Source organism: Nomascus leucogenys, chromosome X, assembly GCF_006542625.1.
Source record: "Nomascus leucogenys isolate Asia chromosome X, Asia_NLE_v1, whole genome shotgun sequence".
In the NCBI taxonomy this organism is placed as follows: domain Eukaryota; kingdom Metazoa; phylum Chordata; class Mammalia; order Primates; family Hylobatidae; genus Nomascus; species Nomascus leucogenys.
This window is the reverse complement of record NC_044406.1, coordinates 127901688-127973776: the sequence shown is the minus strand read 5'-3', so window position 1 is coordinate 127973776 and position 72089 is coordinate 127901688.

The window sequence follows — 72089 nt, the reverse complement described above, 5'->3', positions numbered from 1 at the left end:
AAAACCACAATGGGATATCATCTCATGCCCGTTAGAATGGCGATCATTAAAAATTCAGGAAACAACAGATGCTGGAGAGGTTGTGGAGAAATAGGAACACTTTTACACTGTTGGTGGGAGTGTAAATTAGTTCAACCATTGTGGAAAAACAGTGTGGTGATTCCTCAAGGATCTAGAACCAGAAATAGCATTTGACCCAGAAATCCCATTACAGGGTATATACCCAAAGGATTATAAATCATTCTACTATAAAGACACATACACAATAGCAAAGACTTGGAACCAACCCAAATGCCCATCAATGATAGACTGGATAAAGAAAATATGGCAATATACACCATGGCATACTATGCAGCCATAAAAAAAGAATGAGTTCATGTCCTTTGTAGGGACATGGATGAAGCCGGAAACCATCATTCTCAGCAAACTAACAAAGGAACAGAAAACCAAACACCGCGTGTTCTCACTTATAATTGGGAATTGAACGATGAGAACACATGGACACAGGGAAGGGAACATCACACACTGGGGCTTGTCAGGGGGTGGGGAGCAAGGGGAGGGATAGCATTAGGAGAAATACCTAATGTAGATGATGGGTTGATGGGTGCAGCAAACCACCATGGCACATGTATACCTATGTAACAAACCTGCACATTCTGCACATGTATTCAAGAACTTAATGTATAATAAAAATAAAATAAACAACTTATCTAAAATATGTGTAAAATATCTACTATGTGCCAGACACTATGCTTGGCCCTGAGAGCAGCAACATAGTGAAGACACATAACTCATTTGAAGGACAGAGGTGGGTTTGAGAAGGAGATGAAGCTTGGGAATTATGAGGGAAGCTGTGTGGTAGAGTGACAAAAAAACCTCGTCTCTAAAAGCCAAAAACTATAGCTTTTAAACCTCCCCTTCTGAACACTATAATTGGCTCCCTGTCATCCAGGGTAATTACTTGATATTTTTCTATTTGTTTGTTCATCATATAATCGAGATGATGATAAAACCTTCCAAATTTGTTGCAAAGTTCAGCTACAATGCTTATGTAAAGTGACAAGCGGAAGTTCCAGATTTAAGAAGGCAATCAATAAACAAGAGTTACTAATAATAAGATTAAGACATCAGTGGTAACAGGAGACATGAAACTTGAGTGTGATATAAAACACACTAAAAGGTAAACATCAAAGTTTTAATAGGAACATAAAGGAAAGAGTTACTGATTCTGTTCTAAGGGAATTTAAAAGAATTAAACCAAATTCCGCATGACTGCATACCTTGTACTCTTCCACTTCATTTACTGTTCTCATTACAGATCTCAGGGGGAGCTCTGGGCATCCACCCAATCAAAGAACCCTCCCTCTGCCTTGCGGTGTTGGCGTAGTCTCTACAAGTAAGCTTTAGTCTGGATTCACAGACTAACACTATAGTCTTTGCACTGGGTCTGGTGCTTTCCCTAAACCCCACCCAGATTGACTAGAGCATTTATGTGATACTTGGCTCTTGTTAGCCCTCTCCTCTTAAAGCACAGATTCTACTTCCTTTGGCCCCAGAGCTAGGAGCTAAGATGAACACACTGAGGAATACTTATGTCCATATATTTCCCCAACAACTACGGAGTTATTGTCATTCCTTAGTTTTTTCCTGCTTTCAGCACACATACATTTACCGGTTTCCCCTTTGACCTTGTACACGTAACTCCAGACATAAAATTGTCTATATGCACATGTGTTCAGCTGGCTGGCTCGGTTAATAAAATGGTGTGCTGTGGGTGCAGGGGAGGGCATGAATAGATAGACCTGCATAGATGGTCGCAGGTGAGGTCATCTCAATATTATTCCCTGAATAGGTAAGAAATTGGCATGGGCCTGAGCCTGTCTGGGTGCATCAGGGTGTTCTCCATGTAGTTCTGCCTGGATATGCACAGCTGGTAGGACTTTCCAGGTATAAGTTTGAGTTAGACACGTTTAATGTGCTTGTCTGGGTGGTTGTGTTCAAATCTTGTACACTATATATATATATAGATAGATAGATAGATAGATAGATAGATAGATCTTATATACATATATAGTACATATATATCTTGTACATATATGTCTTGTGTGTATATATATATATATATATAGTGTTCAAGATTTGAACGTAGGCACATTTGAGCTTGTATATAAATTAAAGCATGTATAAAGGTGTGTGCTTTGACATTCCGAGGTGAAAACCTTGTGAAAACATACACTCTCTTGGCAAGCCTGGGTGTTGTTATGGCCATTCCTTGCATGTGGTTATAGGTGTAGGCATTGTTTGCTGAGCATGACTCTGAAGATGTGTATTAGTTTTCTCTGCAAAATAACAAATTACTACAAACATAGTTGTTTTAAAAAATATAAATGTATTATCTCAGAGTTTCCATGGTTTTGGAGGCAAGGTATGGCTTAGCGGGTTCTCTGCTCTACTTTGTCCTCTGTTCAAGGTCTCACAAAGCTACGATCTGGGTATCAGAGGGGCTGTACTCCTTTCTGGAGCTCAAGGCCCTTTTCCAAACCCATGTGGTTGTAGCAGAATTCAGTTTTTTGAGGTTGAAGAAATGAGGTCCCATTTTCTTACTGGCTATTTGCTGGGGTTCATGATCATCTCCTAGAGGATGTCACCGGTCCTAGCCAAGTGGGACTTACACAACAAAGCAACTTAATTATTCAAAACAAACAGAAAAATTTCTTGTTCCAGTCTGCTAAGACAGATTCATACATAATAAAATGCAATCATGAGACTGGCTATCCCATCACGTCTGACATATTTTGTTGGCTAGAAGTGACGATTTCTGCCTACATTCAAGGCAAAAAGATTATACAAGGGTGTTTAACTCAATTGAGCATCATCTGAAGTTCTGCCTACCACAGTATGTACTATCATTGTACCAGAAGAAGTAATGGGTTTGAGTATGGTTTCATATTTTGACCACAGGACAGGCTATAGAACATAGGTATGAAAATTAGTGAGGTTAGGAGAATAGATATGGGTTATGGACCTAGATATGGTTATAATAATTTGTGGTGCACAATTCTTAGCATGTCTTATCACATGGCAGTGGGTAAGAAGATAGGTTTCTTATTTTATGTTTGAAAGTCAGCATGAAAGTGTGTATGTGTGACACATATTTTGGGTTCAGGTATTTGCTAATGGTTATGGCAATGGCTGAAGGTAGACCCATTCTTGGTGAGCACACCATAATAGTTATATGCTTGGGGGTTTGGACCTAAATGTATAGGTATTGTTGTAAGGTTTTGCTTTGGGAAATTAAAAAAGCTACTCATTGGCTTCTTTAACTATTTACCACAAAGAAACATCAAAACATGACAAAAACTAAGAAGAAACTTAAAATAATAACTAGGAAAAGAATAATATGTGAAGAAAAAAATTTATATGATGAATTTAACCATGCTTGCTCCCTAAAGTACAGGGTTCTAAATGATGTAAGGTCTGAGTCTGCAAAAGGCAAAGGTGATTGCAACACAAGCTACTCACACTTGTATTGCTACATTTGGTCTCTATTGCAGACTTTAACATTGGCTATAAACCAATATGTGTTTTTTCCCTAATCAAATATGCTATGGCCCAACATGGTACTATGACTTCCTTTTACAAGATAGTATCTGTCGCAAAATGTGATCTCTCCATAAACACTGGGTTGGAGGGTGATCGTGCTGTCTGTGTCATTTTCAGAGGACTGACAATTGATTTTAAATTACCTCCTGCTAAACTTTCAAGTGTTACCAGAGATTGTTTACTTATGCACACATATTTTTAATGAATCAATATTTTAATAAAGGTTACTTGAGATCCAAATAAGGGATATTTTCAACAACTCTGCTACCTTTTACTGTCTACATAGACGTGGTGAACCAGTAAGAAAAGGATTCCTTCAAAACTGAATAAGTTTGGAATATTGACTTTTCCTAAATGTGAAAAATGCATTACTGGACATATAAATGTCATTTATTTGCATATTTATTGAATTTTTTATCAAAAGGCTCCATTTAAAATGTAGATGCCTTGTAGTAAATTGTTATTGCCCATGGAAAATTTATTCATATGGAAATACCATCAAAATAAATTTATTAAAATGAGAGTGGCATTTATTGAAAAAAGTGAAACAGATGAAAAAGAGTAAAGAAATCCTACAGGACTCATGAGGCACCTTCAAGCAAAACAATATATCCAAAACAAGAACTCACAGATAGAAAAGTGAGAGACAAAGAGCAAGAAGACTACTTAAAGAAATAATGCATGAAAACTTTTCAAATCTAGGAAGAGAATTAAACATCCAGGTTTATGAAGGTCCAAATAGGAGGAACTTAAAGAGATTTACTAATGACACATAATTAAATTGTGAAAAGTCAAAGATAAAGAGAGAATATTGAAAACAGCAAGAGAAGTGACTCATCACATACAAAAGATCCTCTGTGAGACTATCAGCAGATTCCTCAGCAGAAACTTGCAGGCCAGGAGGAAGTAGATGATACATTCAAAATAGTGGAAGAATAAAACTGCCAACCAGGGGTACAATACCTGGCAAAGCTGTCTTTCAGAAATGAAGGAGCAATGAAAATTACCTCAAACAAATAAAAGCTGAAAGATTTCATCACCAACTAGAACCACTTTATAAAAAATGGTAAAGGGATTTTTTCATGCTGAAAGGAAAGGATGCTAATTAACAATGCAAAAACAGACAAATGTATCAAACTCACTAATAAAGGTGAATATGTAGTCAAATTTAGAATTCTCTAAAATTGTAATGGCGGTGTGTAAATCCCTTTCAAACATAATGATAACTGTTAAAAGGCAAATGCATTAAAATAACTGTAGCTACAATAATTTGATAATGGATACTCAATATTTTCATAAAACATGTAAATAGTAAAATCAGTAACCTAAAAATGTGAGGGGGGAGTAAAATTACAGGCTTTTTAATGATATTATCAGCTTAAATAAGATGTTATAAGATATTGTATGTAAGCCTCATGACAACCACAAAAGATAAACGTGTAGTGGATTCAAACAAAATTTTAAAAAATGAATCAGAACTTACTACCAAAAAAGTTATCAAATCCCAAAGAAAGACAGCAAGAGAGGAAGAAAAAAAAGGACTAAAATACAGTTAAGAAACAATTAACAAAATGATCATAGTAATTTTTTACCTATCAATAATTACTTTAAACATAAATGAATTAAATTCTCCAATCAAAAAAGAGTGGTATCACAGATTTAAAAATAGCTCCAACTATGTGTTGCATATAAGTGACTAACTTTAGTTTTAAGGACACACATAGCCTGAAAGAATAGGGGTAAAAAATGTATTTTATACAACTGATTGTCAAAAGACAGCAGCAGTGGCTGTATTATATCAAACAAATAGACTTTAAGTCAAAAACTGTCACAAGAGACAAAATCATACTAAAATAATAAATGTTCAATTCATCAAGAAGCTGTAGCAATTGTAAATATTTATGCACCCATGTCAGAGCACTTAAATATATAAAGCAAATAGTAGTAGAAATGAAAGAAGTAAACAGCAATGTGAAAATAGTCAAATACATTAGTATCCCACTTTCAACAGTGAATAGATCATTTGGACAGAAACTCAATAAGAAAACAGCAGACTAGAACAACACTGTACACTAAATTGATCTAACAGACATATACAGAACATTACATCTAACAGCAGCATAATGCATTCTTCTCAAGGGTACACAAAACATTCTCAAGAATAGATAATATGTTAGGCTATAAAACAAGTCTTAACACATTTAGAAAGAAGTAAGTCATACCAACGATCTTTCTAGTAAGGATGGTATGAAACTAGACTCAATAACAGGAAGAAAATTAGAAAACTCACAAATATGTGGAAATTTAGCAGCACACTCTTGAAAAAACAATGGTTCAAGGAAGAATTTTTTTAATCAAATAATATCTTGAGACAAAAATGGAAACACAAAATACTAAAATGTATGGGATGCAGTTAAGGCAATTAAAGAGGAAAATTCACAGTAATATATGTTTACGTTAAGAAAAGAGATCCCTAATAAACAACCTAACTTTATGCCACAAGGAAAAAAAACATGAAAAATATAACCCAAAATTTAGCAAAAGGAAGGATAGAATAAACAGTAGAGAAGAAAGTAAACATATAATAAACAGTAAAAGAGAAACAAATTAGAGGACAGATAAATAGAAAAGATAAACAAAACCAAGAATTAATTTTGAAAAGTTAAACAAAATTGACCAACCTTTAGCTAGACTAACCAGTAATAAAAAGATCTGACCCAATAAAGAAAATTATAAATTAAAGTGAACACATTACAACCAATGCTGCACAAATACAAATGAACATAAGAGACTATGAGCGATTATATGCAAACAAGTTCGATAACCTTGAAAACATGAATACAACCTAGCAAGACCAAATTATGAATAATAAAACATCTTTACAGGCTAATAAATAGAGACCCCAGAAATAAATTAATTCATATGCAGTCAACTAATCTTAGACAAGAATGCTGAGAATACATAATGGGGAAATAATATTTTCTACAATTAATGCTGTTGGGCAAATTGGATACCCACATTTAAAAGAATGAAATTGGAGCACTATCTTACATGAATCACAAAAATTAACTAAAAATAGATTATAGATTTTATCGTGAAACATGAAACCATAAAACTCTCTGTAGAAAAGAGGAAAAAAAATCAAAAAGGTCTTTGTAATGACTTTTATGGATATGACAGAAAAATTATAGGCAACAAAAGCAGAAGTAAACATGTTAGTGTACACCAACATAAAAAGCATCTGCAATGCAAAGGAAAAAATCAACAAAATAAAAAGGCAACTTATGGGACAAGACAATATATTTGTAAATATATTTTTGATAATGAGTTAATATCAAAATATATTAAACTCAATATAAACTCAACCAATCCAACAACAAAACAATATGATCCTAAAATGGGCAAATAAATAGATATTTTTCAAAAGAAGATATACAAAAGGCCAGCAGGGATCTCAGAAGGTGCTCAACATCAGTAATTATCAGAGAAATGCAGGTCAAAACCACAATGACATATCACCTCAGACTGTTTAGGGTGTCTATTATCAAAAAGAAAAGAGATAAGTTGGCCACGATGAGGAGAAAAGGGAACCCTTGTTCACTCTTGGTGAGAATGTAAATTAGTACAGCCATTATGTAAAACAAAGTATAGGTTCCTCAAAAAATTAAAAATAGAGGTCTAGCAATCCCACTTTTGGGCATATATTTGAAGATAATGAAATCAGTATTTTTCAGAGCTATCCACACTCTCATATTCATTGCAGCATTATCCACAATAGCCAAGACATAGACACAACCTAAGTGTCCATTGTTGGATGAATGGATAAAGAAAATGTGAGATATATATATATATGTGTGTATGTGTGTGTGTGTGTGTGTGTATTCACACACACACATACATTGAAATATTATTCAGACTTTAAAAATCAGAAAATCTTGTCATTTTTGACAAGATGGATGAATCTGCAGGACATCATGCTAAGTAAAATAAGGGGGACAGAGAAAGACAAATACTGTATGATCTCACCTACATGTGAAAATCTAGAAAAAAATGAACTCACAGATACAGACAGTAGAATGGGGTTGCCATTCTACATTCAATAGTAACTATATTAATTTTCTTGATTGTAATAATCATTTCACAATAAACATATATTAACTAATCACATTGTACAGGTTTAATATATAGAATACAATGTTTTTTGTCAATAGTCCATAAATTAAGCTGAAATAAGAAAGTATGAAAGGAAAAAATATAAGTGTTTTGGAACCAGTATATAATTATATATGTAAAGATGACAATAATTAACTCAATGAATCTTACTTCACTTGTAAATGACCTGCAGTAAAATACGTACACATATATACAGTCATTTTTACACTATTGATTTCAATTTTTCTTGAAAAAACAAGGTGTTGATTTGCCTTTGTGTTGTTTCATAGGTTTGCTTTTGAAATTGTTTTGATGATCCTCTTTTTAAAATACTAACAGTATTAAAAGGAAAGCCACGACCGGCAAATATAGACATAACATTTGGAAAAAGAAGAGTGGCAATACTGCGAAGTATAAAAATACATTGTATTAGTCTGTTTTCATGCTGCTAATAAAAACACACCCGAGACTGGGTAATTCAAAAAGGAAAGGATGTTTAATGGACTCACATTTCCCCCTGGCTGGGAGGGCCTCACAATTATGGCAGAAAGCTAAGGAGGAACAAAGTCATGTCTGCCACGGCAGCAGGCAAAAGAGCATGTGCAGGGGAACTCCCCTTTATAGAACAATCAGATCTCATGAGACTTACTCACTATCAAGAGTACAGCATGAGAAAGACCTGCTCTCATGATTCAATTACCTCCCACTGGGTCCCTCACCTGACACATGGGAATTATGGGAGCTACATTTCAAATGAAATTTGGGTAGGGACACTGATAAACCATATCTTTCCACCCCTGGCCACTCCCAAATCTCATGTCCTCACATTTCAAAACCAATCATGCATTTGTAATAGATCCCCAAAGTCTTAACACAATTCAGCATTAAGTCAAAAATCCACAGTCCAAAGTCTCATTTGAGACAAGGCAAGTCCCTTCCACCTATGAGCCTAAAATCAAAGCAAGTTAATTACTTCCTGGACGCAGTGGGGGTACAGGCATTGGGTAAATACACCCACTCCAAATGGGAGAAATTGGCCAACACAAAAGGGCCTACAGGCCCCATGCAAGTCCAAAATCCAATAGGGCAGTAATTAAATCTTAAGCACTGAACTAATCTCCTTTGACTGTATGTATCACATCCAGGTCACATTGGGGCAAGACGTGTGTTCCCACCTTGGGCAGCTCAGCCCCTGTGGCTTTGCAGTGTACAGCCCCCCTCCTAGATGCTTTCACGGCTGCTGCTGAGTATCTGTGGCTTCTCCAGGTGTACAGTGCAAGCTGTCAGTGGATCTACCATTCTGGGGTCTGGAGGATGATGATCTTTTTCTTAGAGCTCTACTAGGCAGTGTCCCAGTGGAGAGTGTGTGGGGGTTCCAACCCTTCATTTCCCTTCTGCACTTCCCTAGCAGAGGTTCTCCATGAGGGTGTGGCCCCTGTAGCAAACCTCTGCCTGGACATCAGGCATTTCCATGTATCCTCTGAAATCTAGGCAGAGGTTTTCAAACCTCAATTCTTGACTTTTGTACACTTACAGGAACAACACCACATGAAAGCCACCAAGGCTTGGGGCTTGCACACTCTGAAGCAACAGACTGAGCTGTACATTGGTCCCTTTTAGCCACAGCTGGAGCTGAAGCAGCTGGGATGGAGGGCACCATGTCCTGAAAGTGCACAGAGCAGGGAAGCCCTAGGCCCCACCCATGAAACCATTTTTTTCTCCTAGGCCTCCAGTCCTGTGATGGAAGGGGCTGCCAGGAAGGTCTCTGACATGCCCTGGAGACATTTTCTCCATTGTCTTGGCAATTAACATTTGGCTCCTCGTTACTTATGCAAATTTCTGCAGCCAGCTTGAATTTCTCCTCAGAAAATGGATTTTTCCTTTTTATTGCATTGTCAGGTTGCAAATTTTTCAAACTTTTATGCTCTGCTTCCCTTTTAAACGTAAGTTCAAATTCCAAACCATATATTTGTGAATGCATAAAACTGAATGATTTTATTAGCACCCGACTCACATCTTCAATGCTTTGCTGCTTAGAAATTTTTTCTGCCAGATGCCCTAAATCATCTCTGTCAAGTTCAAAGTTCCACAAATCACTAGGGTGGGGCAAAAATGCTTCCAGTCTCTTTGCTAAAGTATGACGAGAGTCACTTTTGTTCCAGTTCCCAACAAGTTCCTCATCTCCATCTGAGCCTGGACTTTATCGTCCATATCAGTATCAGCATTTTGGTCAAAGCCATTCAACAAGTCTTTAGAAAGTTCCAAACTTTCCTACATCTTCCTGTCTTCTGAGCCCTTCAAACTGTTCCATCCTCTGCCTGTTACCTAGTTCCAAAGTCGCTTCCACATTTTCAGGTGTCTTTACCACAGCACCCCACTTCCTTTACCAGTTTACTCTATTATTCTGTTATCATGCTGATAGTGAAGATATACACGAGACAGGGTAATTTATAAAAGTAAGGAGGTTTAATGGACTCACAGTTCTACACAGCTAAAGAGACCTCACAATCATGGTGAAAGGTGAAGGAGGAGTTAAGTCACATGTTACAGCATGGCAGGCAAGAGAGCGTGTGCAGGGGAACTGCCCTTTATAAAACCATCAGATCTTATAAGACTTATTTGCTATAATGATAACAGCATGGGAAAGACACACCGCCAGGACTCAATAACCTCTCACCAGGTCCCTCCCACAGCACATGGGTATTATAGGAGCTACAATTCAAGATGAGATTTGGGTAGGGACACAGCCAAACCATATTATATATTATAAAACTATTATAAAATGTTGATAGTGTTATGAAAATTGACTTAAATATTTCTCAAAAGGAGAAGGCTGATCTTCATAGGAATTTAATATAAAATAATACAAAAATGAAAGATATATATTACTCAATAAATGAAGTTAATTAACTGAAAAAATAATGGACTTTTCTTCATATCATATATTAAAATAAGCTTTAGATGACAATACTCAGTGCTGATGAGGGTGTACTAACAGAAACGTATGTTTCCAAAACCATTCTGAAAAGCTGGGGAAGAGAAAAAGAGAGAGAGTGAGAGTAAGAGCAAGAAAGAGAGAGAGAGAAACTGACCATAAGCTTTGACTCAGTAGTTCTACTTGTAAGAACAGCTTATAGTAAAATAATACACAGGAGCAAGGATGACTTTTTTCAAAGATATTCATTATAAAATCAACAAGATCATGCTAATTTTAAGAGTGAAAGTCATGCAAACCAACTGGTGCCTAATTATTCGGTAACAAGTTAACATTGGTATACATTAATATTTTCCTCATTTAATAATATTTGCAGAGATTGTGATGCATTGCTGACAAGATAGTATTGACTGAAAATATGGAAAAATACAAATTTGTATATAAAGTAGAATAAGAAGTATATTTAAGTTTTTTGAAGCCTGGAACTTTTACAGTATTTAGGAAAGAGATAAAAAAATGAATACAAAATTAAGTAAACATATCTGTATTTATTTTGAATAAAAAGGGAAATCACAAATATTACAAAATTTACTGAGATGATAAATAATACAAAAATCATGGACTCTAGAAATGTAAAATTTACAAAAATTAATTAACTTCTTAACCCACGTATGTATTTTTCTCTTACATATTTGGCTGTGTATTATTTGATTGTTCTTCACATGATTATAATTTTGTAATATCCTTTTTTATAAATATGATAGAAAAATTCTTTAGCCTTTTCCCTAGCATATTTGGTCAAATTCAAATACATTTATACTTTAGAAAAGTTTTTCTAAGCATCACAATTTGTTATTGGTAATGCCTTATAATGTTCTAGAAGTGTTGTTCAATTTGGAACAATCTGTCTTTCCTTTCTTTCCCATATGAGTTGTTACAAACATACCCGTTGTTTTTAGTGCTGTTATAGGTTCATGTCCTAAAAATAAAGAAATTCTCATAAATTCTATTTTACTTGATTCTCATTTTTAAAAAGGCATATTTTCTTAGAATGATTATATTACATTCACACCTTTTAATATAGCGCATGTGTTCTATAATCAATATTTATGTGTTTTATAAAGTATAATGTATGTGATACAAGTATTAAAGTAAATCCGAAGATGAGTTATAAAATACCTGTCTATCAAGAAAAATAGGCTACTTAAAAGACTTTGAGTTTCTTCACTCTCTATAACCATTGTCTCCAAGAGGAAGGAAAACAAAGTGATTGAATCTGATGTTCATACGGAAGTAGGCGCCCACTCTTATGGATTATAAACGGGTATTTCCTAATTGCAAATACAAAAAAAAGACTGTTCAGTGTCATTTTAATAGTTTGTATTGGTGTTTGGAAAATGTGATGCATCTACATAGTATGTCCAGATAATAAAAAGTGCTACATCACAGTTGGAATCACTGCTTATTTTATAAAACTTAAATGGACATTTTCTCTGGTTTTCTTTGGAAAGCATTGGGATGGCTATTAGGAGGCTAAACCTAAGTACATATTCACTGCTTGCCTTTATACACTGTGTCACCACAAGAATTACTGTATCAGTGACATATTATTTCAGCTTGCCATATGCCTGGCATAGAGGATGGCACTTTTAAGATCATTGGAAACACTATAGATTGAACTTGGGAGTGTTTGTTTGTTTGTTTGTTTGTTTGTTTTAGACAGGATCTCACTCTTTCGCCCAGGCTGGAGTGCAGTGGCGAGTGCTCAGCTCACTGCAGTCTCTACTTCCTGGGCTTGGGTTATCCTCCCAACTCAGCTTCCCAAGTAGCTGGGACTACTGGCGCACACCACCATGCCTGGCTAGCTTTTTTTTTTTTTTTTTTTAAATTATAGAGACAGGGTCTCACTATGTTGTACAGGCTGAAACTAGAGAGTATGGATTCCAGCTTCCAAATTTTCTGCCTTCAATGAGACATAGTTGAATCTATGTGAAATGTAGATGAAGTGTATGAAATGATATTTAACTGGTCTCTATTATGACCAACTATGTTTCCAGGTAAAGTAAACCTGAAAATGTTTGCTGGGCCTGATCATATACCTGTCCATTGACTGACATTCTCTACTTTGCCTGACTTAGTTTAGAGTTTAGAATTTCTCTATACTATTATACTTATATCTGACCTGCCTCTAACTGTTTTATCTTTTCAAGATTTTTGATATCCTCCCTGCCGTCTTAGCATCCACTCTCTTCCTCCACTCTTGCATTTGTCTATCTCTATTTGTATCTTAGAGTTCACAAATTAGGACAACCTTACACTTCCAGACAGACTGAAAATATATCCTTGCTGAGCTGACACATAATTTCCTTCTTATAGAAACATGCTTCACTTTTCTAGACAAAATAATTAATTACATGAATAAGCAACTGTAATGTCAAGTAAGAAGTCATTGCCACATTTTCAGAGGTTTTTTTTTTTTGTAAATGGATAATTTTAGTATTCTGGGACTACCTAAAAAAAGAATACTTCTTCAAATAAAATATTCTAACAAAAGTGATTCGAAGATTGTTCTAGTAATTATAGAACCAGACATATTAAGACTGTGTGAGGGTTTCATTCAACTAATAAGAATTCGGCAGAAAGAGCTTATTATGGTACAATTTGCAATGGGGCTCTCTACTGAAAGGTACCTTCTAATAACTTGTACGTGATTATACTAAAATGTTAAATATTGGAGTAGAATAATAAAAAGCAGTCAAAATTTACTGAAGGCTTATTGGGTCCCAAGAAAGTGTCCTATGTGCTTAACATTCATCAACTCAATCCTTGCAATAACCTTATAGCTATTATCATCACCATTTTACAGATGAGGAAACACACACAGAGCAGTCAATCAACTTTCTCACAGTCACAGAAGTAATGAGTGGTAGAACCAAGATTCAAATCCCGGCAGGTGGGCTCCAGAACCTATACTATTAACACTGACTATGCTATTCTTATTAATATTTATGAAATGTGATTTTGAAAGTTCTCATTGATATGTGTCATGTTAATAGATCCATAAGAGGAAGGTTACTCCTTAGGAGACTACAGTAAAAGTCCATTCCATTTTGGCATTTTAATTCTGGCCAATATTAAGAGTTTTCTAAGCACATGGCGTTGCAGTGGTTAAAAATCAGGAATAAGGAGTCTACTGGGCTTTATAATTGCCTTAACCTCCTGAGTACAAGAAATAATGTTTCAAGATGGTATTGCTTTATTCCCTTTCGGCATCATGAAAAATTGTCAGATGCTGTTGAAACTTAGCCCACTATCCTAACCTAAGTTCATAGGCTGAAAACTATTACTTAACTTTGTTGTCATATGCAAAGCAATGACCCTCCTGAAAAAAAACTCTGTGAGCTTCTTTTCTATAAACCCATTTATTTCTGAAATTCAGATTTTTCTTTCACGTATTCCAGATGGATAAATTAGCTTTACTGATGGATAGCAGCATTGCTTTTGGAATGTATCAGCAGAATGCTTTCATTCTGGCCTTCTTCAGGTTTGAATTAAAATTAAAGCTATTCATCACATTAATGCCCTACTGTCATTTACAGTTAAGAAATAAAATGTGTTTCATCTTATTGGAAGAGACAACAAGGTAAAATAAACACTAGTACTGAGATAAGGCATCAGCCAGTGTTACCAAATAGGGGTAATTCTAGTGATAGTGCAAATAATATACAGAAGAATCCCTGCTTAAAATTTTGCACTAAAATATGCTGTATTTCAGAATCAACATTACCCATTACCATCTCTAGAAGATAGTCCAATGTAAATACCATTATCATTATATTATCATTGTGCAATATAGAAGTGAATTAGAAAGAATATTAAATGAGACATTTTCATAAATTCTCTATTTCAGTATCATTTAATGCCACCCCACCAATTTTTCCAACAATGGTGTTCTGAAAATTTCTGGAACATGCCAGCCTCTCTCTTGCTTTAATATATTTTTATTTATTTATTATTGATTATTATTCTTATTTTTACTTTCAGTTCTGGGATACATGTGCAGAATGTGCAGGTTTGTTATACAGGTATACACGTGCCATGGTGGTTTGCTGCACCTATCAACCCATCACCTAGGTTTTAAGCCCCACATGCATTAGCTGTTTGTCTTGATGCTGTCTTTCCCTCTTGCATCTCCCACAGGCCCGGTGTGTGTTTTTCCCCTCCTGGAGTCCATGTGTTCTCGTTGTTCAACTCCCACTTATGAGTGAGAACATGCAGTGTTTGGTTTTCTGTTCCTGCATTAGTTTGCTGGTGATGATGGCTTCCAGCTTCATCCATGTCCCTGCAAAGGACATGATCTGATTCCTTTTTGTGGCTGCATAGTATTCCATGGTGTATATGTACCACCTTTTCTTTATCCAGTATATCATTGGTGGGTATTTGGGTTGGTCCCATGTCTTTGCTGTTGTGAATAGTGCTGCAATAAACATACATGTGCATGTATTTTTATAACAGAAGAATTTATATCCCTTTGGATATATACCCAGTAATGGGATTACTGGGTCAAATGGTACTTATGGTTCTAGATCCTTGAGGAATTGCCACACTGTCTTCTGCAGTGGTTGAACTAATTTACACTCCCACCAACAATGTAAAAGTGTTTCTATCTCTCCACAGCCTCACCAACATCTGTTGTTTCTTGACTTTTTACTAATCACCATTCTGATTGGTGTGAGATGGTATCTCATTGCGGTTTTGATTTGCATTTCTCTAATGATCAGTGATGTTGAGCTTTTTTTCTTATGTTTGTTGGCTGCATAAATCTTCTTTGAGAAGTGTCTGTTCATATCCTTTCCCCGCTTTTTGATGGGGTTGTTGTAAATTTAAGTTCCTTGTAAATTCTGGATATTAGACCTTTGTCAGATGGGTAGATTGCAAAAACGTTCTCCCATTCTGTAGGTTGTCTGTTTGCTCTGATGATAGTTTCTTTTGCTGTGCAGAAACTCTTTAGTTTAATTAGATCTCATTTGTCAATTATAGCTTTTGTTGCAATTGCTTTTGGAGATTTCATCATAAAATCTTTGCCTATGCCTATGTCTTGAATGGTATTGCCCAGCTTTTCTTCTAGAGTTTTTATGGTTTTGGGTTTTACATTTAAGTCTTTAGTCCATCTTGAGTTAATTTTTGTATAAGGTGCAAGGAAGGGGTGCAGTTTCTGTTTTCTGCATATGGCTAGCCAGTTTTCCTAGCACCATTTATTAAATAGGGAATCCTTTACCCATTGCTCATTTTTATCAGGTTTGTCAAAGATCAGATGATTGTAGATGGGTGGTCTTATTTCTGAGGTCTCTATTCTGTTCCATTGGTCTATATGTCTGTGGAGTCAGTGGTGATATGCCCTTCATCATTTTTTTTTGTCTATTTGATTCTTCTCTCTTTTATTGTTTTTTTTCAAAAAACCAGCTTCTGCATTCAATGATTTTTTAAAGGGTTTTTCGTGTCTCTATCTTTGTCAGTTTCACTCTGATCTTGGTTGTTTCTTGTCTTGTGCCAGCTTTTGGATTTGTTTGCTCTTTTGTTAAGTCTGGAATTTTCTTCCTTTTTCCTTTAACTAGGGTTGTTCTCATCTTGAACATCACCCCTCAGAGAGACCTTCTATGACCATCCTACAGAAAAGTAACTCCAATTTCATTTTCTTCTCTATAGCATAACCCTGTTTAATTTTTTCCTTTAAAACACTTATTGCAGGCTTTATTGTTTTTCCCATACACTTTTTAGCTCTACTACTAGAATGTAATTTCCATAAGAAAGGAGACCTTTGAAATCTTGTTCACTGCACTGTTTCCAGTGCCTGCCATTCAGAAAATACTGAGTTTTCATTTACATTTACATTGATTTACATTCATTTACATAATAAATAAATACATTTCCACCAACATCCACTATCCAAATGACTAGGCAGGTTGCTTAAACTCTCAGTACTGAAATGCTCAGTTCTAGCTGAATATCTGAGAGAGCGCTCCTTCGTAATCATCAGAAAGAAGGAACTTACTGTCAAAGCACTGAAAAAACATGTAGATTTTACTGAAAAATTTGTAGAAGACAAAGAAGATGGTTTTGATATTTGACATTTTTTTCTTTATGATCGCTCCAATCACCCTGCCTCGCTGGGGAGCACAGTCTCCACCCTTTCCTTATGTAGCACTTGATCTCTTAGTCTCTCTACTCTCTTCCAAATGATTTCAGTCTTATGCCTGAATCTGTATGAAAACTAATAAAAGCCTTAAATACAACAAGGCCCAACCACTGTACAAGGGAATTTGATGACTAGCTATTGTTAATCAACCATGCTTCTAGAAAACCCACTAACTATCCCCCAAAAAGGTGTTCAAATAAATTTAGTTTTCTCCATTTGTTCCATCTCTAAGTGATTTTGTTTTCTCCTTTTTGATCTAGAAAATGCCAGACCTGACAGAGGGCTGTGATGTGAATAAAACAAATTAATATATGTAAAACATCAATTTAGTCATTTAAAATTTGCTAGAATAACCTAACACCGTGCTAGCTATTAAGCACAAAACAATGGTTCCTACCCATGAGAAACCTACAGTACACATTGGAAACTACAGAGCATGATGAAAAATTTAACTATGTGTGCCAAATAGTAACACATTTGCATTATCACAATGACGGTGATTGTTAATGTTATTAGTGATTCCAAATTCTGAAAGCAGCAAACAAATAATAAACTCTTAATATATTTGATGTGTTATTTCAGAAAGGTTATGACTAGGGAACATAATATTTTTGTTAAATAAAACTAACTCTTATTTTCCATTGGTCGGTTTGATTCAAATTTGGAGTGAACATTTTAAAGAAGGAATTGCATGAGTTCTTGTCTAATTGTTACTAATCTACTGTTACTCATACTTTTCAAGTACTGCAGATATAAGTCAAGCATAACCTGGCTTGGAATGGAAGTCAGGTCCACAGCATTTTTTATGCTGTGTGAGCAAGGCTGATGCTCAAGTCCTCCCACTAGCTCTCATAGCAGTGCTCTAGCCATACGTTCTCCAGTTCCCCAAGGAGCCGTAAAGAACTGTGTCACCTGGTCCTGCTCATCTGAATACAACCACAGCCTGACAGGAAATACAATATGACAATTGAACTGTGGTATGATTGATGTTATAAGAATTAGCATGAGGGGCTATTGCCCCATAGATAAAGGGACCCGCTGGTGAACTTCAGCATCAGGGAAGTCTTCTAGAAAGAGATGGTATATCCTCAGAGGCCGAAAGAATGAGTGGATATGAATTAGACGGAAAGGAGGCTGGGGAAGGAGGTAAATGTCTATAAAGCCAGAGAGAACATTATGTTAAACAGTCCAGGAATAACAGAGCTATTGCAATTACTTACACCATGAGGATGGGGTGGTAGTAAGTGATAAAATATGGGAAGAATTGAATCAAATGAGGCTGGCAGGAGTCTTGAGTACCAAGCTAAGGAGTTATGGAGCCATGTCAGGGTTTCAAAGAGGTAAGTGATTAGTATTATTCAAGTTTTTATAATGACTAGGTTAGAGGGACAGACTGGAAGCCGAGAGACAAACAGCTGGAGGCGTCTGCATAAATTCATGACGGTCTGGAAGTAGCCTGAAGAAATGTTCAGTTGGTATAGGAGGGAGAAAGACAGATGTTGAGAATGACTTCCCAAGTAACAGCTTGAATCACTACGTGGGTGGATTACTCCAAAGGCAACATGGACAGGGAATGGAGGCCCAGATACTAGTCTCAACTCTCGTACTTACAAGCTGTGTAATCTTGTCCTGTTACTCACTCTCTTCTGGCCTTAATTTATGCATCTGTCCAATGGTAATGACCTGTCCTATTCAACTCACAGGGCAGTGCAAGGGCAAAATGTATATAAAACCTCCAGGTAGATAAATATAAGGAATTATTGATGAGGTCTCCAAACCATGGCATTTGTTGAATAGTCATATAATGCCTGATCACTCTTCACTGTCCCAACTATGTCAGTTGTTTTCCTTCATTCTAATGGAAGCCCTAACACTTTAAATCTTTGCTAGAGGTCAGGCACGGTGGCTCACGCCTGTAATCCCAGCACTTTGGGAGGCTGAGGTGGGCAGATCACGAGGTCAGGAGATCGAGACCATCCTGGCTAACACGGTGAAACTCCATCTCTACTAAAAAATACAGAAATTAGCCGGGCATGGTGGCAGGCACCTGTAGTCCCAGCTACTCAGAAGGCTGAGGCAGGAGTATCACTTGAACCCAGGAGGCAGAGGTTGCAATGAGCTGAGAAGGCGCCACTGCACTCCAGCCTGAGTGACAGAATGAGACTCTGTCTCAAAAAAAAAAAAAATCTTTGCTAGAAAAAAAAACAAAAACAAAAACCTTAGACATCCATTGGATATTAGGTTCAGGATATTAATTTATTCAATGGAATAGAAAGCTTACAGAAAAATAACCGCCAAAAGAATGCAATTCTTAAGTATTTATTGGGAAAATGTGCAAACACTTGGTATTTGATATTGGTAAAATATATTTAAATATAGACATCTCCCGAACGCATATTTGACTTATTCAAATAATAAAGTGTTCCAGGCCCCATGGTCAGCACTATAACGAATAGAGAAATAAAAGGATCTGCCATTTACCCTCAAGAAGACAAAACTCAGTGGAAAGAGAATACACAAACATATACCATTATTATAACATAAGGTGAAAACAAAATGTGCTCAATGAAAGAGATAAGCCAAGTGTTACTGGAATCCCAAGAAGAGCAATATCATGGGAGACTAAAAGACCTTGAGAAAGGAAACGTCAGAAAGCCCTGGCTTAGACTCCCAGATTCACCCGCTGTTGACTGAGTGATCTTGGAAAAATCACTTCACTTCTCTCATCCTCAGTTTTCTTATCAGTAAAATGGGGATGATAATATCATCTGTATCTCTTAGAACTTTATGAGAATTAAATCACATGACATGACAAATTAGGGCTGAATAAGTTTGTGGTAAGCAGAAACTTCAGCAGATGGTTCTTCTAGGCAAGAATGTTATCAGGAAAGTAAATATGTGTTCCCTTCCCCTTTTTGCGAGGGAGTAATGGATAATTATAATCCCTGTGTCATTAAAAAGAATCATCTAGGCTGAGTGAGAACTGACTGCAAAAGTCTTCCACGATCACTCCTAACTCATGAGTTGTATTCATTACAAAACTTTTGCCCTGGGCCTGCAACTGGCTTTGATGGCTAGCTGAGCTGACTGCATCTTGGAGATAATTTCATACACATGACATTGGGGGTAACACAGTACAGTGCTAGCTCCTCAGTATATTCTCACAAACATTTTCAAAGGATCTTAGGATTGCAACAGCCTAATCTGGGTAAAGAACTCTGAAAAGATTGCTTGGGTCAGCATCGCTTCAAATGTCATAACAAGCAACTGATAGGCAGTGAGTCATAACAACAAAAAAAGTCAGAATACTTCTTTTCTACAATACAATACTTGTTGTATTAAAATAAAAACCACCTATTTCCAGCTGTTAAAAATATGATATGATATTTCCCCTTTTCCAATAATGTATTAGTTGTGACGAAGTGTTATGAGGCTTTAGTAACTGCTGCTGGAAGTAGTACATGATTAAACCTCCTGCAACTTTTCATTTCTGTCACCATCTGAAAGCATAATCAGTATTTTCAAGATAGTCAAAATGACAAGTTATTTAGAAATTCTTTTTTTTAAAAAAAGTAACATACATGATTGTACAAATAAACCCAGGCAGCTAACTTTTAGTGATAACATTAATGGAAGCTGCAAAATGGCAAGCAACATTTCTGTCTTCTAAGGAGCATCATCCAGATTAGCTATGAGATAAAAAAAAATCACAATGCAAAATTTTTAAATGGCACATTTCTGCTATTATGGTAATATCAGGGAGTGATTAAATAGACTGAACCTGGTGCTGTATAGTCTTAGGATCTAGTCTGAGCTCTGTGACTTACTAGATTTATGACTTCGGGCAAACTAACCTCTACAAACCTCAGTTTTTCTTTCTTTAAAATGTGAATTTGAAATGGGCCAAGATATGTAAAGCAGCTCGCATAATGACTACAAGCATGTAACTAAAGCACGCCAGTTGCTTTTGCCTTTAAAGGTCAGTATTATTTTCATTACCATCAGCAGTATTATCAGTACTATTTATTGAGACCCTATTATGCTCCAGGAATTTGATAGTGGCTACCTCATTTCATGTCTCTATCTATCCTGAGAGTTGTACATTCTTATCCTAGGGTAAATAAACCAAGGTTTACAAGTGATCGGATGTGTATTCTAACTGAGGTGGGACAGGAAAGTTTGCATCGATCCCACTGCCAGACCTTCTCTTGAGGAAGGAGACAGAAAGATCCCGTATTATTCAACTATGCTGTCAGCAGTCAGGCATCGGCAGAGTGTCAGGGTTAAACTCACGACCTGGTGTCCAGAGGAAGGACATTTATGAAGCCTGACAGACAATTCAAGTTTTTTCACTTATGGCAACAAAGGACATCAGGAGCTGTAGCAAATGTGTCTATTCTGCTGCTTTCTGAACAGTGTTCGTTTTGTCATGAAGAAGAAATGTGCATGGAATAATTGAACATTCCCTGGGTTTTATGTTCATCCTTCTTTCCCACCCTCTATTTCTGACTCCAAGTAACTGCCATCAAGGTCCCACAGGGGCCAATTATATCCAGCTCAGAGTGACAGAAACTCCACCTACCTCAGGCTTGCTCCAGGCACAGAGAACACCTGCAGATTCAAAACCCAGTAAGCACTCCCAGGATTGGGGGATCAGAAGGGATCCCGAGGTCTATAGCAATATGAGTTGTTGACTGACGAAGCAGAGGTAGATGGTAAGCAAATACGCAGCCAGCTATGCAATGTCCTCATCTTCTAGAGCCATTCAATTTTTCACATTCCTACCAGAGTTATTACTCTCCAAACCCTGATCTGGCCATGTGAGTTTCTGCTGATGAATGTTGTGTGGCTCCCTACTGTTTGCAGGGTAAAGGAAATTCTGATCTAATGTGGCTTTCCATATGCATTTCCCATGATTCTTTCCACTCATCACATAATAGTATAGCCTCTATTATAGCAAATAATAAATCCTGACTAAGACATGATTTCAGATTTCTGCTTCTTGCACATATTTCTTCTGCTTGCAGTGCCCTCCATCCCTTTGTGTCTAATCATTTCCTACACTTTCTTTTAGCTCATGCTTACTACGCAGCTCTTCTGAGGAGTCTTCCTCAGCCTATTTGTTACTCATCTTTTTATGAATTACAAAGTGGCACCTAGTATTGCATTTTAAAATTATTGCACTTTACTTGTTCTTCTCTTCAATTACCCTATAAGCTTCCTATTTATTTAAAATGTACACTTTGTACTTTTGCTGATTATAAAAGTAATATAAAATCATTGTTAAAATGTTGAAAAATACATAAAGAACACAGCAAGAAAGAGTTCCCTGCAACTCCATCCCTCAGAAACAGTCATTGTTAATGTTTCGATATGGTTATGCTCACACACGCACAAACACAAGCAGGATTAAATAACTCATATGCAAAGAGCCTGGCAGAAAGAGAATGTGTGGACATTTGAGGGACTAAATGAAGTTCAAAAAGCTGGGGAATGCAGGCAAGAACAGCATGGGATGATAGTATAGAGTAAGAGTTCTCAAAATCTACGCACTTCGACCTACAGCAAGAAATGCATTACATTTATAATTGAAACAGATATTTAATAAAAAACTCTTACTATGAGAAATGAACTGCAATATTATCTATTGTACTCTATTCTGCTCTTTTTCATTCAAAAGAAGATGCTGGTCACGACCAACTAAATTGACTTCCTGACACTACTAATGAGTTTCAGCCATAGTTCGATAAAAGTCTGCTATAGAAATAGTCAAGGGACATATTGAAGAGAAGTTTGTACGTCATACTAATGAGTATGGACTTTATTCCGATGGTAAATGTAGGACACTAAATGGTTTTGACATGGTGACCTGACATGTATATGTCATGATCAGTCCTGGACTGTGGGAAGAACATCTGCTTTCTCAGAGGTAATTGTTTAGAAGGGGCTAAGAACTGATGCTGAGAGGAAAGTAGGTGACAGTAAAAGATTCAAGATTTGCTGTAGGTCGATGGTAGAGACAGAAGTAAAGGGATTCTAGAAATTTCAGAAGATCACATCTTATTACATGAGTGTATATATAATCACTCACAGAGGGGCAAGAAAAAGTTCAACCAAATCATAGCATTCATGGAGAGGGAGGAGTCAAGACTGATTTCCAGGTTTCTTGACTGAAAGGATGGTGACATAATTTATGGAACCATGAAGGAAGAATGAGGTTTTTTTTTTTTATTTTGTGATGGAGATTATGTTTAACTCAGTTGAAGTAAGGTGCTTGTGAAGTATTCAAATGCTGACAGCCACTGCATGAATAGAAGCAGGCAGATATTGGGGTCAGGTACTAAAGGGAGATGACTCAATTAGGTGATGTTATACATGGAAAATGGATTCAGCTTCTGTAACAGAAGTACCAAATAACAGTGGCTTAAGCAAGAGATAAATCATTCCTCTTTCATGTTGAAGGACGGAGGTAAGCATTCAAAGGCTGAGGTAGGGACCTTACAGTTATCTGGGATTTATAGAGCATTTAGCTTTCTCTTCCACCAACCCTTTGGTGTGGACCTCATTTTACATCTGAAATGGGTTCATTTAGCCATTTATTTTTTAATCAGCAGAAGAACGGACAATGCTCTCTCCCTTTAAAGACATGCCTTGGGCAACACACACATCACTTCTCCTTATAGTTTATTGGCCAGATGGTGGAAATGCAAATTTGCATAGTCACTTTGGAAGACAGTTGACAATTTCTTACAAAACTACACATACTGTCACCATCTAATAAAACATCTCAATATGAAAGCCAGAACACCTACACCAAAGGCAACAACTACCACCACTATCGCAACCCTTACTATTCTTGAATAAATAATAAATTATTATGTTATACTATGTTTCACGCATATAATCTAAAATAATTTATATTAGTATGTTAATTTTCTATTGCTGTATAACAAATTATGACTAACTTAATGTTTTAAACAACACCAATTAATTATTTCACTATTCTCTAGATGACAAGTCTAAGGGGGCTCTAATGGGTCCTCTGTTACAAATCTCATACTTAAGATGTTGCCCTAGCCAGACTCTTATCAATAGATTTGGGGATGAATCGTCTTCCAAGCTCATTGATGTTATTGAAAGAATCCAGTTATTTGTGGTTGTAGGACCAAGGTCCCCATTTCCTTGCTGGCTGTTGATCTGGAGTTGTTTTCAGCATCTAGATGCTTCCTGCAGTTCCTTGCCATGTGCTCTCTCACACGCTGAATCCTCTGACTTAAACTATTCAGTGTTTGAGTAACTGGGATAAGATGTGTGTATAGCAGGGAGAAGGAAAAATTGGGGGCCAACTTAGAATTCTGCCTACCACATGATCTAAAGCAGTTTCTACTCAGCCCTGAAATGCAACTTGCCTTTTTGCTTTTCTGTTGTGCAGTTAAATATATATACACTTGGATCTTTTGCCCATAATATGTCCCATCATTTCTCAGGCTACCAGCACTCAACTTATATATCCTGACGGGGACAGAGTGTAGGCCAAAGATAAGTCAAGACAGTTATCTGTAGCTTTTAGTGTAGACTTGCACGGTATGGGCTTCTAGAATATTCAAATTTTCCACATGAATTTTTTTGTAAATGTCCCAGGTGTTGCTTAGTTTTAGATATATTGGAACACATACACCCTGAAATACATTGCCATCTTTTTTATGATCTTAGCTTAATGATGACATTTGACTAATCTTCCCCCTTTCCTCTTCAACTTAAAGTTGTCATCTAAAGTCTCATTAAGGTCAGGGGATGGGTAGGACTGACCCAAAAGCAAAGGAAGTCTAGGGCCAGGTTAGTGCTCAGAAACCAATTCTGATGAACTTAGAGTCATACAGTTCCTAATAGCTATAAGGGAAGTTGGATGGTATCTATTCTCTAGAAGTGGATCTCAGAAGCAACCTTCCTTTCTCTACTGCTCAAAAGTTTAAAATACACCACTTCCTTCTGTATTTCTTCAAGCAGTTAAGACTTGATACAAATATTCTCATAATTAGGTCATATCCATTTTTAACATTTCGGTGGCTGAAAATTCATCACTACTTTGTTTTCCCAGATGTAAAACTTAACTCGTTGAACTGTGGTTTGCTTCTGCTCTAATTAAAACATACAGAAATTACAAGGATACATTTTCACTAGATCAAGAATGTAAACTGATTTAGGAATGTTTTAATTGTAATAATAGTTCATAAGGATAACATTATTTTAATTTAATGAACATGAAAAACATCTTCTCAAAGAATTCTGGAAACATATGGTAAAAAGGCATTTTTAACAAGATGCAAGGGTTAGAAAAAATTGTTGTTAGGATGAATAGGCTACAAAGAAGTATTTCATGAGAACTATCATACATTTTGACACTTAGAGAAATGAAATTGATAATAAGTTCTACATTATGTCTATCATGCTATATTATCATGAATTATATCACTACAGCTGATATCTGTGTAACACTGGATTGGCAGTGACTGAGATGATTTGCAGATATGTTTGGGCACGGTAACAAAGACGAACTAATTAACAATGTTCCTGAAACATATATGCTATCTCTACAAATTTCCTATGTCTAAAAGTTTGTGGTGTCTTGCAAATGCATGAAGGCCAAGATGTATTATAGAGCAATTGCCATGTAGTCTCTTATGTTAGAGAAGATAACTGGCTTTTTTGAAGGGTATAAAGAAAAATGAACAAATTTTAATCATCTACTAGATATTAACACTTTTGCATTTACACCTTAAAGATGTCATTAGCATAATCCATCAAAAAATATTTTCGAGCAGACTGCAAAAGTCAAAGAGAATTCCATACATGTCCATTTGAAGCTTAAAAAGTAGCAAATCCAACACATAAAACATTAAAAATGTACATAAGTAGGTTAATACATATATTAGGCAGCCATCTTCATAAATTATGTTTTGTTGTTTCATTTTAATCATATTTGTCTTCAAAATACCACTGTATTTCACAGATGTAAAAACTGAGGCAGAGACATTCTGCACAATGCCAAAAATTGTAGGCATAAAAGGCAATTATGCAGCTCAAATGTCTGCTTTCTGTTCTCATTCTATTTTTTCTATACTATTTAAACATCATTCAAGGTGAGGATATTTATACAAATAGGAGACTTGGAGAAAATATTTGGTGGGTGGTTAGCAAAGGTAATTGAATTTAATTTTTGGATATGTTGAGAACCTGGGTTTGGATCAAAATTTTTATCTGATGTTGCTTTCTTCTAAAGTACTAGACTTCAGGATTATTTTGACCCATACAAAAAATATTAAATTTATTCAGAAAAAAAGAGTGAGAAAAGCACACTGAAGCTAGAAAAATTCACAATAAAATGTATTAAAGATCTGGAAATTATTAGCTTTTTCAAAGATTACATAAATGAGATTCTTAATCAAAGAAGAGAAGAAGGGTTTAATAACAGTTCTCCCACACAGGCTGAATTTTAAGGAAGAAAAAAAGTATTTTATTCTGTTATATCAATAGTAAAATGAGAAGAAGTAAGAGAGATTTAGGCCAATGAATTGATGAACTTTCTGAATGAAATAGATTTATCATGGGAGATTCCTTCACTAGAGATTCTTTATATAAGTTGAAATGATTTCAAAATTTTTCTACCTATCTTCTAAGGAATTCCATTATGAAACTCCTCAAGGTAATAAATATGAAGAAATCTAGTCATGCATAGACAGAATCCAGAAAAAAATAGATTCATATAACCTGGTCATATACTGTACAGGTATATGAACATTATAAAAATTATCAAGATGGTCTGTGATGGAATTGCTCTAATGTGTGTAAATTTCACTTGGTTGAATTGATCAAGCCCTGATAAACAGATAACCAAGGGATCAGTCAAAGTGGTAGATGATATTCAGTAGGTCAGAGGGTATAATAATGGAATCATTTATATTCTGGTTACTACACTCAAGCTGTAGGAACCAGATATTGTGGCAGTAAGATCTGTGTAATTGAATAAAAATAGAATTAACATTGAAGGGAAGTATATAAACTTTTTACCATTTTGTAATTAAAATCTCCAAACCAACAGAAATGTTGTTAAGACTAGTAGAGTAAACATTCATACGCCCATCACCTAGACAACTACTATCAGTTTGCTATATCTGCACTATAAGTGTGTGTGTGCATTATATGAATACATATATACTATGGATTTTGATCCATTTTAAAATAAATTGCATATTTATTTATGACACTTAGGCCCTATATATTTCAGCACACATACCTAAAATTAAAGACAGCTTCCTATATAACCAAACACCATGAAATCACCTGATAAAATTAATAATAATTCCCTAATATCATTTAATGCCTATGCTATATTATGATCTCTCCTTGGTTCTTTTTAATTGTGTTACTATTTTATAGGTCCTGTGTGATTGAAACAGTTATAGAAACAAAATTGCCAATAAAAAGGTCCAGGAACAGAGGGATTCACAGCTTAATTCTATCAGGCATTCATCGAAGAATTGATATTAATACTACTGAAACTATTCCAAAAGACAGAGGAAGTGAGAATCCTCCTTAAATCATTCTGTTAAGCCAATATCACCCTAACACCAAAACCAGGAAAGGACATCACAAAAAAAGAAAACTACAGACCAATATCCCTGATGAACATAGATGCAAAAATCTCAACCAAATACTAGCTAACTGAATCAAACAGCATATCAAAAAGATGATAAATCGTGATCAAGTGGGTTTCATACCAGGAATGCTGGGTTGGTTTAACTTATGCAAGTCAATAAATGTGATACACCACATAAGCAGAAGAAAAAGAAAAATCATATGATCATTTCAATAGGTGCAGAAAAAACATTTGACAAAATCCAGCATCAACTTATGATTAAAACCCTCAGCAAAATCAACATAGAAGGGACATACCTTAAAGTAATAAAAGCTATCTATGGCAAACCCACAGCCAGCATTATACTGAATGGAGAAATGTTGAAAGCATTTCCCCTGAAAACTGGAAAAAGACAAGGATGCCCACTTTCACCACTTCTGTTCAACATAGTACTGGGAGTCCTAGGCAGAGCAATCGGACAAGAGAAAGACATAAAGGGCATCCAAAGCAGTAAAGAATAAGTCAAACTGTTGTGGTTTACCAATGATATGATTGTATACCTAGAAAACCCTAAAGACTTCATCCAAAAAGTTCCTAGATCTGATAAATGAATTCAGTAAAGTTTCAGAATACAAAATCAATGTACACAAATCAGTAGCACTGCTATACACCAACAGCAATCAAGCTGAGAGTCAAATCAAGAACTCAACCCCTTTGAGGACAACTGCAAAAAAAAGAAAATACTTAGGAATATACCTAACCAAAGAGGTGAAATATCTTTACAAGGAAAACTACAAAACAATGCTGAAAGAAATCATAGATGACACAAACAAATGGAAACACATCCCAGGCTCATGGATGGATAGAATCAATATTGTGTAAATAAGCACATTGCCAAAATCAATCTATAAATTCTATACAAATCCCATCAAAATACCATCATCATTCTTCACAGAACTAGAAAAAGCAAACCTAAAATTCATACGGAACAAAAAGAGAGCCTGCATAGCCAAAGGAAGATTAAGCAAAAGGAACAAACATATCTGGAGGCATCGCATCACTCGACTTCAAACTATATTATAAGGCTATAGTTACCAAAACAACATGGTACTGGTATAAAAACAGGTATGTATACCAATAGAAAAGAATAGAGAACCATGAAATAAAACTAAATACTTACAGCCCACTGATCTTTGACAAAGTAAACAAAAACAAAAAGTCGGGAAAGAACACATTCAACAAATGGTGCTGGAATAATTAGCAAGCCACATGTAGAAGAATGAAAGTGGATCCTCATCTTTAACCTTATACAAAAATCAACTCAAGATCCATCAAAGACTTCTAAGACCTGAAAATATAAAAGTTCTAGAAGATGATATTTGGTTGTAACAAAACACCACCTGTTTCCCAAAAACTATTGTAGTAATAATAATAATTAATAAACATATAAATTTAAAAAGGAAAACCAGAAAATTAACATTGATAGGATATTCTACTGACCTTATTCAAATTTAATCAGCAATGAGGAAACAATATAATCACCACAGCAACATTACAAGTATCATTATCATTTCACAGATAATGGAACTAAAAAAAATGAAGCCTAAATTTATATCACAAGTTCATAAAGGCAGTGAATCACCATGATTCTTATAAGATTTTTGTTTGTATTGTAAATTCATACACTTCTCCCTACATTGCTGTTTCCTCATTAATGTCTACTATCTAATGGTGTCATTTATGTTAAAAAGAAAAAATTGCAATTACAATAACTAAAATAGTTTATTGTAGCTTATTATAATTTGGAAGTTCTAGATGCTTTTAAATATCATTTGTAAAATTTGCTAAGACTTTAGTATTTGAAGAGCTTATATATTATGAAAATGTAGACATTTTTTAAAAAATTAGTAAAACTTGGTCTGTTGTTTTTTCTTTTCTTTCTTTTGTGTCGATGCAAAATTCCTTTCAGTTTGTACAGTTATATAAATGGCAGTAATTAACTCTGCTTGAAATACTCTAAATATATGCATATATATATATTTAAATCAGACAGTGAACATGGCACTGTCTTTTTTAAAAGCAAAAGCTTTTAAAGTGAAGAAACTGGGACACAGAAGAGAAATAATTTGTAAGTGTCACATAGTCAGCAAGGAGTAAATATTTTTTGACTTTGGTAAAATACATTAACTATTTCATGATGCTTGGCAAATAGCAAATAGTAAATAAATGAGTGTAAATGAATAAAATCCCAGTTGCAAGCTAATTTCCTGAAAATAAAAGATATATTACAATAACCTCTTAACATTCTTAAGGGATATTTTTGAATCTCAAAACATAAATTCCAGTATGATATAATATCCCCCACAAAACGTGGTAGCAAATAGATGAAAAATATAACTGATTCCTTCAGACTAAAATATTTAGTATATACAAAACTAAAGTCAGTTTCTGCACTGAACTGAACATTTGATGAAAAATTTTCACAACTGCTTTTTTCTTTATTCTGTATAGAATAAACTGTAGACACTATGTGACAAATCTGAGCCAAAACAAGTTTGATATTTTATTCCTTAACTTAAAAATCATTCCTTGTTTTCAAGATTTCTAAGGCTTAAATGTTTGCCCCCTCCCAACTCATCTTGAAACTCAGTTTCCATTGTAACAGTATTAAGGGATGAGCACTTTAAAAAGTAATTGGGTCATGAGAATTCTGCTCTTCCCTCCTGAATGGATTAATCTATTCATGGATTACTGAGTTATCACAAGGGTGAGCAAGTTATCACAAGAATGAGTGTGATATAGAAAGGCACTTTGTCTCTCTCTTTCAAACCCTCTTACCATATGATGCCATGTGCCAATTTGGAACTCTCCAGAGAGTCCTCACTAGCAAGCAGGCCTTCACCAGATGTGGGCCATTGATCTCAGACTTCACAGCCTCCAGAACTGTAAGAAATAAATGTATTTTCTTTATAAACTACCCAGTCTCAAATATTCAGTTACAGCAGCAAAAAATTAAATAGGAAACAGATTAAGAAACATAATTATTCAAAGTCTTTTTGCCTTTCTTCTGTAGCACTGGCATTTTGACTTTCTCCCATAAATTTCTTTCATCCCTTATCCCCACCATAAATGTGAAGGAAGAAAAAAACATAACTACTTAAAATTACTGCTACCTAATAGGGAGGATAGATCCTGTTAAAGTAATGACTCTAAACTAAAGATATATTTTTTTGTGTTCAGCTAAGACTGTTGACAAATTTTATACATTAAGGTAGGCCAAGAACTCAGTTTGGTTTTTGGATTATCAGAAAGCTGAATTTCACAGCTGCTATGGCCTGAATGTGTATGCTCCCCTAAAATCCATATGTTGAATCTTAATCAACAGTGAGATTGAATTAGGAGGTAAGGTCTTTGGGAGGTAATTAGGTTATGAGGGTGGACCCCTCATGAATGGGATCTGTGCCCTTATAAAGAGGCCTAGAGTGTTGCCTTGCCTCTTCTGCCATATGAGAAAACAGCAAAAAGACACTGTCTATGAACCAGCAAGTGAACCCTCACCAGACACTGAATCTCCACTGCTGTTGGACTTCCCAGCCTCCAGAATTGTGAGGAATAAATTTCTGTTTTTCATAAGCTACTACGTTTATGGTTATTTTTTAATAGTAGCCTAATAGACTTCTCCAACTTTGTGAGAAAAAGAATTAAGGGGTGAGAGAAGAACCAATAAATTGATGAGAGCTCAGAAGTAATGTGATCTGTCAGGAATACCCCATGGCTGAGTGTCCAAAAAGTCTTTTAATAATCACAACATCTAATTTGAAATAGCAAGTTGTTTCTTGTTTGCTGAAACAATGTAACCCTTTCTTAGTTATATGCCAACAGTCATTAAATGTTCTGCATACAGCAGTCCTGTGTTAGTGGTTAATTTGAAAGAGTATATCCGAGAGCTAATGTCTTAGTCAATTTCAATGGAGATAAAGGTTGAAAAATTCAGAATAGACGAAAAGTATTAAGTACAAGCAGGAATCAGAGTCCAAGGACAATGAAATTATAACCTGTCACTGGAATTTGCAGAAAAACTTGTGGGTATCGGCCTTTCCACAGGAATGGCAGCCATCCACTTTACACAAGGAAAGGATGTGTTTTTTTCTTTTCATTACTCACTGAAAGTGATTAATCATATGGATAACGGCAGGAGAGCAGCAACACTAGCAACACTAGTTAGGAATATATATGCTAGCTGGCCCAGTAGGCTTGCTCACTAAGAGACTGGCTATTGTGTATAATTCCTACAGTACATACAAATCAGATGCCTTCCAAAAAAGATTTACAAAGCACTAATATGTAGTTAAAATAAGGCCGGGCACGGTGGCTCATGTCTGTAATCCCAGCACTTTGGGAGGCTGAGGCGGGTGGATCACCTGAGGTCAGGAGTTTGAGACCAGCCTGGCCAACATGGCAAAACCCCATCTTTACTAAAAATACAACAAAATTAGCCAGATATGGTGGCATGTGCCTGTAGTTCCACCTACTCAGGAGGCTGAGGCAAGAGAATTGCTTGAACCTGGGCAGCAGAGGTTGGCAGTGAGCTGAGATCACACCACTGCACTCCAGCCTGGGCGATGGAGTGAGACTCTGTTTCTCTCTATATACAAAAATATTAATAATAATAATATTAAATATGGAGTTCACAGATTGAAGGTATCTACCACATAATTTTTATTTTGATGTGTCATAACCAAACATATCAGTTTCATAAAATATTAAATCAATAAGTATTTATTACACACCAATGTACTTATAACTGTGATAAGTATGATGGGTTTACAAAACAAGCTTATGCAAATTTTCCTTTAAAAACTCACAATCTAGTTAACCTAAGAAATGATACAGAAAGAAAAAATTACTTAGGTAATCTGTTTTATGGTCTCAGAGAACTTCACAGTACTTTGAGGCATTGCACTTGTATATTTATTTGTGTGATATTTGAGTATTGCGTATTTAAACCACTAGACTGTGAAGAGCCTGTGTCACTCTTGTCCAAGATTATATATGGGGCTGTGTTTGTCTTGCTCTTGTTTGTATTGCCAGTGCCAGCACAATATTTGGCACATACTAAGAGGCAAATAAAGTCTTGTTGAATAAATTAATGAACAAGAGTCTCTTATGAACAATAGTGCTATATCTTGATATAATCAAGCATTAAATTATCGGTGGGAGGCAGAAAAATAAGACAATGCAATGCATTCATTTAATGTTTAGCTACTAAGTACTAAAGGAGTTTGAAAAGGAAATGATTAATAATGAGGGCCATGTAACATTTTTTCTGGGTATTTTTTTTAAAGATAAGAAGCACCAAATATGTTTGAGGGCAAAAGAGAAGGGATCATGGAGTACAGGAAATTGATTTTACATAAGAAGTCCTATTTCTGTTTTTAGTTCCAAACATACAGTAGCTGGTAATCATTATTAAACATCGATTACCAAACTATGCTAAAAAGCAAAAATATGTGTCTCCTAAGTTTAAAAATGAATAATGTAAAATTATTCAGATAATACGGAAATTGAATAATCACCATAATAAAACATTCATCACATATTTGAAAAATATTAACTGCATCCTCCCTTAACAATCTCATCTTTATAATCACACATCTTTTAGCCTGTCTCATCAGACCTATTTTCTGGTTTTTTTTTTAATTAATGTTATTCTGTTCTAGACCTTCTCTAGGGTTCTTATCTCCTTTGCAAAGGTCAACGACCCTAATCAATCCAATATGCTCATACTCTTCAGAATAAGGCAGGGCGTTTCTTCTTAGTTATTGTGTTTGCCTTTTGCTATTCTCAATGGCACATTGACTGTTGATTCCGACTAGAAATGTTTTTGAGGAGCATTCAGTTCCAACCTGAATTTTTTTTTTTTTACTTCAGTCGCAGGCCACTTTGTACATACCCTAACCAAATTTTATTCTATTTAGACTCATTTTAAAAACTTTATCATGATCATTTAAAATTGCATTTATGCCTTCTATGGTGTTAAAATCTCTGAACAACTTGCTGCTATCTTAAAACCTGCTGAGCATAACCTCAAGTTCTTTCTAGTGAGGGTCAATAAGGATGCTGATTGCTATATAGGGCCACTCCTCATGGGTTACTATGACTATATTGCATATCCATCAAAATTAACTCCAAAACCCCAATAACCTATTCCTTGTTTTAACTCAAACTAGTTTTGTTATTATCACACATTTTTATTAATGAGAAAATCCCGTGAAACATTATTGAGAGCCCTACTGAAATCAATATAGAGCACATCGTTCCAGGTGATAACACAAACCTAATCAGTCTGCTATTACTTGGTGGGGGCGGGGGGAGGGGGCGGCGTTAATCTTTTCCTTTGGGATATATCAGCTCCAAATTTGCCCTTACTAATGCTTTGCGATGCCATAGTCTCCTAAAAATAATAGCCTGTGGTTTTCCTGGGACATATGCCAATTACATAAGTAGCCTAGAGTGACAGTCACTAGTGCTTTCTGACACAAATTACTCAACTTCGTATTTAAATTTTCTCATTCAGACACAGCATGCTACTGATGAGTAGTTCTCTTTTATATTTATTTGAATAATATTTGATCCTTTCTGACCAAATTAATATCATTAAAAACAGTTGTTCCCATTCAATATAATGTATTGCATGGTATAAGTAAAATTCAAGTAAATGGCATATTCCTATTCCATTTTTGATTAAATAATCAGCCTCAGCCTGATGCCGTTCTAGGCAATGTTATTCTGCAAATTTAATTAGCTCATTTTGGCTACAATGGCCTCAAATTGTGTTCAGAATTACCAAGCTTATGGATTTCATGTTGCAGATGTAAAGAAGTGACTGAAGGTCTAATTTGCAAAAACTGTATTTTAAGATGCACAATGGGGCAGAAAACCATGTCTGTCTCACCTCAGTACAGAGGCCTGTCCTCTTTTTGTTTCAAAAGGATAATTCTTTAACCATTTTTCTACTTCTGAATACACTCATCTACTGTTACAATGAGTAAAATCCCCACAAAGTCTTATACATGTTATTTTTCCTATTATGTCCTTACTTCAAAGGGAAAATGTGTCACTTCACAACAAACCACTTGTCATGAAACACTTCCAGTGAGGGCACTTTAAAGGAATAATCTATAAGAAAAAAAAATACCAGAGGGGTTTTCTACCCAATTCTGGAGTGTAAAAACAGTAAGATAAAGTGCTAAATGTTTATCTGTAGATTAAGCCTGTGATATTCTTCTGAGGAAATAAGGGTGAGAATTGGACTGCAGTGTCAGAAGTGACTTTTGGAAGGTTTCACTGCATAACCTATTCTACATTCGTAAGATAATATATCTTCTTCGGTATGGAAAAGTAGAAATGTAACCTGATACATCCCTTTAAATTGTAGTTTAAATTATGTGTGTAACATTCTGGAGTATTTTTTGTATGAGAAGAGATTTGTGATTAGATGTTCCATTACCCAGTCCTGTAATCATAATAATTTATGTGGTATGAAAATAATGAATATTTTTCCTTTCCCTAGCAAAGAGACCGTCGATACATAAAAAAGAGATGTGAGGCCCTGGCTGGGTTTTTGGACTCTGAATCCCTCCTCTTCTCACAAATGAGGATGACTGTTATTGTCATGCTGGTCCTCACTGGTTGCAAGTTCAGGCCACTGTACCCTCAAAGCCCCTCAAATCTGCTCACCTACCTAAGTCCCCAAAGTAGGATGATTCCTTTTCTTCTGGCCCTTCAAGGTGAGTCTCAGCTGGGCTTCTGAGACCAAAAGCCCCAACAGATGCTCGGGATCAGACATAGGTCTGAAACCAGAGCTCAGCCAAGGAGGCAACAGCTTCTAATCCCAGAAACCATCAGAAAGCCCAAGTGCTGAGAATTAAAATTGGCATCTTAGTCCTTTGAACAGCCTGCGTGGTGACTGCTTAAACCAACTGTTCTTCATTCTGGGTACACGTTGCAAACTTCTGGGGAGATTTCAAAAACACCAATACCTGTAACCTATACCACTTAAACTAAATTGGAATCTTTGGCGAGTGCTCCCCAGGCAGCTCTAATTTTAAAAGATTTGAATTTTAAATGATTTTCAGGTGTTTTTAATGTGCAGCCAGAGGCAAAAACCATTGGCCTAGAAGGACAAACACTGCCTGGCCTTCTTTTTTTTGGGGTGGGGGATCCCAAGGATACTGTTGTGTTTCCAAATATTTATTAGGAGCTTACTGTGTTACAACAGTAGGTGCTGTTTTACAAAAGGGGATGCAGCTATAAACAATAGCAAACTTTCCTACCCTTGTGGAGCTTGAATTCTGATAGGGAGCTTTTGTTTTCTTCTACGGCTGATGGAAGACACAGGACAAGAGTCAGTTATCTCAGAGCTCCCTGAGCTATCCAGGAGAAAATGATGGTTCTGTTCAGGACTCCACACTCATCAGCTGTTTATTTCTGAATCCTGATATGAGCTAGAACCCCTAAGGATGAAATATATTCCCACCTACTCTTCTGCAAGATCTCTACGGTTTGAGAACTGATATTCAGAGTCAAGTCCACCTGCTATAATGACTGAACTTAACCTAATGATGTTAATCTTCACTTCAATAGAGGCTTGTGATCAAACGATCTCTGTGTGGTGATAATCGCAAAAACTGTCATACAGGGATTGAAATAAGTTCATATCAACCATAAGACCAAGCTGAGGTCACATTCTTACTTTTAACACTCTGAAATTGTTACAGAGAAGCATATATCCTTCAGCCATTAAACTGTGCTGGAAATTTAGCGAGGTTACCTTAAAAGATGTCTGGGCCTCAAATGGCTCATTGTGAAAATAGGAAGAATAATAACTACCTTGAATAACTGTTGTATAAAATGAGATCTTTCCTAGACTACTCAGCCTAGCATTTGAGATTTTGCATAATTTCCTCAGAACTACACCATTCCACATAGGCTATAGTCTAATCGCCCTGCATTCTTCTGGTTTTTGCCCTTTCAGTAACATGCAATAAACATTACCCTGTCAATAAAACATGTCATTTTCTACACTTTAAATCATTGTGTTATGTTCTATTAAGTGAATCTATGAGGATTTATTGCTGTTGGACTTTGCGATTGTTTCTTATTTTTCACTACTCTCAACATAGCAAGAAATAATAGAATTAAATGTTTGCATATAGCTTGATTAAATCAAATGCACTTGTGAATATCCTATAACTACTCCTCATTCTTCTTAGCCATTCCTCCTTAGTTTGCTGATTTATTAACCATGAAGTTCAGTCCTCAAAACTTTCTCTTACCACTGTTGATGAAACGGTTGAATCACATGGATTTAAATATCATATCTACACTGAGAACTCCCAAATTTATATACTCAGCTTGGACCTTCTGCTGTACTCCAGAATTACATATTTTATTGCCTCCAGTTACACCTCACTCCTTGGATGTTTAATAACCAATTCAAAATTCACATGTCCAAACCCAAACTCTTGCTTTTCCAATGAAATGTAACTACAGACATGTCTGTATCTGTAAATGCCAACCTCATCCTTCTAGTTGCTTAAGCCCAAAATTTAAATTCATTCTTGCCTCCTCGGTATCACAATATAACAAATGCTGTTGGCTTCATCTTCAAATTACTTCATCTTCATATTACTTAGTCCACCTGAACTGCCAAGTGCTATCACTCGAATACAAGTCACTATCATCTCCATCCTGGATTACTCCAGCCTGTTATTTTTTTTTCTGCTATTTTTTTTTCCTGCATTCCCCAGGCTCAGAATATTGTCAACACAGCAGCCAGAGTGATCCTACAATAAGTCATGGCTCTCTGCTGAAAACTATCCAATGATCCAATGGCTTCCCTTCTCATTCAGAGCAAAATTAAATTACTACGGTAGTCTAGAGACTCCATAATATCTGCCCCCCTTAAACCGTTCGCTGTCTGACCTCAAACTTTTATTATAATCTTGCTGTAAGCTCCCTCCTTCAGCGACACTGGCTTCTGTGAGCTTTTCCTAATTGGTCAGGCGTGCTGCCTGCTCAGGCTTTTTGCACTAACCCTTTCTTCTGCTTCATGGTTAGCTGCTTCGTGTTCTGTAGATCCTTGATCCTCAGTAAAGCTTTCTCTAAGCGTCCCATTTTAAACGAAGACCCAGATCCTTTAATCCTCCTCTGTTTTTTGAAATAAAAATATAAGCATCATACCTACTACATATGGTATTAATTCATTTTTTACATTCTCTGTTTCCCTACTAGGCTGTAATCTCACAATGGCAGAGGTTTTTACCTATTTTGATCTATCCCCAGCATCTATAACAAGTGATCATGCTCTAGTATTATTATAGCTCCTACCACATTTATAATTTTGATTTTTTTACTTAGGCTAATGTTTGGCTCTCCGACTAACACATGGACCCATGTAAGCCTTCAGAGTATATTTGTTGGTTGACTGAGTGAATTAAATAAATACCTAAATATTCCCATGTTTTAAAACACTAGAAATGAGATGCTATCAAAATGTAAATGTTAAGTTTCATTCCAAACGTAGCCTTAGTCTAGTGGCATTTTTTTTCCTTCCTGCCTTTAGAGAGTTTTTAAAAAAATTCATATTATTTATCTTTCATAAAGCCTTTATTTAGTTATAATTAATATAAAGTAAATTTTGCCCATTGACATTATTCACTTCAACTTTTCTTTCAAAAGATTTTGATTAACCCAATAAAAAACCCCATACCTTTTAAAATTCATCTCTCTACATCCAATTTCCTCTTAACATCCACACCCCACCCCAGTCCTAAAAAATTACTAATAAGAAGTTTATTTCTGTCCATTGTCTCGGGAACACTAGCTGGCACAGATCCTGTGAGGCCACCCCCACCCCACCCCACCCCACCCCCACCAGTGCCCTGCCCCTGCATCAACACTGCCTGCAGAGTGAAATTATTCACGGAGAATAGCAAACCAACCCTCACCCTGCGTGGCCGCCGCTGCCTGTATGAATATGCATAGACAGCGCACACATGTCTGATGTCGTGCCTACCAGTGCCCTGCCCCCATGTTAATCCTCACCACTGGCAGGAAGGCATGCAGTCATTGGCAAGGCGCCTTCCTGCGCTCCTCCAGCTGTGCTGCCACCACCACTGCTGCAAATGTCCGCATGGAGGTCGGTACCATGGCACCTGCTAGCACCATGCTGCAGCCAATGAATGTGCACCGGGTCGTGCTGCCACTGCCATTGCTGCTGGCAAATATAAATGACGAATCTTGGTACCACTGCTTTATGAAGTGCCTTAGGTGACACTACCCATTGAAATGTTGTGACCAGTGGTCCAGGAGCACGTTGGCCCCTCCAGCATAGCAGGTTCCTAACCTTGAGAAGCCAGAGAACAAAGCTGGAGTTCAATACCAGTTCCCTGGAGTTACAGCACGGAGCCCAGGAGTTGTGAGCTGAGCCTTGGCCCACTAAAATCTTCCAGAGCTGAAGCCAGTCGGCTGAACCCAACTGATACTACAATCAAACTTCCCAAGTTCATCAACTAGGGTAAGAGCAAAAAACCTATTCAAAGGACAGCAACCTCAAAGACTGAAGGAACATCAGCCCACAAAGATGTGAAAGTGTCTGTGCAAGAACTGTAACCGGAAAGCCAGAGTGTTGTTTTTCCTCTAGATGATTGCACTAGTTATCCAGCAAGGGTTCTTAACCAGGCTGATATGGCTGAAATGACAGAAATAGAATTCAGAATACGGATAGGAATAAAGACCACCGAGATTCAGGATAACAAGAAAACCCAATTTAAGGAAGCTAAGCATTACAATAAAACGATACAGGAGCTGACAAACAAAATAGCCAGTATAGAAAAGAATGTAACCCACGTGATAAAGCTGAAAAACACACTACAAGAATTTTATAATGCAATCGCAAATATGAATAGCAGAATCGACCAAGCTGATGAAAGAATATCCAAGCTTGAAAACTGGCATTCTGAAATAAGACAGTCAGACAAGAATAAATAAAAAACAATGAAGAAAGTGTCCAAGAAATATGGGATCATTTAAAGAGACCAAACCTACAACTCATTGACATCCCTGAAAGACATAGGGAAAATGGAAGGAACTTGGAAAACTTATTTCAGGATATCATCCAGGAGACTTCTCCAACCTAACAAGAGAGGCTGTTATTCAAATTCAGAAAATCCAGAGAAGCCCTGCAAAATACTTCACAAAAAGCTAATCTCCAAGACACATATAATCACCAGATTCTCCAAGATCGAAATGAAAGAAAAAAAAATGTCAAATGCAAGCTAGAGAGAAAGAACACGTCACCTACAAAGGGAAGCACATCAGACTAAAGGTAGAGCTCTCAGCAGAAACTCCACAAGCCAGAAGATATTGGGGGCCTATATAAAACATTCTTATTTTTTATTGTTTTTAACTTTTATTTTAGGTTCAGTGGTATATATGAAGTTTTGTTCCATAGGTAAACTTGTGTCACAGGGGTTTGCTGTACAGATTAGTTCATCACCGAGATATTAAGCAAAGTACACAATAGTTATTTTTTCTGCTCCTCTCTTTCCTCCCACCCTCCACAGTCAAGTAGGCCCCAGTACCTGTTGTTTGCTTTTTTATGTTCATAAGGTCTCATTATTTAGATCCCACTTACAAGTGAGAACATGTGGTATTTGGTTTTCTGCTCCTGTGTTAGTTTGTTAAAGATAATAGCCTCAGCACACCAACATGGCACATGTATACATATGTAACAAACCTGCACATTGTGCACATGTACCCTAAAACTTAAAGTATAATAATAATAAAATAAAATAAAAGATAATAGCCTCAAGCTCCATCAATGTTTCCACAAAAGTCATGATCTTGTTTATTTTGATGGCTGCATAGTATTCCATGGTGTATACGTACCTTATTTTCTTTATCCAATCTGTCATTAATGGGCATCTAGGTTGATCCCACGTCTTTGCCATTACAAATAGTGCTGCATGTTTCTCTATGATAAAATGATTTATATTCCCAGTAATAAGCTTGATGGATTGAATGGTAATTCTGCTTTTAGATATTTGAGAAATTGCCATACTGATTTTCACAATAGTTGAACTAATTTACAATCCCACCAGTAGTGTATGTGTTCCCTTTTCTTTGCAACCTCACCAGTGTCTGTTGAATATTTTTTGCCTTTCTTATAATAGCAGTTGTGACTGGTGTGAGATGGCATCTGGTTGTGGTTTTGATTTGCATTTCTCTAATAATCAGCGATGTTGAGCTTTTTTTTTATATGTCCATTTGCCACATGTATGCCTTCTTTTGAGAAGTGCCTGTTCACATCATTTACCCACTTTTTAATGGGGTTGTTGTTTTTTTGTCTTGTCAGTTTGTTTACATTTCTTATAAATGTTTGATATTAGACCTTTGTCAGATGCGTAGTTTACAATTTTTTTTCTCATTCTGTAGGTTGTCAGTTTATGCTGTTGACAGTTTATTTTGCTGGGCAGAAGCTCTTAAGTATAGTTAAATATCACTTCTCAATTTTTGCTTCTGTAGCAATTGCTTCTGGTGTCTTTGACATAAAATATTTGCCCATTCCTTTGTCCAGAGTGTTACTGCCTAGGTTGTCTTCCAGGGTTTTTATAGTTTTTGGTTTTACATTTAAGTTTTTCATCCATCTTGAATTGATTTTTGTATGTGGTATAAGGAAGGGGTCCAGCTTTAATCTTCTGCATACAGCTAGCCAGTTATACTATCACCATTTATTGAATAGGGAGGCATTTCGACATTGCTTGTTTTTGTCAGCTTTGTAGAAGATCAGATGGTTGTAGTTGTGCAGTTCTATTTCTGAGCTCTCTATTCTGTTCCATTGGTCTATGTGCCTGTTTCTGTACCAGTACCATCCTGTTGTGATTACTGCACAACTGTAGTATAGTTTGAAGTTGGGTAACATTATGCCCACAGCTTTGTTCATTTTACTTAGAATTGCCTTTGCTATTTGGGCTCTATTTTGTTCCATATGCATTTTAAAATAGATTTTCTTAGTTCTGTGAAGAATATCATTGGTAGTTTGATACGAATAACGTTGACTATGTAAATTGTTTTGGGCAATATGGACATGTTAATGATATTAATTGTTCCTATCCATGAGTATGGGATGTTTTTCCATTTGTTTGTGTTATCTCTGATTTCCTTGACCAGTGTTTTGAAATTTTTATTGTAGAGATTTTTCACCTCCTTGGTTAGCTCTATTCCTAGTTATTTTATTCTTTCTGTGACAATTGTAAATAAGATTGCCTTCCTGATTTGTCTCTCAGCTTGACTGTTGTAGGTATATAGGAATACTAGTAATTTTTGTACATTCATTTTACATTCTGAGACACTGCTTATCCGCTTAAGGAGCTTTTGGGCCGAGACTATTGGGTTTTCTAGATATGAATAATGTGATCTGCAAATAAGGATAATTTCACTTTCTCTCTTACTATATGGATGTCCTTTATTTCTATCTGTTGCCTGATTGCTCTAGCTAGGACTTCCAATACCATGTTGAATAGGGGTACTGAAAGAGAGAATCTTTGTCTTGTGCCAGTTTTCAAGGGGAATGCTTCTAGGTTTTGTCCATTAAGTATAATGTTGGCTGTGGATTGGTCATAGACAGCTCTTATTTTGATCCTTCAATACCCAGTTTCTTCAGGACTTCGTTTATTGAGAGTTTTTAACATGAAGGGGTATTAAATTTTATCAAAAGCCTTTTCTGAATGTATTTAGATAATCATGTGATTTTTGTCTTTAGTTCTGTTTATGTGATGAATCACACTTACTGATTAATATGTGTTGCTCTAACCATGCATCTTGAGGATGAAGCCTACTTGATTGTGGTGGATTAGCTTTTTGATGTGCTGCTGGATTTGGTTTACGAGTATTTTGTTGGGCATTTTTGCATCAATATTTATCAAGGATATTGGGTGAAGTTTTCTTTTTTGTGTGTCTCTGCCAGGTTATGCTATCAGGAGGATACTAGCCTCATAGAATGAGGTCAGAAGGAGTCTGTCCTCCTCGATGAATTGGAATAGTTTCTGTAGGAATTGTAGTAGCTTTCCTATGTACATCTGGTAGAATTCAGCTGTGAATCCATAAGGTCCTAGGCTTCTTTGGTTGGTAGCTATTTAGTACTGATTCAATTTTGGAGCTCAGTATTGATCTGGTCAGGAAATAAATTTCTTCCTGGTTCAGTCTTGGGAGAGGGTGTGTGTCCAGAAATGTACTGATTTCTTCTAGGTTTTCTAGTTTGTGTGCATAGAAGTGTTTGTAACAATTTCTACTGATACTTATTTGCATCTCTATGGGGTCAGTGGTAAAATATCTGTCATCATTGCTAATTGTGTTTATTGGAATTTTCTCTCTTTTCTTTATTATTCTAAAAATAATAAACTATTCTGATTTGTTTTTTCTTCTCTTATTCCTTCAGTTGTGATGTTAGGTTGTTAATTTAAGATCTTTCTTTCTGTTGTGGGAATTTGGTGCTATGAATTTCCCTCTTAACTCTGCCTTAGCTGTGTTCCACAGATTCTGGTATATTGTATCCATTTTTTTAAATTAATTTCAGATAATTTCTTGATTTCTGCCCTAATCTCATTATTTAACCCAAATTTATTCAGGAGTGTGTCATTTAATTTCCATGAAATTGAATTATTTTGAGTGATTTTCTTAGTCTTGACTTCTACTTTTATTGTGCTGTGGTCTGTGAGTGTGTTTGGCAGGACTTTGGTTCTTTTGCATTGGCTGAGGATTGTTTTATATCCAATTATGTGGTCAATTTTAGAACATGTGCCACGTGCCAATGAGAAGAATGTATATTCTGTTGTTTTGGTGTGGAGAGTTCTGTACAGATTTATCAGATCCATTTGGTCCAATGTTGAGTTAAGGTTCTGAATATTCTTGTTAATTTTCAGCCTCAGGCCAGGCATGGTGGCTCACACATGTAATCCCAGCACTTTAGGAGGCTGAGGTGGGCGGATCACTTGAGGTCAGGAGTTTGAGACCAGCCTGGCCAACATGTGGAAAACCCATCTCTACTAAAAATACAAAAATTAGCCAGGCATTGTGGTGGGCACCTGTAATCCCAGCTACTTGGGAGGCTGAGGCAGGAGAATTGCTTGAGCCTGGGAAGTGGAGGTTGCAATGAGCCAAGATTGTGCCTCTGCACTCTAGCCTGGGCAACAGAGCGAGTCTCTGTCTTAAAAGAAGAAAAACATTTCAGCCTCGATGATCTGTCTAATACTGTCAGTGGAGTGTTGAAGTCTCCCAGTATTATTGTATGGGAGTCTATGTCTCTTTGTAGGGATCTAAGAACTTGCTTTATGAGTCTGGCTGTTCCTGTGTTGGGCGAATATATATTTAGAATAGTTAGGTCTTCTTGTTGAATTGAACCATTTGCCATTATATAATACGCTTCTTTGTCTTTTTTAAATCTTTGTTGGTTCACTGTCTGCTTTGTCTGAAATTAGGATTGCAACACTTACTTTTTTTCTGTTTTCCAATTGCTTGGTAGATTTACCTCCATCCGTTTATTTTTAGCCTATGTGTGTCATTGCATCTTAGATGTGTCTGGGTCTGTTGAAGGCAGAATACCATTGTTTGTTGTTTTTTTTTTCCCCCCTGCTTGGAAATCAGTGCCTATATATATATATATATATATGTATGTATATATATGTATATATGTGTGTGTATATATACATATATATTATATATATGTATATATGTATATAGTATATACTTATATATATGTATATAGTATATATAAAGTATATATATACTATATACATGTATAAAGTATATATATGTATATAGTATATATAAAGTATATATATATAATGTATAAATATATATAGTATATATAAAGTATATATATATGTATATAGTATATATAAAGTATGTATATATATACTTTAAGTTCAAGGGTACATGTGCACAATGTGCAGGTTTGATACATAGGTATACATGTGCCATGTTGGTTTGCTGCACCCATCAACTCATAGTTTACATTAGGTATTTCTCCTAATGCTATCCCTTCCCCAGCCCCCCACCCCCCGACAGGCCCCAGTGTGTGATGCTCCCCGCCTTGTGTCCAAGTGATCTCATTGTTCAATTCCCACCTGTGAGTGAGAACATGCAGTGTTCGGTTTTCTGTCCTTGTGATAGTTTGCTGAGAATGACGGTTTCCAGCTTCATCCATGTCCCTGCAAAGGAACTCATTTTCTTAATCCAGTCTATCATTGATGGACATTTGGGTTGGTTCCAAGTCTTTGCTATTGTGAATAATGCTGCAATAAACATACGTATGCATGTGTCTTTATAGTAGCGTGATTTATAATCCTTTGGGTATATACCCAGTAATGGGATTGCCAGGTCAAATGGTAATTCTAGTTCTAGATCCTTGAGGAACCACCACACTGTCTTCCACAATGGTTGAACTAATTTACACTCCCACCAACAGTGTAAAAATATTCCTATTTCTCCACATCCTCTCCAGCATCTGTTGTTTCCTGACTTTTTAATGATTGCATTCTAACTGGCATGAGATGGTATCTCATTGTGGTTTTGTGGTCATTCATTTCTCTAATGACCAGTGATGATGAGCATGTTTTCATGTGTCCGTTGGCTACATAGCTATCTTCTTTTGAGAAGTGTCTGTTCATATCCTTTGTCCACTTTTTGATAGGGGTAGTTTGGTTTTTTTTCTTGTAAAATTGTTTGAAAACTCGGTGCCTTTTAAGGGGGGAATTTAGCCCATTTACATTCAAGGTTAGTGTTGATATGTGTGGATTTGATCCTATCATTGTGTTGTATCAAAGACTACTATGAATACCTCTATACAAAGAAACTAGAAAATCTGGTAGAAATGGGTAAATTTCTGGACACATACACCCTACAAAGACTTGACTAAGAGGAAATTGAATCTCTGAACAGACCAACGAAGAGCTTAAAATTTTAATCAGCAATAAATACCCTGCCAACCATAAAAAGACCAAGACCAGACAGATTCAGACCCAAATTCTACCAGGTGTACAAAGAAAAGCTAGTAGCATTCCAGCTTGAACTATTCTAAAAAACTGAGGAGAAGGGACTCCACTCCAACTAATTCTGTGATGCCAACATCATCGTGACGCCAAAATATGGCAGAAACACACACAAAAAGAAAAGTTCTGGCCAATATCCTTGATGTACATTGATGCAAAAATTCTCAACAAAATACTAGCAAACCAATCCAGCAGCACATCAAAGAGCTAATCCACCATCACCAAGTAGGCTTTATCCTTGGGATGCAAGGTTGGTTCAACACATACAAAGCAATAAACATGATTCAGCACATAAACAGAACTAAAGACAGAAAGCACTTGATTACCTTAATAGATGCAGAAAAGGCTTTTAATAAAATTCAACATTGCTTCGTGTTCAAAAAATCTCAACAAACTAGTTATTGGAGGCAGATATCTCAAAATAATAAGAGCCATCTATGACAAACTCACAGCCAACATTATGCTAAGTGGGCAAGAACTAGAAGCATTCCTCTCGAAAACCAGCACAAGACAAGGATGCCCTTTCTCAGCACTCCTATTCAACATAGTATTGGAAGTTCTGGCCAGAGCAATCAGCAAGAGAAAGAAATAAAAGGGATCCATATAGTAAGAAAGACAGTCAAAATATCCCTACTTGCAGATGAAATTATTCTGTATCTAGAAAACCCTATAGTCTTGGCCCAAAAGCTCTTTCAGCTTATAAGCAACTTCAGCAAAGTTTCCAGATACAAAATTAACGTACAAAAGTCACTAGCATTCCTGTAAACCAACAACAGCCAAGCTGAGAGACAAATCAGGAAGGCAATCACATTTACAATTGCCACAAAAAGAATAAAATACCTAGGAATACAGGTAACCAGGGAGGTGAAATATCTCTATAGTGAGAATTACAAAACATTTCTCAAAGAAATCAGAGATGACACAAATAAATGAAAAAACATTCCATCCACATGGACAGGAACAATCAATATTATTAAAATGTCTATACTGCCCAAAGCAATTTACATATTCAGTGCTATTCCTATCAAACTACCAATGATTTTCTACAAAGAAATAGAATAAACTATTTAAAAACTCACATGGAACCAAAAAGAGCTCAAATAGCCAAGGCAATTCTAAGCAAAATGAACAAAGCAGGAGCCATCATACTACCCAAATTCAAACCATACTACAGGGCTACAGTAACCAAACAGCATGGTACTTACACAAAAATAAACACACAGACCAACAAAACAAAATAGAAAACTCAGTCTATAATGCTGCACACCTAAAACCACCTGCTCTTCAATAAGGCTGACAAAAAAACACAAAACAATGGGAAAAATGACTCCCTATTCAGTAAATGGTGCTGGGGTAACTGGTTAGTTATATGCAGAAGATTGAAGCTGGACCCCTTCCTTACACCATACACAAGAACCAACCCAGGATGAATCAAAGACTTAGATGTAAAACCCAAACAATGAAAACCATGGATGACAACTTAGGCAATACCATTCTGAACACAGGAACTGGCAAAGATTTCATCACGAAGATGCCAAAAGCAATTGCCACAAATGCAAAAATTGACAAATGAGATCTAATTAAACTAAAGAACTTCTGCACAGCAAAAGAAACTATCAACAGAACAAACAGACAACCTACAGAACGGGAGAAAATTTTGGCAAACTATGCAACTGACAAAGGTCCAATATTCAGCCTTTATAAAGAACTTAAGCAAATTTACAAGAAAGAAACAAACAACCCCATTAAAAAGTGGGCAAAGGGCATGAACAGACACTTTTCAAAAGAAGACATACATGTAGCCAATAAGCATAGGAAAAAAAGCTCAACATCACTGATCATTAGAGAAATGTAAATCAAAGCCACAATGAAATAATACCATCTCACACTAGTCAGAACGGCTATTATTAAAAAGTCAAAAACTAACAGATGCTGGCAAGGTTGCATAGAAAAGGGAACACTTACACAACATTTGTGGGAAAATAAATTAGTCCAACCATTGTGGAAAGCAGTGGGGGGATTCCTCAAAGGGCTAAAAACAGAACTACAGTTCCACCCAGTAAGCCCAATACTGGGTATATTACCCAAAGAAATACAGAGGCCATTATCCTTAGCAAACTAATGCAGGATCAGGAAATCAAATACCATGTGTTCTCACTTATAAGTGTGAGCTAAATTATGAGAACACATGGACACAAAACGGGGAACAATGGATACTGGTGCCTATCTTAGGGTGGATAGTAGGAGGAGGGAGAGGAGCAGAAAAAGTAACTATTGGGTACTAGGCTTAATAACTAGGTGACGAAATAATCTGTCCAACAAACTCCCAAAACATATGTTTACCACATATTGTTACCTATAGGTTATATATAGGTTATATATAAAAAACCCGTGCATGAACCCATTAACTAAAATAACAGTTGTTTTTTTAATAAAAAGAAATCTATTTCTGTCTCTACAGATTTTCCTATAAGGGATACTGAATATAAATAGGATCATACAATATGTGTTTTTTTGTGACTGGCTTCTTTCTTAACATAGTAATTTCAGGAATCATTCATGTTGTAGTATGTATAATTACTTCATTTGTTTTTATTGCCAAATAATATTCCTTTGTATGGATGCATTTTTTTTTATTTATCCATTCATTAGTTGATAGAAACATTAGATTGCTTCTACTTTTTGGACATTATAAATAATAGCAAAATAATGAATATGTGATTACAGATTTTGGTGTGGGCATCTTTTTCCATTTCTTTTTGACAATTTCATATTCAAAAATATTACTTCATTTTTTAAGTCTGCATTCATTGAATGTCTGATGAATTATACATGGTTTCATATGTAAGCCATTTATTTAGATATTTTGTGAAATTATTCCCACATTCCTTGTTTTTCCTCTTGTGTTATTGCTAATTAATCTTTTAAGTGGTTTTGTATAATAGATTAATAATTATTTGCCAATCACATATATTATAATTATTTTCCTCTATTGGGGGAGATTGTAAGTTCCTACTTTATAAATGATTTGAAATGTATATGACGATGATATTCTAGAATGTATTGAAGTAGTATTAACACTTAGAAAAATTATTGTTGATTTTTGTATTTCTTTAGTTTTTCTTTTCTTAACTTTAACTTTTTATTTTATATAGAATCAATGTTGATTTATAGTCTGAGATAGGAATCTAATTTTTTTCTATTACATAACATTTCAAAAGTTGTAAAAGAGGTGAGACAAAAGTAATATTTAGTTTGATTCTTAAGAACAAAGAAAATTTAATGAGCTAGAGCATATGTTCAACACAATAGTCTCAATTAAACCAAATAGGCACACAATGCTTTCACCAAAGTGACCAGAAATATCCAATATTGATGACAGTGAAATCTGGCCATTTCGAATAATGTTGCTACGATCATGCTTATGTCAAAATACCATAGTCATATCATAAAAAGATTTTTTTCTAAAGAAAAATATTTTAAATATTCCTAGACTTCAATAATGAGAATGATAAATTCTACTTAAAAATGTAATAATTCTGAGAGAACATGGTAAAATAAGCACCCCTATACAATATGTTTAATTATATAATCTATTGTGAAATCAAACCAGCAACTGTGTGTCAAGAAGCTCATATATATCCATACATTTTTGGTCTGATAATTCCATTAAATTTGAAAGTTTTATTTACTCAACAAAGATAGAATTAGTACCTATCATGTGTCAGTCTTTCTGATAAAGCCTGAGAACATAGTGGCCCTTGCCTTCATGGAGCTTACGATCTAATTGAGAAAGATGTGAAGGAAACAGACATTAAATGATCATTTATGTGATTTTATAACTTCGTTTTTCATGTGACATAAAAGAAAATTACAAAGTGTCAGGATAGCTGATTAGAGATGTGCCTGACCTACACTTGAAGGCCTGGGAAGGCTGATTAGAAGATTTAACATAGAATTTAAGACCTGAATGAACGATGACTATGAGCTAGGTGAACAGAGTGCAAATGAGGGATGATGTCCATAACAATCCAGAGGATGAGGCAAGCCATGAAGCAAACAGGAACATGTCATTGTAAATTCTCTATAGGTGAGAAGCACAGCAAATCAAGCCTATGCATGAGTACGTACTGTATCTGAAATTACTGAGTGACATTTTCTTTTTTATCACATTGAAAGCGTCTGATAAATTAGTATGATAATGTCTGTGGATTATAACTATCAATGATTTGAAGATGCTGAACCACAAGCCAGTTGGACCACTTAAGATATGATGGAATCTGTTTTGGAAATGACCAGGTAAAAATGCCTTGTCAAAGTGTGGGAACATATTAAGCATACTTCCTAATGATTCACATAGATGCCTGTTTGTCAATTGCTTTGGAGTTACATGGGCTCCATTCTCCACTTTACTGTGATATCCTTCAGGCTCCATGACTTTCCTCTTCTCTCGCTGTCATTCTTCCATTAGTGAAGAGCACTACTGTCTTCTTAAAGCATGTGATATCCATTGGTTTTGGCTCCCAAATTACCTATTTTACCCTGACTTCCCCAATGCTTATCAGCTTGAAATTCCTTATTATTTTTCTCTTCTGTCTTCCAACCTAGTTGAGGCTTAATGGGACAAAGGCTAAGTGTTGAATACTTGCTCCAAAGTCATTACACTCTTTTCTTTCTCAACTATTGGTAAAAAGTCTACTCTTCTCCTAGGGTCTTAATACCAGGTTTCAAGTATATGGAGCGCTACTGAATGGGAGGTCAGCAGTGATTACAGTTAACAGATCAGATGAGAATTTTCATAGAAACAGAGTTTGAAAGAGACTTTCAGGATCATTTAGCCTGATAACCTTAGAAAGTGCCATCTTGATCCCTACTTCTCACTCCCCTATCCTCTCTAACCTTGCCTTAAAACCATCTCTTGTCTCTGTTTTTAGTATTCTTAGAATATTATAATAACTTAGTATTCACTGCATTATGCTTTGAATAAGACTATTTACATACATATCATTCCTGCTTATCCATGAAGATGTTGAATGCAGGAACCATGTCTTGCTCATCAACATGTTCCCCCGTGCCAAGCCAAGTGCCTGTTATGTAATAAAGACACAATAGCTATTTTGGAATGGTTAAATGGTGTTAGAATTAAGTGGCTGGCACTGAAAGCAAAAAAGCTGTGCAAAATTTATGACAGGAACTAGGCAGCCTTTGAGGTGGCTATGCACTAATCTGGTTCCAGGTCCACCAGCCCTTATGAGATATATGGGAAAGATAATCAGATGAAAATCAAAGCCAAAGCATTTGTTCCCTCCAGATTATGCCAGTGGCTATTCTCTTACATGACAAATTCCTCAGTCCACAGTGTGGATAGCCATGGTCCACATAAGCACAAGGGGTCCTTTGCATCTGATAGATCTTGGTGTATTTAATTATAGTTGATTGACAGCCAGGTCTTTTTTTTAAGCTTTAATTTACCAGGAATCAGGGAAAAAAAATCCGAATATATTTTCAGGGTTTTAAGCAGGCAGATGACTCAGTGTTAACAAGCTTGTTTGAAAAGTTGCAAACACTTGTACAGTGACACATGCCACCATCCCCAAAGGCCCGCACATGGTGAGAGATTTGATAGGACATGAAAGACCGAACTATAACCATAATAGGATTCATAAACAGGGACAAGAATCTCACTACAATAGGACATAGGACACATGAGCAAGGTTTACATACACAGTTTGGTGTTGACTTGAAATTAGTAGACATCCCATCCTTTACTTAAACAATAAATATTAGGGATTATAATTCTAGACTTGCTGAATCCTCACAGTGTTGCTTTGTGTAGATATCATGTAAGAAAGAGAGAAAGAAAAATAATTACACAAATGTCTGAAAATTAGTTATTCACAATATTAAGCAGAACGGTCTTCTTGCAGGATGAGGTGCATGGTGAGATGTTTAGATGTTCCGTGATTCCTGGCACTGACACCACAGCAAGAATGTCAGACATGGTGATATTGTTTGGATCTGTGTCCCCGCCCAAATTTCATGTTGAATTGTAATCCCCAGGGTTGGAGGTGGGGCCTGGTGGGAGTGGTTTCTAATGGTTTAACATCACCCCCTTGGCGTTGTCATGGCAATAGTGAGACAGTTATCCTGAGATCTTGTTGTTTACAAGTGTGTAGCAGCTCCCCCACACCACCCCCCCCTTGTTGCTTCTGCCATGTAGGACACCTGCTCCTGCTTTGCCTTCTGCTATGAGTAAGTTCCCTGAGGCCTCTCCAGAAGCAGAAGCTGCTATGTTTCCTGTACAGCCTACAGAACCATGAGCCAATTCATTAAACCTCTTTTCTTTATAAATTACCCAGTCTCAGGTATGTCTTTACAGTAGTGCAAGAATGAACCAATACACATAAAGCTATGACGTCTGAGAGTTTCATGAAGCATATGTTAGGTATAGTACTTTTCAACACTTAAAAAATTCTATGATCTTTTTGTTGTGTTTGGGATTGGAAGAAAAAAAGAAAACTGAGAGTCTGCTTTTAATTTAGAAAACACACCACATTGGAAATTGCCTAACCCGAGATATCTTGTCTTCTGTTTTTTTTTTACATAAGTTATATGTATAATAATGAGAAGTGAATACACAAAGTTAGATTGACACATACAAATTATATATATATTTTAAATACACTTATAATGACAGTTTTAGGTGTAAATTATTGTAACGTAAAATGTTATAGAATGTGGTCAAATAAATTAAATGAAAATATAATACTAGTTAGTAATTAGTACATCCCTTAAGAAACCTTAACATACAAAACATACTTCTTTACATTAATAATTTACTTACCATACCCTTTATGGGGAATATAAAGGAAAACTTTTATTAAACTCATACATAATTATAGCTTTGTCGTAATGTATTCTTAATCCAGAATGTGTCAAATAAGTCTCCTGCAGCAAGCATTATAAAGACATTTTATAGTTTGCATCAACATTTATCTCAGGTTATTCATAATAAATAATTGTTTTATTTTATTGTTACTTAAGACTTTTTTAATAGTTGCTGTGTGTCAGGTACTGTTCTTTGTGCTTTACAAATATAAACACATTTAATTTTTATAACAATTCTCTGAAGTATTATCCATATTATCCATGCTTTGCAGATGATGACATCAAAGCTCAGAGCAGTTTTAAGTAACTTGTTCAGGACCATTGACCTGGAAAGCGGTAGAGCCATGATCCAGATTCAGGCAGCCTTGTTTCAGAGTGATGATTCTTACCCATCAACAGAAATGTCTCATACTGTATTCAATTATCACCCTCTGTTCCAATCAGAATGAAAAGTGAAACTTCAAATCTCTGCTCCAGTGCGTCCTGCTTGTGAGACCTCGTGTAATATGATTAGCAGCTATCCCTGAATGTTTGACTTAATAAAATATTAATTCTTACAACTCAATCTCAATTTTTGTTTGGGGTGACTGCTTGCCTTTTGGGGAAAATGCCAAAGTTTTATATATCCATTTTATCAGAGGATACGTGTGGGTTTTTTAAAAAGTCAAATTAAATAGACTGATGTTGAGGAGGCCTGGGATTGCAGACGAACAGATTAGCTCCCGGCCTTTGAGCATGTTCTTTCTTCTGCCTTCTCCTGTCTCTTTACAGAATTGCTTTCTGCTCATTTTTTTAGGTCTCAGTTCACCAGTCACTTCCTCAGAGGGGCCTTTTCTGACTCCCTATCAGAACTCGACCTCACCCCATGCATACACACACACACACACACACACACCATCACTGCCCACCACAGCACCCTGTTCATCATACTACTACTTGCTGTATTCAACTATGTTGTAGATTCGCTTCCTCTTGTCATCTTATCCCAATATAAGTCCCATGGTGACAGAGTCTTGTCTGTTTTACCCATCTCAATATGTATCTTTATTGTCTAGGCACATGAGCAATACTTGGTGAATATGTTTCTTAATATTGGAATGAAGAGGCTGGAAAGTAGAATTTCACAAAGCAATAGTAGCACTTACTTCAAGAAATGAAAGAGAAAAGCAAGAGATAGGAGTGATGTGGAACACAAATGCCTGTATTGAATCAAAAGTGCCTAAGCATTTATCCTCTTCACGAGTTAATCCTCAAGCACACGAACATGGGAAAACTGTTCAAGTAACTTTTCAGGGAAAGAGATACACACATCGGACATTAAATCATAACATCTGAGGACTTACTGATCTCTAAAAGAAAGGACATCTCTCTTGCTAACTTTTCTACTTTGTCCTTAGCTTAAATCTGTTTCTTTTCAAACAAAAATAGGTAGATGTCATCTTTCTTTTAATAATCCTTAAAAGAGTTACCATCCATCGCAGAAATCTGATCATCTTCTCTAGGCTGAATGAGTCCAGCCGATTCTGCTTCCTTACATTTTATTTTGACTAATCGTCTAGTAAATCTTGGTGGCATGTCCTCTGTTGATTTTCATGTTAGGGCTTCCAGAAAGAAGAAGTGAGAATATCATGTAGTTACTGTCAGCTTGTGTAAACCAAAACCCTTCTCTTTTTTCGCCTTTAGCCTTGCCTTTGAGATTTTGTGGATTTGTAGTATTGCACCTCCAAGGCTCCTTTGAGATGAACGGTCCAAAGCAAGCAAACATTTTCACTGTTTGCTCTGAAAATTATTTCGATAAGTTCTTAACAATATGGTATTCCTGAATTTCCCACTCTGTGGAATTGGTATCTCGGGGATTAACAGACTGTGACTCCCTTCATGTGCCCTCTTAGGGTTAGGAACCCCGAATGAACATTTGTTTTTCAGATTTTCTTTCCTTCTTAGGGACAGCTAGAATTGATTTTTTTTTGTTACTTTTCCTTCCAGCAATTATTTACTAACTTTCTTCAAATATAATCAGTCTTCTCTACAAGTTAGTGAAAACAAAGTGAGAGTTTGCAGTCTCTTATTTCCAGCGTTGCAACTCTCCTCCTTAACAGTTTATCTCCTGACTTAAGTCAGTCATTTTAAATGTTAACAAGGTATTATAAGGAAGGGCTGCTCTGGGCGAGAAAAGATAAGCGCATTTACGGGAGAGAAGAGCCAATGGTATGACAGAATCATGACTAAGTGTATCTGAGCAGTGGAAGTGAAGAGAACGTTTTTTACATTTTTGTTCATAAGCATATTGGATATTATTAAAACCTAAATTTTAACCTCTCCTATTATCTGAAAAGACAACTAAAGTAGGAAATATATAATATTTATTACAAATGGCAATAGAAGAAAGATTTGTAATACATATAGTAATGTCTCAATCTCCAAGATAAACAAAAGTTCTTACAAGTCTCCTAAGTCTGAGCAGGTCGATTTTTTTAATACCAAAATGTCAGTTTCAGGATGAATATATATATATTAGAAATAGTTTTGTATAATAAAAGGCTGTTTAATTATATTGTATGCCGTTTTATTATTAAAAAGCATTTAACATAGTTAATTAACATAACCATTATCTACTGTGTGTTGAGCATGATTCCAGATGCCGTAAATACAGCAATGATTATCAAAATCCCACTCTCGCTTTTTAGGAGAAAGACATGGTAAACATAAATAAGTTATATGGTATGTTAAAATATGATAACTGCTGTACAATAATGAGTAAAGCAGGATACAGAGTATCAGAAATGTAAGTGTGGAAACAGAGAGGCAGGTTGCAATTTTAACTAAGGTGTTCAGGGTAGTTCTAACTATGAAGGAGAATCAAAACATGAAGAAGATAAGGGAATAGTCAAGCTACTGTCTGCGGAAGAACAATTCCAGGCAGAGGGTCCTGCTACAAAAGGCCCTAAGGCAGGAACATACCTGGCCTATACAGGGAAGCAGAGCAGAATGATGTGGGGAGAATACAAACATACCATTTTTACTGTCTTTTGCTTTAGTGTGCTTCACAGATATTGCATTTTATACAGTTTGTAGGTTTATGAAAACCCTGCAACTACCAAGTCTATACGCTCCATATTTTCAAAAGCATTTGCTCACTTTGTGTCTCTATGTTGCATTTTGATAATTCTCACCATATTTCAAATTTTTTTCATTATTATATCTGTTACGATGATCTATGATGAGTGATCATTGATGTTACTATGGTAATTGTTTTGGGGTGCCATAAACCACACCCATATAAGACTTAATAATCGTTGTGCGCGTGTTCTAACCACTCCACTAACTGGCCCTTCCCCATCTCTCTCCCTTTCCTTGCGCTTCCCTATTCCTCGAGGCACGACAATAGCAAAATTGGACCAATTAATAACCATACAATGACCTCTAAGTCTTCAAGTGAAAGGAAGAGTCTCACATCCCTCATTTTAAATCAAAAACTAGAAATGGATAAGCTTAGTAAGGAAGGCATTTTGGAAGCCAAGACAGGCCAAAAGCTAGGCCTCTTGGGACAATTATCCCAGTCGTGAATGCACAATAAGGTTAACAAAGGAAATTAAAATTGCTACTCCAGTGAACACATAAATGATAAGAAAGCAAAACAGCCTTATTGCTGACATCAAGAAAGTTTTAATGGTCTGAATAAAAGATCAAATCAGCCACAACATACCATTAAGCCAAAGCCTAATATAGATCAAAGCGCTAACACTCTTCAATTCTATAAAGGCTCAGAAAAGTGAGGATGCTGCAGAAGAAGAGTTTGAAGCTAGCAGAAGTTGGTTCATTAGATTTAAAGCAAGAAACCTTCTCTATAACATAAAAGTGCAAGATGAAACAGCAAGTACTGATGTAAAAGTTGCAGCCAGTTATCCAGAAGATCTAGCTAAGATCATTGATGAAGGTGACTACACAAAACAACAGATTTTAATGTACATGGAACAGCTTTTTATTGGAAGACAATGCCACCTAGGACTTTCACAGCTAGAGAGGAAGTGAATGCCTGGCTTCGAAGCTTTAAAGAACAGACTGACTCCCTTGTTAGAAGCTACTGCATCTGTTGACTTTAAGCTGAAGCCAATGTTTATTTACCATTCTGAAAATCCTAGGACCCTTAAAATTTATGCTAAATCTACTGTGCTTATGCACTATAAATGGAATAACAAAGCCTGGATGAAAACATATCTGTTTATAGCATCATTTACTGAATATTTTATGCCCATTGTCGAGATCCCTTACCTAGAAAATACTATTTTTGAAATATTACTGCTCATTGACAATGCCTGGTTACCCAATAACTCTAAAGAATATGTACAAGGAAATTAATGTTGTCTTTATGCCTGCTAACACAACATCCATTCTGCAGCCCAAGGGTAATTTTTATTTTCAAGTCTTATTATTTAATACGTACATTTCCTAAGGCTAAAGCTGCCATAAATTGTTATTTCTCTGATGGATCTGGGCAAAGTAAATTGAAAATCTTCTGGAAATGATTCATTAGTATAGATCTTATTCAGGACATTTTTAACTGATTGGAAAAAGTCAAAACATCAACATTAACAAGAGTTCGATTGAAGTTAATTTCAACCCTTATGGATGACTTTGAGGACATCAAGACTTCAGTGGAGAAACTAACCGCAGATGTGGTGGAAATGAGAATATAACTAGAATTAGAAGTGGAGATTGAAGATGTGACTGAATTCCTGCAATCTCTTAGTAAAACTTGAATGGATGAGGAGTTGCTTCTTATGAATAAGCAAAGAAAAACTGGTTCCTTGAGATGGAAACTACTCCTGGTGAAGATGATGTGAACATTGTTGAAATAAAAACAAAGGATTTAGAATATTCCATAAACTCTGTTGACAAACTGGTGGCAGGATTTGAGACGATGAACTCCAATTTTGAAAGAAGTTCTACTTTGGGTAAAATGTTATCAAATAGCATCACATGCTACAGAGAAATCTTTTGCAAAAGGAGAGCCAATCAATGCAGCAAGTTTCATTGCTGTCTTATTTTAAGAAATTAACACAGTCACTCCAACCTTCAGCAACCAAAATCTTGGTCAGTCAATAGCCATCAACTGGAGGTAAGACCCTCCACTTGAAAATAAATTATGACTCACTAAAGGTTCAGATAATTGTTAGCATATTTATCAATATGCTATTTTTAAATCAAAGTGTGTACATTGTCTTTTTAGACATAATGTAGTTGCATACTTAATAGACTCAAGTATAGTGTAAACCTGAGTTTTATATGAACTGGGCAACCAAAAATTTGTGTGACTCATTTTATTATATTATGACATTGGCTTTATTATGGTAGTCTGGAACCTAACCTGCGGTATCTCTAAAGTATGCCTGTATTGGAAAATGAGGTCAGAGTGGTAACAGGACGCTGTGGGAAGGTTGAAGGCAGGATTAGTCATGGCACAGGCTTCTGGAAAACCAGAAAATTCAAATACAGAGAGCTTGTTGGAATGTTTGTCCTTTGCTCACCCTGGCTTGATCCAGTAAAAAATCCTTCAGCTGGCCACAAGGTCATAAAATTGCTATGACTTCAATATTTTAATTTTTCAGAATGGATATACATCGGCATAGAGATTTCCAGTATTGTGTGATGCACGAAAAGTGGTCAGACCAGATAAAAATATCACAGAACCCTCTACTGTTGGTTAAGTAACATACAATTTCTGCTTCTTACGCTTTTCCTAGGAAAAAGGAAAACAACCAAGCAACAAACAAAATGACAACTACAACAAAAAATTACTTCCTTCAGGAGGCTCACATATTAAGCCGTGCCAGTCATTTTATATATATGTAAGTTACTGACTCTGTCAGCACATTCCCTAAAAGTCTGTTCTAGGCTGAGTCACTGAGGGCTAGTTTCGATAGATTCAATGTAAGTGCAGGAAGCAAATGGCCTTGTGAGGTATTTCTCAAAGAATATAAAAACAGTCCTGAGAGGTCAAATGCATTAAAGATCAACATTTCAGTTTTAGAATCCTGGCTGCAGTCTGAATATGTGACCCCCAAATGGTCTAAGTTAATAACTTCATCTTCCCAGCATGAATATTTGTTAAGCCTTACTGATCACTTAAGCATCTTTCCTTATGGTTGCTCAAACTTCCCTTAATATTAGGCCTCTGAAATAAAACATATATGAAAGCTACTCATCAATCTTGAGTTGGATTAAAAGACCTCTTCTAACTATTATGGTGATGGAAAGGTGAGATGGAAGATTAGCAAATATCTTGCTTTTGATAAAACAGGAAACCCAAATTCAGTGACCAACTGGGAAGATGACCTCTAAGGTCAAGTAATTTGATACAAGCGAGAATTGTGAAGCTGTGCTAGGATCAGATGGCTTGATATAGAAAAGGTGTTCATTATGTATAGGAGACATTCAAACTGGCAGATTATCTAACATACTGCCCAATATGTCATCTTTTCATTTACATTTGCCAATGTAGAACTTTTCCTGAGACCTCTGATTTTTAGAAAACAATGAGATTAAGAACCTCTTCCCCACTTTTTTCTTCCAGAAAAGGGTTTACTGAAAAGAACCACACACCCTTCCCCACATAACTGAGTTGAGACACAGAGGACCTTGTGTAAGACCAGACCAGACACAGAACTGTCAAATTTCCGTTTGTTTTCTCATAAATGATTAACTGAACTGTTTGTAGCCACTGAACAATTTTATAAAAATATCTAACTTGACTTGATCAAACTTTAAATTTCTATCCTCCCCCCACCCCAACCACCACTGAATTTTTATTTTTTATCCTCCCTCAGCCTGAGCCAGCATTGGAAGGCAAAACAAAGCCAATGTAATGGTTCCTACCAAGAATAGGCTGACCTTGACCCCAAAGAAAAACACTTCCTTTCCGGCTCAAGTGTCTGATAGAGCTACCCACTCATCCCCTCTACCATATTTGGTTCTCTCTAGCCTTGCTTATGTCTCCCTGTAAAATTCTTTTCTTCATGAATCTTGAGATACTTGTAGATCTTATGGTTGAAGTGTTCTCCCTGTTACAATAGTCTCTCTCATTTTATTGCTACACTCTACCACGGCTTGTGGCAATAATCTTTGCAAACAAAGTGTCTTCCCATCTATGTACACATGTGATGTTTATCTGTCACATGTAAATAAAATGTAATAGAATTCTGGGAACATAAAGTCAGAGAAGAAAATACTATTTTCTTGATAAATACCTAGCGTCTGTCCAAACCTGTATTAGTAAATTCTCAGATAGCTATAAAGAAATAACCTGAGACTGAGTAATTCATAAAGCAAAGATGTTTAATTGGCTAATGGCTCTGCAGGCTATACTGGAAGCCTGGCAGCATCTGCTTCTGGAGAGGCCTCAGAGAGCTTTTATTCACGGTAAAAGGCATAGCGGGGCAGGCATCTGACATGGCAGGAGCAAGAGCAAGAGAGAGTTAGCGGAGATGTGCTACGTTAGTTTTAAACAACAAGATCTCATGAGAACTCACTCACTATTGTGAGAACAGTACCAAGGAGATGGTACTAAAGCATGCATGAAGTATCCACCCCCATGATCTAATCACATCCTACCAATATTGGGGATTACAATTGAACATGAGATTTGGGTCGGGACACAAATCAAAACCATATAAAATTATTTGCTAATAAATAAACCGATTTTTGTCAGCTGGGTTTTCTGGGTTTTTGAGGGCAAAAGTATGTGTGTGTGTGCATGCATGTGTGTGTGTGTTTTAGTGCATTCATGCCTCTGTCTTAGGGTAGGACTTTCTAGAAAAAGCTGGGTAAAAACAATGAAAAAAATAGACATATTCTTTGCCACAGGTATTAATGATCCTTGTCCTGTCACCTCAGACCAAGGGAAACACAGGTCCTGAGGGGACAAAGCTTAGGCTTTTTTCATGTTTATAGTAATGAACTCCAATTTTGAAAGAAGTTCTACTTCGGGTAAAATGATATCAAATAGCATCACATGCTACAAAGAAACCTTTTGCAAAAGGAGAGCCAATCAATGCAAGTGCAATTGTGGTGTGGTTATTTTGGGTTATTTTGGCCAGGTTTTAATATATATATATAAATTTCATTTGCATAGCAATTAAGCACTTAAACATTACATAGCAATTTTAGTGATATTTTGAGCCATTTTCTTTCTAATTTTTTTTTTTAAAAACAATGTCTCAAGTTTACCCAATTAAGGATTACTTGCAAAATATTTTATGGGGTGGCTCACATAATTGGTTATAAATTACTTTTCACAGGAAAGCATGACAATATTATGATTTCAGAAGGAATTCTAGCATGTGTATTTCAAGAAAGATATTTTTTCCATGGGCTTGAATACCAAGTTCAATTCATTTCAAGGGTTTAAAAACATTCATTTTCAGAGCCCTGCAATTCAAGCACCATGTTGCCATTTTTTCTCGTTTTGGTTACAGTATCAAACTCTCTAAACCCTCAAATCCTATTTTATTTCTTGTGACATTTGTTATATTCCTTAGTTAATCTTCTACTTAGCTTTTGTAATATTCTTTTGCCCGCAAACTTTTGACATTAATACAGCTGAGTTTAAGGGTCCACTTCAGCTGCTGTCAGATATTTCAAATTTACTTTTACACATGGGAATGAAGGTCCTCCAAATTTGCTTTAATTTGAGGAATTATTATTTAATTTTGTGAAAGTTTTCCCAGAAGTTAAGACAAAAAAGAATTTAAATCAATACTCAGAAATGTCACAACCTAGAATTATATGTCAGTTAGGAAGAAATGTGATTTCAAAAGGCCACTTAAACAAACTAATTATTGGCCACCAAATGGGAACGTATTAAAATAAGTGAAAATACATAAAATCGGTATTATCCTTACTCTCAAAAGGGTTGACAAGGGCAAAATCAAAGCAAAAAGTAATTAAATTATACCCCAAACAGTATATGAAGACTAACAAGAAGCATCCAAAGTAATCAATTTTCTTTGATGAGACTGGAACCTTTTATTCTACTATATATCTATAACACAGAAAACAAACCACTCTGGCAAAAGAAAAGGTTTGGCATCAAAACTGTCTTTCTCTTTGTTATTATTGTTAGTTGATAACTCTGTCCCTACAGTACTGGCAGTAGGGAAGAGTAGTCCAGAACACAGGCTCTGAAGACAGACTATCTACATATAAATCTTGGTGCCTCACCTTACTTGCAGTGTGACCGTGGTTAAGTTATTCAATATCATTGCACTATATTTTCATCATCTGGAAAATGTACATCAAACCAGCCACTTGCTAGCATTGCTGTGTAGATTGATTGAGTGAAGAAATGTAACTCACTCAAAACAATGCCTAATGTGTACTGAGCCCTCAGTAAAAGTTGGCTAACCTCACTTGTGTATCCCCATTCTTTCATCCTAGACTGAGTGAGACACATAATAGAAGGAAATTAATAAATATTTGGAATTGTAAACAAGTTTAGATTTTAGCAATTTCAACATTTATGTTGTTTTCCAAAGCATGGAGACAAATACTTAAAAGTAATAGAAGTAATGTCAGCAAAAATAGCAGATGAGGGAACTCTAAAACAACTTTACACAAGAGCAACAGAGTATATACATATATCTATATATACACACACACATATATACATATGTACATATATACATATACAGTATATATTTGTACATTATATATACATTATATATATGTATATATATATATATGATGGGATTCTGCATTATGTATGTTGGCTGAGTTCTGCCCAGTGTTTAGAGAACTAAGCTCCAATGCAAAGTCCAACAATTTGTGCACTCTCTCTCTCAAAAACACACAGATTCTTTCACCTTGCCATCCAGCTGCTGCCAGGAGAATGGGGAAAGAGTGGTGTCAGCAACTGAAAACTGTTTTTCTTACCTTCTTCAGTGCCTCTTTCAGCAATATGAAGTTAATATCAGATACTATGATTCCTTCACCTGATTTTTTGTTCTTTTGAAGGTGCTTTTTTGGTAGGTAGTTGTTATTTTGGTGGTCCTGCAGGGAGGACAGTTGGTGGAGGCTGCTATTTAGCCAGGTTCCTCCAGTTCCTGGTTCCAGATAAAATTTCCTGATCAAAATTCAATAATTATAGATTATAACACTAACATATCTGAAAAATCCCATGTGTTTGGAAAGTATTAAACAATTTTCCAAATATTTGCATGAAAAAATAAACAATAATAGAACTTCATTGAGTAGAGCTGAATGATAATAGTCAACATTTTTCTTTTTTATTTTTTTTTAATTTTTATTTTTTATTATACTTTAGGGTTTTAGGGTACATGTGCACAATGTGCAGGTTTGTTACATATGTATCCATGTGCCATGTTGATTTCCTGCACCCATTAACTCGTCATTTAGCATTAGGTGTATCTCCTAATGCTGTCCCTCCCCCCTCGCCCCACCCCACAACAGTCCCCGGAGTGTGATGATCCCCTTCCTGTGTCCATGAGTTCTCATTGTTCAATTCCCACCTATGAGTGAGAACATGCGGTGTTTGGTTTTTTGTCCTTGCGATAGTTTACTGAGAATAATGTCTTCCAGTTTCATCCATGTCCCTACAAAGGACACGAACTCATCATTTTTTATGGCTGCATAGTATTCCATGGTGTATATGTGCCACATTTTCTTAATCCAGTCTATCGTTGTTGGACATTTGGGTCGGTTCCAACTCTTTGCTATTGTGAATAGTGCCGCAATAAACATACGTGTGCATGTGTCTTTATAGCAGCATGATTTATAGTCCTTTGGGTATATACCCAGTAATGGGATGGCTGGGTCAAATGGTATTTCTAGTTCTAGATCCCTGAGGAATCGCCACACTGACTTCCACAATGGTTGAACTAGTTTACAGTCCCACCAACAGTGTAAAAGTGTTCCTATTTCTCCACATCCTCTCCAGCACCTGTTGTTTCCTGCTTTTTTAATGATGGCCATTCTAACTGGTGTGAGATGGTATCTCACTGTGGTTTTGATTTGCATTTCTCTGTGGCCAGTGATGATGAGCATTTCTTCATGTGTTTTTTGGCTGCATAAATGTCTTCTTTTGAGAAGTGTCTGTTCATGTCCTCTGCCCACTTTTTGATGGGGTTGTTTGTTTTTTTCTTGTAAATTTGTTTGAGTTCATTGTAGATTCTGGATATTAGCCCTTTGTCAGATGAGTAGGTTGCAAAAATTTTCTCCCATTCTGTAGGTTGCCTGTTCACTCTGATGATAGTTTCTTTTGCTGTGCAGAAGCTCTTTAGTTTAATGACATCCCATTTGTCGATTTTGGCTTTTGTTGCCATTGCTTCTGGTGTTTTAGACATGAAGTCCTTTCCCATGCCTATGTCCTGAATGGTATTGCCTAGGTTTTCTTGTAGGATTTTAATGGTTTTAGGTCTAACATTTAAGTCTTTAATCCATCTTGAATTAATTTTTGTATAAGGTGTAAGGAAGGGATCCAGTTTCAGCTTTCTACATATGGCTAGCCAGTTTTCCCAGCACCATTTATTAAATAGGGATTCCTTTCCCCATTTCTTGTTTTTGTCAGGTTTGTCAAAGATCAGATAGTTGTAGCTATGCGGCATCATTTCTGAGGGCTCTGTTCTGTTCCATTGATCTATGTCTCTGTTGTGGTACCAGTACCATGCTGTTTTGATTACTGTAGCCTTGTAGTATAGTTTAAAGTCAGGTAGCGTGATGCCTCCAGCTTTGTTCTTTTGGCTTAGGATTGACTTGGCGATGCGGGCTCTTTTTTGGTTCCATATGAACTTTAAAGTAGTTTTTTCCAATTCTGTGAAGAAAGTCATTGGTAGCTTGATGGGGATGGCATTGAATCTATAAATTACCTTGGGCAGTATGGCCATTTTCACGATATTGATTCTTCCAACCCATGAGCATGGAATGTTCTTCCATTTGTTTGTATCCTCTTTTATTTCATTGAGCAGTGGTTTGTAGTTCTCCTTGAAGAGGTCCTTCACATCCCTTGTAAGTTGGATTCCTAGGTATTTTATTCTCTTTGAAGCAATTGTGAATGGGAGTTCACTCATGATTTGGCTCTCTGTTTGTCTGTGATTGGTGTACAAGAATGCTTGTGATTTTTGTACATTAATTTTGTATCCTGAGACTTTGCTGAAGTTGCTAATCAGCTTAAGGAGATTTTGGGCTGAGACAATGGGGTTTTCTAGATATACAATCATGTCATCTGCAAACAGGGACAATTTGACTTCCTCTTTTCCTAATTGAATACCCTTTATTTCCTTCTCCTGCCTGATTGCTCTGGCCAGAACTTCCAGCACTATGTTGAATAGGAGTGGTGAGAGAGGGCATCCCTGTCTTGTGCCAGTTTTCAGAGGGAATGCTTCCAGTTTTTGCCCATTCAGTATGATATTGGCTGTGGGTTTGTCATAGATAGCTCTTATTATTTTGAGATACGTCCCATCAATACCTAATTTATTGAGAGTTTTTAGCATGAAGGGTTGTTGAATTTTGTCAAAGGCCTTTTCTGCATCTATTGAGATAATCATGTGGTTTTTGTCTTTGGTTCTGTTTATATGCTGGATTACATTTATTGATTTGCGTATGTTGAACCAGCCTTGCATCCCAGGGATGAAGCCCACTTGATCATGGTGGATAAGCTTTTTGATGTGCTGCTGGATTCGGTTTGCCAGTATTGTATTGAGGATTTTTGCATCAATGTTCATCAAGGATATTGGTCTGAAATTCTCTTTTTTGTTTAAGTCTCTGCCAGGTTTTGGTATCAGGACGATGCTGGCTTCGTAAAATGTGTTAGGGAAGATTCCCTCTTTTTCTATTGATTGGAATAGTTTCAGAAGGAATGGTACCAGTTCCTCCTTGTACCTCTGGTAGAATTCGGCTGTGAATCCATCAGGTCCTGGACTCTTTTTGGTTGGTAAGCTATTGATTATTGCCACAATTTCAGAACCTGTTATTGGTCTATTCAGAGATTCAACTTCTTCCTGGTTTAGTCTTGGGAGGGTGTATTTGTTGAGGAATTTATCCATTTCTTCTAGATTTTCTAGTTTATTTGCATAGAGATGTTTGTAGTATTCTCTGATGGTAGATTGTATTTCTGTGGGATCGGTGGTGATATCCCCTTTTTCGTTTTTTATTGCATCTATTTGATTCTTCTCTCTTTTCTTCTTTATTAGTCTTGCTAGCGGTCCATCAATTTTGTTGATCCTTTCAAAAAACCAGCTCCTGGATTCATTAAGTTTTTGAAGGGTTTTTTGTGTCTCTATTTCCTTCAGTTCTGCTCTGATTTTAGTTATTTCTAGCCTTCTGCTAGCTTTTGAATGTGTTTGCTCTTGCTTTTCTAGTTCTTTTAATTGTGATGTTAGGGTGTCAATTTTGGATCTTTCCTGCTTTCTCTTGTGGGCATTTAGTGCTATAAATTTCCCTCTACACACTGCTTTGAACGTGTCCCAGAGATTCTGGTATGTTGTGTATTTGTTCTCCCTGGTTTCAAAGAACATCTTTATTTCTGCCTTCATTTCATTATGTACCCAATAGTCATTCAGGAGCAGGTTGTTCAGTTTCCATGTAGTTGAGCGGTTTTGAGTGAGTTTCTTAATCCTGAGTTCTAGTTTGATTGCACTGTGGTCTGAGAGACAGTTTGTTATAATTTCTGTTCTTTTACATTTGCTGAGGAGAGCTTTACTTCCAACTATGTGGTCAATTTTGGAATAGGTGTGGTGTGGTGCTGAAAAAAATGTATATTCTGTTGACTTGGGGTGGAGAGTTCTGTAGATGTCTATTAGGTCCACTTTATGTAGAGCTGAGTTCAAATCCTGAATATCCTTGTTAACTTTCTGTCTCGTTGATCTGTCTAATGCTGACAGTGGGGTGTTAAAATCTCCCATTATTATTGTGTGGGAGTTTAAGTCCCTTTGTAGGTCACTCAGAACTTATCTGTAAAGTATTTTATTTCTCCTTCACTTATGAAGCTTAGTTTGGCAGGATAGGAATTCTGGTTGAAAATTCTTTTCTTTAAGAATGGTGAATATGGCCCCCACTCTCTTCTGGCTTGTAGAGTTTCTGCTGAGAGATCAGCTGTTAGTCTGATGGGCTTCCCTTTGTGGGTAACCCGACCTTTCTCTCTGGCTGCCCTTAACATTTTTTCCTTCATTTCAACTTTGGTGAATCTGACAATTATGTGTCTTGGAGTTGCCCTTCTCGAGGAGTATCTTTGTGGCGTTCTCTGTATTTCCTGAATCTGAATGCTGGCCTGCCTTGCTAGATTGGGGAAGTTCTCCTGGATAATATCTTGCAGAGTGTTTTCCAACTTGGTTCCATTCTCGCCATCATTTTCAGGTACACCAATCAGACGTAGGTTTGGTCTTTTCACATAGTCCCAAATTTCTTGGAGGCTTTGTTCATTTCTTTTTATTCTTTTTTCTCTAAACTTCCCTTCTCTCTTCATTTCATTCATTTCATCTTCCATCAGCGATACCCTTTCTTCCAGTTGATCGCATCTGCTACTGAGGCTTCTGCAATCTTCGCGTAGTTCTCGAAACTTGGCTTTCAGCTCCATCAGCTCCTTTAAGCCCTTCTCTCCATTGGTTATTCTAGTTATCCATTCTTCTAATTTTTTTTCAAAGTTTTTAACTTCTTTGCTATTGTTTTGAATTTCCTCCCGTAGCTCAGAGTAGTTTGATTGTCTGAAGCCTTCTTCTCTCAACTCATCAAAGTCATCCTCCATCCAGCTTTGTTCCGTTGCTGGTGAGGAACTGCGTTCATTTGGAGGAGGAGAGGTGCTCTGTTTTTTAGAGTTTCCAGTTTTTGTGCTCTGTTTTTTCCCCATCTTTGTGGTTTTATCTACTTTTTGTCTTTGATGATGGTGGTGTACAGATGGGTTTTTGGTGTGGATGTCCTTTCTGTTTGTTAGTTTTCCTTCTACCAGACAGGCCCTCAGCTGCAGGTCTGTTGGAGTTTACTAGAGGTCCACTCCAGACCCTGTTTGGCTGGGTGTCAGCAGCGGTGGCTGCAGAACAGCGGATTTTCGTGAGACCACAAATTCAGCTGTCTGATAGTTTCTCTGAAAGTTTTGTCTCAGAGGAGTACCCGGTTGAATGAGGTGCCAGTCTGTCCCTACTGGGGGGGTGCCTCCCAGTTAGGCTGCTCAGGGGTGAGGGACCCACTTTAGGAGGCAGTCTGTCCGTTCTCAGATCTCCAGCTGCGTGCTGGGAGAACCACTACTCTCTTCAAAGCTGTGAGTCAGACAGGGACAATTAAGTCTGTGGAGGTTCTTGCTGAGTTTTTGTTTGTCTGTGCCCTGCCCCCAGAGGTGGAGCCTACAGAGGCAGGCAGGCCTCCTTGAGCTGTGGTGGGCTCCACCCAGTTCGAGCTTCCTGGCTGCTTTGTTTACCTAAGCAAGCCTGGGCAATGGCGGGCGCCCCTCCCCCAGCCTCGCTGCCGCCTTGCAGCTTGATCTCAGACTGCTGTGCTAGCAATCAGCGAGACTCCGTGGGCATAGGACCCTCCGAGCCAGGTGTGGGACACAATCTCCTAGTGTGCCGTTTTCCAGGCCCGTTGGAAAAGCGCAGTATTAGTATGGGACTGACCCGATATTCCAGGTGCTGTCTGTTTCCCCTTTCTTTGACTAGGAAAGGGAACTCCCTGACCCCTTGCGCTTCCCGAGTGAGGCAATGCCTCGCCCTGCTTCGGCTCGCGCACAGTGCGCTTCACCGACTGTCCTGCACCCACTGTTAGGCACTCCCTAGTGAGATGAAACCAGTACCTCAAGCAGAAATGCAGAAATCACCCGTCTTCTGTGTCGCTCGGGCTGGGACAACATTTTTCATATATAACTTAATATAGAATACAATACAAAGATACATCAATATCATTATATTATGAAAAGATTCAAGCCATAACTGAATGAGTTAAATGTATTTCTGAAGGTATTATAAAAATAAAACAATAAATATAAAAAAGTAACTAATAAAAATCACAGCACAAATTAATAAAATAGAAAACAAAGTAAAACAGGAAGAATCAATAAAGCCAATAATTTTAATGCATAAAAAAGAATAATAAACTTCTGCTAAGATTGAGCAAGAAGAAAAATTAGAGGTACAGTATTAATCTAAAGTTGGACACAAACAAAAATACAGAAGAGTAAAAGTTATTAAAAGTGAAAAGTAATACACTTAAAACGTACATGCAATAGACTAAAATCTAGAAAAATATAACAAGGTATTAAAGAAATTAAGCGAGTTTAAAATATTCCTGAATATAAAAGACCAGGACTAGATTGTTTTACAGATTAGTCCTACAAATTTTTCAGGAAACAGGTCATCCCAATATTAAACATTTTCTTTTACAAAGTGGAGATAAAGAGTGAATACAGGCAATTATGTTAAAGTTTAGCAATAATTATTAACAAAATTTTCTTAGTAAGAGGAGCTATTATATACTGTGCATGTTGAGATAACAGCTTTGGAAGTAAAGTTTAATGTGTGTATAACAGAAAACTCAGAAATTCCACTCATAGATATAGTAAGACCTACAGTAGAGCTTCTCTATCTGTGCATTACTTACATTTGGGGGCACATAAGTCTTGGTTGTGGAGGCTTTCTTATGTATTGTGGAGTGTTTAACAGAGTCCTTGATCTCTGCTCCATTGGTGCCAGAAGCATAGTAGCAACCTATCCCCTACCATAATTACCAAAATTGTCTCCAGACATTATGAAATGTCCCTTTTGGGGACAAAATTGCATTATTAATACTCTTGCACATGCAGAATAGTGTTCATAGTAGCATCATTTGTAATAGTAATACATATGATTTTAATAAATCGTCAGTTGATTGATATTGATAGATAGATATTAATATATATTATATATTGATATATACCTGTATCTCTCATGAACATGAATAGATAAAAGTATGTCACAAAAATGTATGCAATATAATACTATTGATACACAGTTTAAAAGTACATCAGATACGCATATCTGCACAGTAAAACTATACCAACATACACGTTCATAATAAACACAAAATACTGCATAATAGTTAATCTTGACAGAGGGATGAGGGGAGAAGGATGTGATTGTGGAGAGGTACAAAGTGAGGGTTCAACAATTATAATTGAAAACTAAATTGAAAACAAATATAATTGAAAACTGGTGCTTATGACAGCATTTGTTTTACAATTCGTTAAACCTTAACTTACATTTTGTATTTTCTTTTTCGTATGAAATATAATATAATTTAAAAAATACCTGAAGCCAAAAATGAAGAGTTGATATAGCAGAGAATTTAGTATGTGTCTGATATACATTAGTCTAGGACAAGTGTGTGCCAATAACCCCTTAGAAATTTTATTTTGATATACTATAGAATATAATAGTTGTATATGAAACATTAAAATATTTTCAAAATAAAGAGAAAAATGATGTCCTGTACCATTTTTTTAATTTATAATTTTTATTTTTTTTCCATAGGTTTTTGGGGAACGGATGATGTTTGGTTACATTAATAAGTTTTCAGTGGTGATTTCTGAGATTTTGGCGCATTCATCATCTGAGCAGTATACATTGCACCCAATGCGTAGTCTTTTATCCCTCACCCCTTTTCCATCCTTTCTCCCAAGTCCTCAAAGTCCATTGTATCATTCTTATGCCTTTGCATCCTCATAGTTTAGTTCCTACTCGTGAGTGAGAATAGACAATGTTCGGTTTTCCATTCCTGAGTTACTTCACTTAGAATAATGATCTGCAATTCCATCCAGGTTGCTGCAAATGCCATTATTTTGTTTTCCTTTTTTGTGAACGAGTAGTACTCCATGGCTATATCATGATTTTTAATAAATCATGTAGGTGTATAAGAATCTCATCATAAGTTAGTAAATTAAAATATGCCCTGCTTTTATTCATTTATTTGGTAAATATTTATTTTTTGAACACTTACTATGTGCCTGGCATCATTTTAGGTACTTAGGATGCATAGGCAAAAAGCAGATATAGATCACTCTCCTAATGAACATTTATGTAAAAGAGACAGGCAACATACAATAGTTATCAAAAAATAACTGTTTTGTAGTTAAATATTACACGTTGTAATTTGGACAGCTTTAGGAATGTAGCAATTCCTAGTAATTATACTATGCATATTTATAATACTTTATGGACTACAAAACACTGATATACATGTTATTTTTAAAGCCCATGACTGGTGATACATACAAGCGAAGTACTGATTATTATCCCCATATTTTATAGGCAAGGACACTGAGTCTTACAGTTTGTCACTTGCATTGACATTATTAGGCTTTGTGTCCCCACCCAAATCTCATCTTGAATTGTAGTCCCCATAATTCCCATGTGTAGAGGGAGAGACTGGTGGGACGTGATTGGATAATGGGGGCAGTGTCCCCCATGCTGTTATCATGATGGTGACTGAGTTCTCAGGATATCTGATGGTCTGACAGCTCCTCCTTCACATACTCAGACTCTCACCTGCTGCCATGTAAGACATGCCTCTTCCCCTTCCTTCATGATGGTAAGTTTCCTGAGGCCACCCCAGCCATGTGGAACCGTAAGTCAATTAAATCACTATTCTTTATAAATTACAGTCTTGGGCAGTTCTTTATAGCAGTGTGAGAATGGACTAATAAATGCACAAAAATCAGTTAGTGGTATACAGCCCAACCGAGAATCATTTTTATATGAAAATGGTTACAGTTACTCTCTAATACAAAAAAAGAGAGAAACAAACCAGAGTTTCTCTTTCTCAGACTTCCAGTTCATTATGCATAAAGACATCCCTGGACAATCTTAGGCCATTTTGATACGCATAATTTATCAAAAGAGGACTTTTTTCATTTAAAAGTCGCTGAATTTTATTTTATTTTTTAGGATGTCATCTTTAGAAATCTTGACATAAAAGTCATCAGCAGTTTGAGGAAGACAGTTTTGCAACAGCAGTTTCCACTGACATATTTTTGGATCAATACAAATTAACTCAAAAAACAGATAACATGTTCTGTCACTGTGTGCTTGTCAATTAATAGTACTCTTGAGAGTTAGATTATTTCAGTATTCATGGGGAGAATTAATGACAGAATGGCCTTGTTACCCATTTGAAAGTAAAAGTTAGTTTTCCAGTCTCACTCTAATAAATCTGTGTTGGTATTTTCCATGGACATTCTCGTGAACTCCAAATAGGATACTCAAGTGATGGAAAACGTTTTGAAACCATCAGTAGTAATTACACATATATAAAGTTATAATATCATCATTGGTTATTCTAGAGAGAGTACATTTTACATGTGAAAATATAGAGACCCATCACAAAAGGAATAGTACCTTCTGAGATCAATGTTCTCTTGTATCCAAAGCAAATTTTAAAGGTAACTTTTGTTTGGAAAAGATGATGATATTTCCTGTGTAATAATAAATAAGGCTCAAAACTCAAGTCTGTCATTTATTACTTATAAGTGAAGATATTAGATCTAGTTTTCAATCTTTGACCATTCAGAGTCATACAACTGACCCTGATTTACAT